Raw genomic sequence first — 65,112 nt, 5'->3', positions numbered from 1 at the left:
ATGATGAGTATAGACAACACTGGCACTGCTGAATTCGACAGCCACCACACTAATTTTCAATTTTGACACACCATAAAAATATCAAGTTGGAAAAAAAAATCGCATTTCGCATTTGTTTTCAGATCACTCGTCAGCTTTGAGACAAACCTTTTTTTTTGCCTAAAGGATCCATGTGTTATGATGCCTTTGCACTGTAAATTACACACAGTACATGCAGTTTTCGTCCATTTTCAGTAATAGCAATGTCACGCAAAAACGAATCAAGCTATTTCCATGAAAGTCACAGAATAAGTAGGAGACATGTATGGCATTGTATTGCACTTATTAAGATTAGATACACTGTTGACTATATATTTTTAATATATTGTTCAAATACGGTATAAATTATTCTGGGACACCTTGTATTTCCGACTTCCGACTGATTTTGCTTGATCACATCACGAATGTTCAGGGTACTTTTATTTTGCATACTTTTGCCTTGAAACTTGGTCAACGGTGTTTCTAATATGTTAAATGTATTATATTGCGAAGCTGCTCTCTGAATTGCATAATTAGCATTTATGCAAATTAACTCATTATTATGCAATTATGCAAATTATAGGGCGGCTAGAATAATACAGTAGAACATATTAGAAAAAAGTACCCTGAACATTTGTGATATGATCAAGCAAAACAAAAGGAAATAGTTTCTTTGGTTTCCTATTGTTTCCGAAACTCTTATCTGCTCATATTTTTTGAATTCCAATTTCAGTAGGGGTTTTTATTGGCAAAAATTACATATTATTAATTCATTCGTTTATTTCCATATATAAAAATATACAACAACATCAAAACATACATATTATAAATAAAGTACAAAAGAAACACACAGAAAATATATTTGGCGGAAAAGGCTGGAAGGCCAATAAATAAGGCCTGAGAATTGGCCTTTCCCTGACGAAAAAACAAAACAAAGATTATGAAACCAACAAGCTTAAATTAAAACTAAATTAAAAATTAAACTTAGGATCGATACTCGAAAGAAATGAGAAGAGAGAGTAGAGAGAGGAGGAAAGAGTGTGTGGGGGAGGTAAGGAAAGGGAGAAAGAGAAACAGATGGGAGAGTGCATATTTGAAGTTTGAAGGGGAGAGGAGTCGAGTGTAGGGGGAGGTAAGGGGGGAGACGGACTGAGACACTGGGGAGAGGGAAGAGGAGGTTATATAGGTGTGGAGAGGGGACCTAGGTAAGAGGTATGGGTTGTGCTTACCGGGGGCAATAAACTTATTCATAATCAAACTCCATTATCATGCATCGTTTATTTATTTATTTATTTATTTATTTATTTTATTTATATATTTATTTATTTATTTATTTATTTATTTATTTATTTGTTTGTTTGTTTGTTTGTTTGTTTGTTTGTTTGTTTGTTTGTTTGTTTGTTTGTTTATTTATTTATTTATTTATTTATTTATTTCACGCCAGTCCTGTTACCGCCCACGTGTGATTATATCCGATTCATATTTTCATTCAATATAAACACAATCAGATATGTATCCGAAATTATTTGCTTAGCACAATCATGACAGTAGTCTGAATAAGTTATTATATACTTATGGTCCTCTCTACACTTAGAGTTAGAATTAAAGTTGAATTTATTACTCTATCACTGAGCGAAAAACAGTTGGTATTTATTAGTCAGTGGCGCTTTTCCCAACGCAACATGTAGTATAAATTCAGCTTTAGGTGTTATGATTGCAGACAAGTTCTACCCTGCCCCTCCTTTTAATCCGCTGATTTTTGGTGTCTGAATAGAAGAGAAACGAAAACTTATAATTTGAAACGAGGAATTGTACGCGGAACACTACCAACTAATTAAGCGATGGTCGTTAGGTAAATAATGCTTTATCATTGCGTCAAAATATATGTGTGACATGATTGACTAGGCTATATTTATTCAGTGTGATTCAGTGTGATGTTCATTTGTGTCGGTCTAGAAATATGCTTACACGGTTATTTTGCTAGCAAAAAAAATTCAATTTACATCCGTGAATAAAAACCACATCCGAAAGATTTTTACAAACGTCACGAGTTCAATTATTCAAGAACCAAATCGAAAGTGTTCGATTGTTCGATGGGCTATTCCAGATACAAAATGCCCTCTCCATAGAGGATTTTGGAATTCCAGCTTCTTTTTTTTAAATTTTTTTTAGCTTGTCTGGAATTGCAGACTTTTTGGCCCACCAACTCTGCAATTATAATAAAAATATAAACAAATCCAACTTATTTTCAATATTCTGCCATGAATTTTCCGGGTCTTTCGTCATCAACTAAGATAATTTCTCTATTCATAAAGATATTACATCATGGCTGAATGCATGACGGAATCAACTGCCACGTACGTACCGTTTTAATATTCAAGTTCCTTACTTTACTTTAAGGGAGGTGTAATGAGCGAACCGTGGTTTGGATTCCAGAGGGAGGGTGTCTGTAAGAGGCACAGCCATCAGAAAATGAATAACTGAGATCGCGCGCCAAATAAACTTACTGCAGAAATTGTCCAAGTCTTCAAAATAGGCATAGGTGGGAATCGAACCCGGCACCTTTCGGTTCCGAATCAACGGATAGTATCACTAAGCCAACTTTCTATCTGCACTAAAACCTGTGATATTAATTCTTGATAATGCTTAACGGAAAAAATTAATACTAATGTACGATGTCATTCAAAATCAAATAGAAATCCCACAACTAAAGTAGCAATCGATAAATCTGCTCACTCAATCATCAAATAATCAATTGAAAAATTAATTAATTAATTAATTAATTAATTAATTAATAAATGTGTCCGTTCTCTCGAGCCCCAAATCGTCATTAAATAAATAAAATAAATAAATAAATAAATAAATAAATAAATAAGACAAAAATAAATTATAAATTAGTTTTGCTAGGCCCTAACGTTGGAAAAATAAAGCAGCATAAGAAAAGTGACAGACGCACGGTTTCGAACAAGCGACGCCCAGAACAGCATCTTAGAAACCACAACGCCTTAGACCGCTAGGCCATAGAATCACACAGTTTCTTCGAAGTCAAAGAAATGCATTAACCTTTAACGTTACGCAATATTGGCACATGACACGGGCACATGTCTGCGGGTAAAGATACTGCATGATAGAAAGGCGCATAAATAATCTAAGGGTCTATCCCTGCAGTTAATGGTCATTGACATGTAACCAATTCTTTGTATACCAGTGTATATACCAGCTACAGTCAACATATAAAAAGAAGTATATTGTTAGGCGTAGACGCAACTGCGGGAAGTATAAAACCATAGTCGCCACTCGTGCACTTGTTTGAGTCTACGGGTATTCCGAAAACAGCCTTCAACCCTGAAATCAGAGGTCGGTTTTGGGTTGTTACATGCAAATACAAACTAAATATATCATGAAAAAACCCACCAAGAGGACTACGAGACTTATTCAGAGCCAATCTACATTCTTTTATATACAAAAGCCGACGATCAAAGTGAAATTATAAAAGGAGCAAGACCAGATATCAACGTTAAATCACGGTAAGCCTAAAATCGCATCGAAAACGCCAAAATGCAGTCACAAAATTTATAATATTACTAAATCACCAAAACGAATTGTAACGTAGGTATGCAGAAAAGAGTTGTATTAGCAATAACAATATTTGTGCAAAAAGATTTATCTTTGGCATGTCGCTTTTCTGAAATATCACCAAAAATATCAAATTTTGGAAAAACGCTCCAAAATTTAAAACAAACACGAACCTTCCAAAATAAATATATATTAACACTCGGCGGCCAAGTCACTACCTCACAGTGTCATCGCCCCGATATCTTCATGGCAGAATCGCCATGGTAGATTGAATCCACCGCCACGCATGGCCATTATACATATCGACTTGTTTAATAGTTCAGTCGCATAATAGGCTGAAGGACATCTGACTAAAGCCTGGTGGATAGTCACAGCGTTTTTCACGCAGAGGCAAATCGCCGCGATTTCTCGCCAACGTGTGCGACTTTTCGGCGAAAGTGTGCGACTTATCACGCTTTCAATTGCGAGAAAAAAATTATAGGCTGGCGTTGCCAGTCTATTATGGTGACATATGTTGCCTAAATAATAGCGTCTTGTCCGTTTTTATGCATTTTATAACAGTGTCATTTTCGTATGAAGTAATAATGCATGATAGGGTACCTGCAGGTAATATGGGACCATTAAGGACGTTTAGCTTATTTGCATAAAAACTAAAGAAGATATGCCCACAAGAGATTGTTATGATGAACAACCTGTCCTTTAAGATTAATAAAACAGGCACGGTTACCTTGTTTTTATGTTTGTTTGGACGCTATGACGTCAAAATGACGTCATCGTCAAGTGTCCCATATTAATATGGGACACTGTGTTATCTCTATGGGGAAAATCAAAAAGTGCAGAAAATCACTCTTTTGTTCTAAAAACATTTTTGTTACATGATTTTGAATGTTAAATGCAAATTTCTACAAGAAAATTCAATTTTCTAAATAGTTTTGCTTTTCGCATTGACAATGCACACAATTTCCTATGTGTCCCATATTACCTGCACCCATTCAGTTGAAAATCAGAGAAAATAATCATTTATAAAAGGAAAGTGCCACTTGCCAGTGGAATTTTACCTGCTGATAAGCTTAACCCATCACCTAAAGATCATACAAAATGACAAATGCCCCCTCAGTACCAGAGTTTTTGGATACACAATCATAAAATGTGACGTCATTGATTTTATATCAGGCCAAAAAAACGACATAATTTTTTGGGCAATTTCACTCTTTTTGGCATTGATTTCCAAGAGTTTGATACACAGACTCCAAAACTGCATTTCTAGAAGCACAATTGATGTCTCTAAACACTTAACAAATCAACTTAAAGTGTTTACCTTCTCTAAGCTACTTTTTGTTAAAATGAAAACAGGTGTCCCATATTACCTGCTGTCCCATATTACCTGCACCTACCCTATATAGGATGCATGGTATACCAGTGATTTTTGAAGGACAAGATTAAGATTTTCTTTCTCTCTCTCTCTCTCTTGTGCTTTGAATATTCACCGCCAAATAGATAGTCTCGAGTCTTGCACAATGGCAAATACTCCGACGGAGTCAAACGGTCAGGCTAAATAACCTAATAGGCCTATATTAAAATAATAATAATAATTATATAGTGGTTATGTTAGGCCCTAAGCTGCCCTATACCACTGAGGATCATGAAAGTAGCCTAGATCACTGCACATCACAGGCATGAGAATCTTCCTGCTTTTGCAGGTCCAAATTTCCGCACTTTCTTATAATTTCAGCCCGTTTTTGGCCTTTTTAGCCTCATTTCACACACTTTTTCAGGCTTTTTCAAACTGTTCAGGTTTTTTCATGGCTGATCATTCTTATCATGCCTGACATCATGATGCACATACTGACTATTGAAAAAGATCAAAAGATCTATCTCTTCCCTGCATCCACTCCTTCGATTATTTAACAAATAGCAATGGATTGTAAGGAATTCATTTTCTTTTGGACATCACGATAATCAATCCGATGTAAGATATAGAGTTCATACATATGCGCTATATAACGGCGCGCGTGATTGGTCGAGAGCCGGGCATAAACAACGTTTATGCCCGGTGGCCCGGATGTGCGATCACGGGGTAGGAAAAACGAAGGAAATTCGTGGTTTTTAATGATGTTAATTGTTATTTTTTGTTATTATTTTGATGAAATAAGAATCACAAAATGTTCTGGTATGTATGAACGGGTTGCATTCATATATTTTCATGACTAAACGGTTGTTTATGCCCTCGGGCCGCAAGCGGCCCCTCGGGCATAAACAACCGTTTAGTCATGAAAATATATGAATGAACCCCTAAATGAGGATATTGTTCCACTTTTAATTTGAAGCTGTTCAATTTGTTCGTCGGTCAAGTTCGCCACGATGTCTGTGATTTCTTCATGCTTACTTTGGGGCAAGTCACGTGGGGAAATAACACGACCTGATTGGACAAGTACAGAAAATCGCCAGCTAAAATCGTTTCCAGTAGAAAAAATTTCTACTTGAACTTTTTCTATCGCAACTCCGTCGGCGGCAAAAACTGGACTCGCTAGCGTTTTCCGCTGAACAAGTGCGACAAAGTCGCTGTTCGTCGGCGGGAAAAAAATCGCTGCGATTTGCCGCTGCGAGTAAAACGCTGTGACTATCCACCAGGCTTTAGGCTACTGACAATAGCCCCGATTAGCTCGGTGACTAACCTCGCTGTGTGTCAGTCAAGCATGGTATGTCATATAGGTCATATTCTTTTAGACAACATTGGCCTATACACTGCGCTATATAATTTGGCACATATAAATCAGAATTATTGCGGAATTACTGTCAGTTTTTGACTCAAGACGCAAGCTACTGTCTCAAAGCTCACGCCAACGACTATCATATCTGTTCAATATATATATTCATGTACAAGGAACCACATCTGGTTTCTTTATACGAAATCATTTACGGGAGATATTCATCATTTTCTACACCGGTATCCAAAGATTTTCTTCTCATATCAAACTCGTGAATAGCAAATTCACGTGTATCGATGCCGGGTATTTATTTTAGTATCCCTGCTGTACCAAGTAATTATTAGCCAGGCGATGTCGGTGTGTACCTGTCGCTGTGATTTGGGGTAACTCGTTGCTTCCCTTCTCCAGATACCTGTACTTCAAGGTCGCTCATACCCCACGCCTTTTGCCTTAACAATGTTGTAAAATATTTTCAACTATCGCAGTTAAGATTTTGATCACGTTTCAAACACTTACAGAGCAATCAACATTTTGAGTTAACTGCAATTAAATTATTTTCCAGCAGTTTAAAAATTCTAGCTACACGTATTTGAAATGAAAACTTTTTTCATTTATATCCTGCTACAACGAAATGAGTATAAAGTCGCAAGTTGGTAGTTTCGAGACACCCTGGATGAATGAGTTGATGTTCTTTGTTTGCCGCGCACCTGTTCAAGCCAGAAGTATGTCTGTATGGCTGCATGTCTTTTGTAATTGGGGGCACAATGGGCCATTCACGAAGGAACCAACGCATGCAGTATAGCCAGGGCGTTTCGAAACTAACAACTTGCGACTTTACGCTAATTTCGTGGTAGCATGTCACAGTAAATTATTATGATGAAATATTTAAGGGACATTTCGTGATCCACAGCCTCATCCCCCACTTTTCTCAAGAAAATTTGAGATTTTTACTACTGGAAACCTCTGGCTGCATCATGTTTATCGCAGATTAATCCGTTTAGCAAATATATATCGTCAAATTTGAATTACATTCTGGTTAACACGCAATTAAACACAGTAATCTATGGGGCAACATAATAAACATAATCATGCATAACTCCGGGGGGGGCTTCAATAGGCTGCGATCACATAGAAGTATACGGTATACGGTATTCGCTATACGAAATACGCTCATACGATCAGGCTGAGTTCATATAGGAGTATACTATGTGAACTCAACCTGGTCGAATGAGCGTATTTCGTATTGCGAATAGCGAGTATACATTTGTAGGTCAGTTTACCAATTTTCTTCGTCTAATCAAATGCTTGTAACTTTACTTCTTGAGGTCACATTGCATTCAATGAGGTGTCATATTGTGCAGAATTAGATAGTGCATCTATTACAAAAAATGAATTTACCCACATAATGGTTTAGTTTTAAAATTAGGACGGTATACGCTGCACTAAAATCGAGCACGCACGATTCCCACTATACTATACTATACGCAGGTATACGGCCTTTTCGAATAGTGCCTTATGTGGCCCGGTACTATGAAATTATACCTAATTAAATAATTACTATTACCGATCGTAACGTTTCGATCGGTCTTAACAGCTCTTAACCCTGGTCATCTTCGGATTTAAATTGTCGGATTTAAACCACATTACGTCGGATATAGTTATATCCGACGCTCATTCACACTGCCACTTATACCCGATACTATTACCGACGTAATTTAAGTCCGGTATTAAGTGGTTTAAGTCCGACTGTGTGAACAAGGCTATTCTGTAGTAAATCGGTTACAGAGCTAATGAAGCATATCTTCCTGGTTAGCAGGACTTCACCCTTACCGAGCCTATTTATGAATATTGATTTGCAACATTTCCCAATGATGTCAGCGCTCAAAATCATTAAAATGGCCGGAACAATAGCTGAATCAGTATTATCAAAAGCTTTACATACGTTGGTGCAGTCAATCGTGTCAACACAAACGTTTTAACACAATTAATGAAGCATATATTTACGTAATGGTCATTGCCTAATTAATTGGTAGTGTTTGCTTATTCAATATAGCTTTAATACTGATCGCAGCATAGTGAAGACACAACATCAGCTAACATCATTTGGTATAAAACTAATGGTATGGTATAGCAAAGTATGTACATAGACAACAAGTTCCATCTCTGCATATGATTTTTTCTGTACACTGGCGCGCTTGGTAGCTACTGGCCGGAGACATCTACTGGACTTACAATTCCGTTTTTATGATGTGATGCAAAGAGCTGCAAAGGTGTAAATGGAGAGCAAGTTTGTAAGTATCTCATAAGATAGGTATAAATTAGACTCGCTTGCCAGTCCTATACGCCGTGCCTATGTATAGCAGGTATAAATAGTGGCCTATGGACTCAGAATTTGAACTCAGAAGTTTAGCTTCGAATTTGTTCATAAAATTAGCTTCGTAATTGAGGGTATAGAGTCCTAAGCTATCACAAATTATTTGTTTTGTTTCAAAACTAAATCTGAAACAACAATATTCAATATGTATAGATATTGACATATATGTTGCTGTGTTACCAGGGTAACCATGGTAACTAGTGAACCAGCAAACTAGTGATATTTTCTGATATCTAACAGCAAGACCAATAATTTGAGACAATCTGCAACAATATCGGACCAATTAGATTTTCGTCCCCTCTGGGCCCAAATGAGAAAATGACATGTGTGATCATACTCTGAAGACAGAATCCACGTCTTCAGAGTCTATGGTCTTCAATAAACCATACTCTGCGAATTGCTCCGTTAACAAATGTTCATAAACTGTGGAGATTCTTCCCAACTCTATATAAGGCACATCGTACGGGTCTAGTATAGTTTTGTCAGAATATTCCGTTTTGATTTCACCATTTTCACTTTCAAGTACCAAAATATCCAACTCAGTACTTCATTTTGAATATAACCAGCAGAAATAATCGATATCTCTATTGTATAATGCAAAATCATCCATCCATCCATAGGTATTTTCAAGCGTTGATTTTGAAAAATGAAATGCAGTCAGAAGTGCAAAACAGTGCAAAAAGCAGAAATTCTGACAAAACTATGATACATAGCCCCGTATGATGTGCTTTAGAAAGTTGGGAAATGTCTTTCATTTAGCGATTTATATTACTTTGAAAAGCTAAAAAAGTCAACTAAAAATGCTAATGGGCGAAGTTCAGGCATGTCAAAATCGAAAATCGTACACTAAACGACTCAGTTTCACATTAAGTTTAACACCAGGATTTAAAATAAAAATAGTGTGTTGGTCTAAAAATGGGATGCCAACTTATACAGGAGACTTGTTTATTTGTTTGAATACATTCGCCACTATGAAAATTTGGTGTAATTTTGGGTAGTTCTTTTTTGACTCATGGAATGGATTGAAAATGAGGTGTGAGTTTCAAATTGCACAACTACAGACTTGACATTTAATATGGAATATTTTTTCGCAAAATTCCAAGACTGGTCTGGAAGTGGTCTGCATAAACCGCATGGGATAAATATATATTAATTAGAGTGTGTCGGGAGATGCGGGTGTAAAATAATTGTTTGACAGAAAATATGCTTTCCATTTAAGGGATCTAAAATGAGCGTTTATTGCGTTTCGACAGTATTTTTGTGGGACATGAGAGCACCTCAGACCTATCGAATTGCATTCTGAATACGAAGCATGTCTTTCTGATATCAAATAATTTTCATTTTTGAAAATTACAATATAATACAAATTTTATGACAAATTATAAAAATTTGATATTTTTCAAATTTTTGATATATAACAGTCCTCGAAGTAAATTATATAAATCTAATGACATATTCTTAAAGTGTATGTAGCAGGGAGGAAAAGCCGACGGTCAATTGAAAATTTTGACCTTTCATATTGAAGATATGGATTTTTTTCCCAAAAAGACCTAATTTTTTTGGTGTTTTGGGAAAAAAATCCATATCTTCAATACGAAAGGTCAAAATTTTCAATTATACACTTTAAGTATAAATCATCAGATTTATAAAGTTTACTTCAAGTACTGTTAAATATCAAAAATATCAATTTTAATGATTTGCCATAAAATGTGTATTAAATTGCGAATTTCAAAAATCAAAATTATTTGATATCAGAATGACATTCTTCGTATTCAGAATGCAATTTGATAAGTCTGATGTGCTCTAATGTCCCAAAATAAATACTGTCCAAACGTTCATACCCCAGCCCTTAAGGAGACTGAATTTGATTTTTGTGGTGGTAAAATTTCTGAATTTGAGCAACATGATTATTCTGATACTATCAAGTTTATTGAGGTTTGAGGCGATATTTACTGAACCTAAATGCCAATATTGTTCGTCAGAACTGAATTCCACTTGTAATCCATCAGTTTTGAAAGTGGGAGGAGCTTTAAAAAATATGGCTCTTAAAAGTGGTACGCACTCGGAAATCATGAATGGTCCCCTGGGGTCTAATGCTATAAACTTACTGTACAAAAAGAAACCGCGTGAGTTCATTGGACAGTTGTTTTTGTACCGTAAGTTTATAACATTTGACCCCAGGGGGGGCATTCAAACTTTCTGAATACGTACCACTTTTAAAAGCCCTATTTTAAGCCCCTCCCATGTTAAAGAAATTGGTACATTCCAAGTGTATTTCAGCTGTGATGAACGCCAATTGCTGACGAAGTTTAAGATATAATCTCAAACCCCTATAAATTTGATAATAACAGAACAATGTTGCATAAAGTCCGAAATCGTGTCCCCCATAAAGCTCAAATTCAGCTTGCCTAAATCCGGCATTTTAGGTAGATTCGCTACATTATGAGCACCATAATGTAAACTTATGAAAAGCACATTTTCTATCAAATAATTATTTTACACCATCTCCCGACACACCCCAATTAATATTTAGCCCGTGCGGCATATGCAGACCCCTTCCAGACCAGTCTTGGAGTTTTGCGAAAAAATACTCCATATTAAATGTCAAGTCTGTATTTAGTTGTTTGGTTTCTGCATTAAATTTTTGGAACGATTTTGACATTTCCCCCTTTCGTTCAGTGGACAGGTAGGCACCCCATGTATGTAATGCGAGCAGGAAAGTTCGATGAAACAACTAATTGTATTATTCACATGATGCAGTCATGTCTACAGTAGAATTCATCTCGACCTTTGCAGGACTTAAACCCCATTAAAAGCTATTAAACCAAGATAACACTCATTGAAACAGCTCAACTGATTAAATCGGATCTTCTCTGGTTGTGCACATGTGTCTGTTTTACATGTGCGATATCGCAATAAAGCTGGTATTATAGCTTCAGTTGGGTAATCGATTATAAAGGAAACGCAAGGAAACAATGGTATGTGGTTCTTTGTTCACGAAATGAGACAATGGCCTGCTTTTTGTTAACCAGCATTCTTGAAAATGAGCAACATAATGATTGTTGACTTAACACGGTTTGGAAATAATTTCTTCATATTTTTGGTGTTATCTGTCGTTTACATATCCTTCCTAAAACACAAAAGTGCGACCCTCTCCAAACACCTAAATTAGCTAAAAATTTAGGACATGTTACAAAACTATATTTTCTAGAATTTCATAGAATAGTTTAAATGTAGCTTGTACGTTTTTTTTTGTGGCATCCTTCAGAACGGAGCGGTCCGTTACCAATATAGCTCAATATTTTCGGTCAAATCTCCATTCAATTAACACGGGGAGTTGGCTAGCTATGAGCTAGCTATGCTTTGCCCTCACTCATATTCTACGAAAGTGCGACCCCTTCTGAACATCTAACCTAGCTGTAATTTTAGGTCATGTTAGAGAAATATATTTGCTAGAAGTTTAGAGAATAGTGTAAATATTGGCCGGTTATTTTTCACACAGTGATGTTAACTTGGCAAATGCAATATACTTCTATTAAACATACACTATTTGTAAAGGTCGCGCGTCAATGGTGAGAGCACTGTGTATTGTGTATAGGAAAACGGACAGTAACTGTAGTATGATATTAATTTATCTATATTTAGGATCTAATTTATTTATTTTATGTATAGAATTAGTTTTACATTTTTTTTTTGGTCTTTTATCAATCATCACGTAAAAACTTAGTTCGAATGCTCTTCGGATACAATCTATAACTTATAGCTGTAATATCCGTGCAAGACCAGATAAAGCAGTATTAGTTAATAATAAACTTAAGGAGTACAGAACGTTTTGGCCATTTCCTGCGCTCGATGACCGAGCTACTTCAACATTTATCATTATTCCCATCAATTCTGGCATGTTGTTTATTGAACTCTCGTTGTAAATTTTATTGTCACCAAATAAAATCAGGTATTAATCGCCAATAACAAATATACAAATATTAGTCTTTCTCGATCTGTCCGTATAAAAAATGGTGCAAGCAAAAATGGCCAATTTGCTTCCAAAGGGTTTAGTGTGATGCAATTGGTATCAACACCATGTTATAGCTGAGATATTCAGCTTTCAAATACTTTTTGTTTTATCCAATTTGGTGTTTTCGATGGTGAATACGGTTGGCATGTAATACTGAGTCATTTTTAAGAATAATTGAACAATGATGGCGCTATTTATCTAAAATCTTATTTGCATCTTTACAAGGGTTAGACACTTGTAAAATGGTATTAGAACATCATCAAACGGACTAACAAATGACAAGGGAATTTTCGAAAAACTTTTTATCATGAAGTGCAAGGTATAACTCATATTATTTAGCTAATTTAATTTAAAATATATGTAAATAGCGCCCTCAATTTGCACACGAATGTACAGTTTATAGAATTAAAATTACCACAAAAAAGAAAAAGATTAATAATTTGATATAGAAACGAAATTCTATGTTAAAAATTGCTAAAAAATATATGTGTGATAGCTGATTGTTAGTGTGATAGCTGATTGGCATAATTTATTCAGGTCCAGAATTGAACATTATAATAATGTTGTGTTGGAAAAATTAATAAATGATCACATCAAACAACTCGTCCGTAATCCGTTTTCCGCCACTTTAGACATGTTAGATGTGTTGCCACAATGTATTCATGGTACTATTGCATGTTCAGTGACACCAACTCACGAGACGAGAGTCAAGACAAAACATGCCAAAGAAAATGACCCGGGAAAACGAGTGCAACGTTTCTGCAAGATTAATTTGTTTGTATTTTCAGTCGTTTTAATTGCAATTGCCAACAAACATGCGTTAGAAGACAAAAAAAGAATTGGAAAGATTGAATAACGACTACTTGTTGAACGAAAATTCTAAGTAAAATATTTTGAGTATATATGATCCTTTAGATAATAATGACATCATTATTATTATCAATTGATTCCAATTCACATTCCCTATTACCAATGATTACTTCCCTGTTCTTGGGGTCAGTGAACACCATACGAAACAGGAACTTCCACATAACATGTCATGTAGTGTTTCTAGATCTGCGACTAGTAGCCCAATCGGGAGACTTCTGAAACGGACTGTTTCCACTTTACGTCACGCACCAATTGTAGGAGAAAGCCCGACGTCTGCTGGAGGGGCATTATATACACTCTTAGCTTAACGCGGCTGTGTACTCAAGACGTTGCTTCTTTCGCAAAATTGAAGTTTTTTTGATATTTGTTACTTTGTTATGTTTTTTATAAATACAAGGAAAGAAAATCCAGATTTATAAACTCCAACTGCGCTATTTTATGGATTTTATTTCACTATTTCATTCGTGTTTGCAATTTTAAAAGAGAGAAAATCTTTGTTGTATCAGCGAGGTACACGCGCGCAACAACGCATCGCGCTGCGTATCGCGCAATTTGTTAACGCACAGATACGCTACTCATACGCGACGCCTATCTGCATGCGTGGCGCATCCTTTGGAAACACTAATTTCAAGTGGTCAAATGGCTCCGTTTTAGCTGATAAAATGTGGATTTTTCAAGTTCTCTCCTCGATTTGAATATCAAGTTATGAATGGATTTCGCTCAAACTTCTCAACGGGCTGTGGATTTACCCGATGTTCACGTAATATAAGGTAGAAAAACGAAAACTGCCGCATTCTCCTGTGAGATTCGATGAAAGGGCAAAATGTGACCACTTTAAACTTCAACGGCCATTATTTCAATGTTCATTTTCTCGGTAAAATGACGATTTAGGTACACGATAACTCAATAAATACAGCATCTATAGGTAAGCAAATATGATCATCGTAAAAAGCATGATCGACTCAAGAAACGGTTTTCTCATTTTTTATATTTTGGTCTATTTCCGATTTTAGGCATCATTTTGTGCAAATAGGCGTTTGTGAATTTAAAAAGTTCATTTTGATGCCTTATATGGTCAATATCTCAAAAACTAAGGCCAATATCGAAAAAATAAAAAAACCGTTTTTGGAATGAGGCCTCAAGATTGAGCTAAAAACAAAATAAAATATTTTGGAAAGAGTGTTTTTTTGTTATGATGTACCTAACAAATATTGCCAAAAACTAACTTTTTTGTGATTTTCTTCATAATTGTTGTTTTTACCCCAAATCTGTATTTATATTAAGATTTATTGATGTCTTGCCTTTATAAAAATGTATACTTTTATATGTCTTGCGCGAATAATTACAAAGTTATTGCACTTTTACTACATGCATGTCTGAGAGTACACAGCCACCTTAAAGGTTCGGCTGCCCTCCAGGGGGACCTTTAACATGTTTAAGAACTTTCTTCAAATGGGCGTTAGAACCACAGGTTCTATTAAAGGAGCCCGCGGGTAAAGGGGGTAAACATGGTAAACAAATATAATTATAAAGAACCCTTGTTTCCTGAGGGTGCACCCTACGGAACAAAAATAAAGGGTTTTTTGTTTTGTTTTTTCCATGAGGTAGAAAACATAATGTTTCAAAAAGTATGCCTACATAGACAAAAGCATAATTATTGACTAAGAAAACCCGATTAGCCTACATGTTAATAAGAAATTACTCATAACAAAGTCATTTTAGATATTTAGATATTTTTAAATATCTTGAATATCTTTCTATTCATTCCATTAATTTAGAACATAATTTGGTTTGATACAGTATTTGAAAACATTGGTGCCTTTAAATTTGGGGATTGGGCGACATTGCGCGACAAGTATTATTAGTCTTATTATCGGCGACTCTGTGTCATGCCGCGCTCTGCGCCGCGCTGGCCTCAAAAAGGACAAACTCCAGTCTGACGTTTTCAGTGGTCTTATATATTAATGATACTGTGGATATAGATTTTGGACTTGGCATTTGATTATCTATCTATCAACTACACTTATTCATTCGTCATATCGTACAAATAAAAGGTTTTAATTGTTATCTCGTTACCTTTGTAATCATACTTCCGTCATTAATACAATGACCCTGACAAATTCTTGAGAATACGCTCTGTCACCGTGTACACTACAGTGTTTGTAAACAGTCACGGTGAAAAAGTTATCATTCAGTAAGAATACGCCATTTACCGTGTAGGAAGTGTTTGTGAACGCACGCCATATATCATGATACATAATACATCCATGATATATCTTTCATGTTTTATGCGGGGTTTTATGTAAACTTTTTCTCAAAATGGGAAATAACTGCGAGCCGGGCTCAGTGGTAAGTACATTTGTATTATAGTGTGCCAATTGAAGCCATTGCATAACTAGTACGATTTTCATGACAAATTTCAATTTTGTTATATATTCTTAACCCAAAATGCTGAAATAATATTAGTAACTGCCGGGAAAGGTTTCTGTCTATTTTAAACCGAAATTTCTGGGGGATATTTAATGTCTGTACGAGTACGACACTATTTAGGGTATCAGAATTGCTTTGCACTCTGTTGGCCTGACAAACACAATGAATATGGCTTATTCCAGTTAAGTTTAAACATTACATTTACAAATCGTCTGTGATTTAGTATACTAGCGTGTGAGGGGAAATGGTGTTTTAAAATCGCATTTGAAAATTTACCAATTTTTGAATACTCACTAGGCAGCAAACAAGTAAATTGTTTTTATGTTTCTTAAGAATATGATAAAAATAGGTATTTCAGTTTGTTATTCACAATCATGATTGGAACATTTTCTGTTTGCTCTAATTGGGATTAACTTAAAAGTCATAAACTCATACAATAGTATGCCAAAATATTTTTTTAAATCTTCCTCCCTGCTTCCACAGTGATACGCAACGTGATTACGGTGATACTTAGTACTCTTGTAAATATCTTTTTTTTTAAATCCCTTAAATAATGGATATTCAAAAACAGGCTACGGTATTGTATTACGAATCTGTTAAATACGTTGGAAGCAGAATTGATTTCTGCGCATTTTGACACCTCATTTGATAAGATATAAATTATGTTTCCAACGCATTTTACAGATTTGCAATACAATTACCCTTTTTTAAATAATGGTCATTATTTAAGGGGGTTCGTTACTTTTTTTTTTAGATGTTTATGTCAAATCAATATGGTAGCATATGGCGCCGGATAAGCCAGGTGAAAAAGTGATGTTTTCATGCAAGGGGTTGGAAACCGTACCACATTAATTAATTATTGCCATACCTCATTAACTAATTACATTAAGGTCTCAAAACTTTTTGAATATATAGAGTTTCATTTATAGATTGTGAAAGTTTATATAACTCATTTTGTCAAAAAGTCGTCATACGCTAGTATGCTAAATCACAGACGAAGTATGCCAAATAATCAGGTTTAAAAAAAATTAACCAATTTCATATTTATATAAGATTGCACGTTAGTTCTTGTATCAAGGTTAAACAATTTATATAAACGGGGTAATATTCATAGGTAACCCGATACACAATACCTCGTGCTCCGGTGCTGCGTGCAAAAGCAGATACTTACGCAAAATATGATGTTTTGCATATGCAAAACTACATACTTTATAAAAGTATGTACTTTTGCATATGCAAAAACACATACTTACGAAAAACATGTAGTTTTGCATATGCAAAACATCATACTTTACCGTACTTTACAGTACGTATACAAAAATAGATGTTTTGTATAGAAAGCACACGGGCTGGCTATAGGAATCAGGGCGCATACTACCAAAGCGGGAGCACACCACTTAATAATGCGCCGTTACCATTCATTTCACGGAGCTTTTTGCAGGTAGCTGGAGGTATTCCAGGCAATTTTGTGTTTGAAACGATTCAAAACAGTCTCATCTCTCGCTTATATCCCTTCCAAACTGACATTTGGCTACACATGTAATACTTTTCTCATTCCAATTTTACTAATTAGATTTGGCACGCTGTGTGAAAGACTACGGGTAAAAAACTATCGGGGCAAAAACGTTGGGGTGCATAACCGGGGTGCATAAACCACGATGATGTACTATTATAGGCCAAAGATACGTTTATTAATAAAGTAGGCCTTTATACCAAGTTGCATATGCAAAGCACACTTTTGGAAAAATATGTTAAATTTACATAGACCTAATCATGCAAAATGACATATCTTGCAATTTAGTACGGTATATTAAGTTTTGGCATAATTAGGGGTAAAAGTGCTGCATAAACAGCCACCGGAAATGTAATGTACTATAAGACATAAGGTCTTATTATACATTTATTAATATATTATATTCTAAGTTGCATATTGCATAATATATGCAGATAGCACACTTTAAAAGTATGTAATTTTGCATATTCATGCAAAATGACATATTTTACAAAAGTACATGGTTTGGGCAAAAAACGGGGGGGGGTAAAAAGCGGTGTATAAACCCCAACAGAAATATAATGTGTAAGAAAGGTCTTATAATACGTTTATTATTATTATTATTAATAATATAGTATATACTAAGTTGCATTAGCAAAAGCACACACTTTTGGAAAAGTATGTAATTTTAGGATAACCATGCAAAATGACATATTTTGCAAAAGTAGCCCATGTGTTTTTGGCAAAAACGGGGGGGGGTATATATGAAGTTGCATAAGCAAAAGCACACACTTTTCACTTTTGGAAAAGTATGTAATTTTATATAACCACGCAAAATGACATATTTTGCAAAGGTATGTGGTTTTGGCAAAAACGGGGGGGGGGCATAAACCACCACCAGAAGTATAATGTTCTATATGGCATTAGGTCTTATATACATTCAATAATATAGAATATACTTTGCATAAGCAAATGCACACACTTTTTGGAAAAGTATGTAATTTTGTATAACCATTATGACCCTGCAAAATGACATATTTTGAAAAAGTATGTAGGTGTTTTTTTTTGGGGGGGGAGGTGGCATAAACAACCGCCAGAAATACAATGTACTAAGACATTAGGTCTTGTACGTTTATTAATATAGTATATACTTAGTTGCATAAGCAAAAGCACACAATTTTGGAAAAGTATGTAATTTTGCATAATCATGCAAAATGACATATTCTGCAAAAAGTATGTGGTTTTGGCAAAATGGGGTAAAAAGCGGTGCATAAACCACCACCGAAAGCATAATGTACTGTAAGACATTGGGTCTTATATACGTTTATTAATATAGTATATACTAAGTTGTATAAGCAAAAGCACACACTTTTGGAAAAGTATGTAATTTTGCATGGTTTTGGCAAAAATGGGGTCTTATATATTCGTTTGTGTAAGCAAAAAGTTTAAAAAAATGAATTTGCCGTTTTTTTTAGCCTAAACAAACACCAAATAAATCTGTGAGCTAATCCATAGTTGCACTTCTCACAAATTATGTTCCTTGTGCATTTTTCCACTTGAAAGATTTAAGCCAGCTATATTATTCATTTCTTTCAAAGCACTGACAAGTAGAACAGTATTCAAATAACCAGGAACTACTAATGTTACTCATTGAATCACACAAGTAAACACTTCACAAATAACATTATGTTTTAATAACTTTTATTTCTCAAATCACTGTTGATCGACACAATGTGACAAAAAATTGCAGGTAATACTTTGTTTCCCCTTGTATTTGGTAATGAAGTGACGTCCGTGATTTTACATGGCCCAAGATTATGTGTATTCACGAAGTGCCCTTGTACATACAGGTAACACAACTTTTAACAGTTTCCCCTCATAAATGTTTTTTAAACCGATTATGTAATCATGGTAATTGTGGCATGTTGGGCATCTTCAGTGTTAAATAAAGGGTTCACAAAAAATAACTCCCCCCTAAAATTACAAACACTTCTTTGCATAACTTGGCATGTATTTCGTTGATTTGAAAAATTTAAAAACCTGTGAATAAAGGAATCGTTTTTCTACCCTCCCAATGTTTTTTCTTTTAAAAATATTTTTGTTTTGGCCAAAAAATAATCACATTTTCCAAAAATGATGCTTTTAGAAAAAGTTGCACTTTTCAACATCCTCATTTATGTCAAAATTAGCTTCAACGAATCATTACTTTGCACTAAACGATGGTTACATGGGTGATTAAGGGATCAGAGACAGAAAGGTAAACTAGAAGGCTATATATTTGTACACAAATACGGCTATACCCGCATGTTATCGGTTTACACAAACTTACAGTCCTTATTTGCTGAGGACTTAGGTTGCTGTTGTCAGTCTCTCTAATTCACAGTGAAGCTATGCAATTTGATAGATTGAAATTCACAATGTGCAATTTGATTAGTAGAAAGCTCTGCCAGAGGGAGTATGTAAATTAAATGGAACAGCCATTTCAGAGGGAGTATGTAAATTAAATAGAACAGCCAATGGGTATGTAATTTAACTGGAACAGCCTTAACGTTTCTGTCATCTATATTATTATAATTACGCAATTGTCTGTGAATGGGATGGGGTGGGTGTTATTAACAATATAATTCGCAGGTGCAATCTGTGTACAAACTCCGAGCCCTGAAGTTGCTTTATTTGATGATAAACGGACAGCCCTTTTTAACATTTGGGGCCCTGGCCCATAATATTTGACTTATGAGGCTCATGTACACATGTTGAAGTATAATTCTCAAGTGCTATCAGTAGACTTAAGCTGGGCACTGTAGCTGCTTTATTTACTGAGTAACGGCTGGCCCTATGTTTTAGCGTTTGGGGCCCTGGGCCCATATTATGTGACATATGGGGCTCATATGTACATATAACAATATAATTCTCAGGTGCAGTCTGTGTACAAACTTTGAGCTTTGGTGAAAAATGGCCGGCCCTTTGATTTAACATTTGGGGCCTGGGGCCCATAATATTTGACTTATGGGGCTCTGTGCATATGTTGAAATATACTTCTCAAGTGCTATCAGCAGACTCAAGCTGGACATTGTAGCTGCTTTATTTACTGAGTAACGACCGGCCCTATGTTTTAGCGTTTGGGGCCCTGGGGCCCATATTATGTGACACATAGGGTTCATATATACATAAAACAATATAATGCTGAAGACCTATTAGTGTACCAAATCTAAACCCTGTCGCTACTTTATTTGTTGAGAAACGACCGGCCCTTTGTTTTAACATTTGGGCCTCTGGGGCCCCTAGCCTTAAACATCTGGGGCCAAAATGGGCAGAAGACACATTACAACTTAGGGCCCATACATGTGCCACATATGAGCCCTAGTGCCCTTGTAGTTTTATAGCTAGCCTTGTTAACCTGTTGCCCCTTATTTTAACATTTGGGGCCCTGGGGCCCATAATATATGACATATGGGACTCATGTATACTTGTATATATAGAGTACCCCTGGCTCTATCAGTGTACCAACTCAGGGCCCGAGGTTGCTTCATTTAATGAGAAACCGCATGCTTTGTATTTTTACATTTGGGCCCCTGGGGCCCGTGACCTTGACCTCTGGGGCCCAGATGTGCAAAGGATAAATCTACAGGTAGGGCCCATAAGTGTACTACATATGGGCCCTGGGGCCCTTGTAGTTTTAGCGCTAGCTTTGTCAATCTGTTACCCCTTGTTTTAACATTTGGGGCCCTGGGGCCCATAATATATGACATATGGGACTCATGTATACTTGTATATATAGAGTACCCCTGGCTCTATCAGTGTACCAACTCAGGGCCCGAGGCTGCTTCATTTAATGAGAAACCGCATGCTTTGTATTTTTACATTTGGGCCCCTGGGGCCCGTGACCTTTGACCTCTGGGGCCCAGATGTGCAAAGGATAAATCTACGGGGTAGGGCCCATAAGTGTACTACATATGGGCCCTGGGGCCCTTGTAGTTTTAGCGCTAGCTTTGTCAATCTGTTACCCCTTGTTTTAACATTTGGGGCCCTGGGGCCCATAATATATGACATATGGGGTTCATGTATACTTGTATATATAGAGTACCCTGGGGCTATCAGTGTACCAACTCAGGCCCCTGAGGCTGCTTCATTTGATGAGAAACAGCATGCTTTGTATTTTTACATTTGGGCCCCTGGGGCCTGTGACCTTTGACCTCTGGGGCCAAGATGGGCAAAGGATAAATCTACGGGGTAGGGCCCATAAGTGTACCACATATGGGCCCTGTGGCCTTGTAGTTTTAGCGCTAGCCTTGACAGAATGTTGTGTTTGATGGAGGAAAAGGAGAAGGAGAAGGAGAAGAAACCATAGAATGGCAATATACCCGTTCATGCTTCGCATACGGGTATAAGGAAATCAAAACAATTAAACATTGAAATCAAGAAAGTTTTGTACATTACATGTATGGGATGTAGAAAAGTGCAATTTTTTTAAAGCATTATTTTTGAAAATGTGATTATTTTTTACCAAAAAAAAAAAAGGAATTTGAGAAGGGATAACTTTAGTAGGGTAGCAAAAAGATTGCTTTATTCACAGATTTATACATTTTCAAATCAACAAAATGAATGTCAAGTTATGCAAAGAAATGTTTTGTAATTGATTTTACCATTTTTGACACACCGGCTCAAAAGCTTCTAGAAATACCCCGTACATGTCAATAAATCATTGTTTTAAATTGCAAGATGATTGTATGGGTGACTGGGTTATCGTATACATAAAAATGAAAGAACACAAAAACACCATTAAATCAATCAAAACATTGATATCGAGAATGTTTTTGTAAGTTACATGTATAGGATGTGGAAAAGTGCAACTTTTTCTGAAAGCATCATTTTTGGAAAATGTGATTATTTTTGGCCAAAACAAACAGATTTTTATTAAAAAGAACTTTGGGAGGGTAGGAAAATAATTCCTTTATTCACATGTTTTAAATTTTTCAAATCAACGAAATGTATGTCAAGTTAAGCAAAAAATGTTTTGTAATTATAAGGGGAGTTATTTTTGTGAACCCTTTATGTAATGATGCTTCCCATGTTTCAGAGCCGTTAACAAAAATTTGAAAACTTGAGTTGCAATGGCATGAAATCAGAAGGACTGCTCTTAACTTAAAATAGCTTGAATGGATTTCCTTAAAACACTGAAGATGCACAACATGTTTTTTATATTATGCTTTTTCTGTCGGCTAAAACTACATTAATTTATACAAAAGAAGTTGTATTATCTGTATGTGTGTATAATGTGTATACACTCTGTAGATTTGGGACAGCAGGTGCGATTCAACAGCAACGTGAGTCAAATATTGTTACCGAGTCGTCAAGGCCAAACACACCTTTCACCCAAATTCACTTCAGAGTGCACAAGAAAACACACTGTTTGAAAAGTTAACAGTATCTGAATAAATGAAAGTAAAACATGATAATCTTCTGATACATAAACATAAATAAATGTCCCGTTCTATAGCACTCTTTTACAAAATAAGATGTAATCTGGAAATTTCCAAGACTAATTTTAAACATTAACCTTTCATATTACACCACTTCCTGGGAATTTCCAAAATGATGTAATATCCACTTTACATTCTAGGGGATTCCGAGTACATAAATAGTCCTGACTTTGTTTACTGTGATTACACGGTAAAGGGAATTCCCAACTTTCATGAAGTAGCTTTAAATTGTAAGATAAATGATCAAATTGAATTACTCAGTGCTACAGTAATATGTTCTCAAGCAGAAGCAGATGTGTCTAAAGGTTTAAAAACCTATGCCATGGAATGAATTGGATAATGTGACATGTTGTATACATACGCAAAATAACATTGCATAGCTTGAGACGTTTCCAAAACTAAGGAAATGATAATTGATTTTAGGACGTCAAGTACAACTCCAAACCCTAGTGGTGAAGGGTAGTAATGTGGAGCATGTGTCCTCATATAAATATCTTGGCACTATGATTGAGGGAGGCGAGTTAAGCGCAGCGGTAGTTCCTCGCTTTGCACCACTGAGGTCCCTGGTTCAATCCCGCAGCCCAAGGACTCATGTGCACTTGGTTTATCCCGATCCATGTTTGCTCTCGCAGGTTTTCTCCGGGATCTCCGGTTTCCTCCTGCTTTCAAAATCGGTGATTAGTTGTTTCGTTATCAAAAACTTCCTTCACCCAATGGAATTTGGGGAGCTGCAGAAAATGGGTGGATGTTACAATCTAAGTGCGGATAGGTTTGCGCCAGGTTCGGCTGCAACTAGCCTAGTTGATGCGATCTGATTGTGATGATTCACTACGCAGCGAAATTACAGCGCTTTGCATCCTCTGGAAAAAGCGCTATATAAATTCTGAAATTTATTTATTTATTTTGATGACAAACTCAATTGGCATACACATGAAGATTACTCAGGCGTGTAGCAAGTGGGGGACAGGATGGACCAAGTCCATGGGCCCCGAGGGTTCAGGGGCCCCGAGCACAAAAGCGAAAATTAAATAAGGGCTGATAATGGAGAGCAGGGCGGATTTTTATAGCATTGGGTCAGATGGGCCGGGTCCAGGGCAATTTTGCCCCCAAAAAAAAAAAAAAAATTGGGGCCCCAAATTGCCCTATGCATCTTTCTTGTAACCCCAATAACAGCATCTTTTTTGGTCAAAATAGGGCAAAATTGTAAAATTTTCCGCGCTTCGCGCTCATTCAAATAAAAAAATTTATGTTGATCTGGGGCCAAGATAGTCTGAAATTGAATTCAACAAAATATGTTAGTCCCCTTAGTCCCCAGTTAAACCAAAACTTGGCCACTGACTTGAGTGCATATACCTTCCTCGGCATGTGAGTTCGGGGCCTCCAAATTTTGGCCTGGTCCAGGGCCCCAATAAGGTAGGCTAAATCCGCCCTGGTTAAAAGGGCCCGTACTGCTCCTTGTCCATAGGCCCCTGATGCTCTTGCTACGCCCCTGAGATTACTTGATCAAAGACTTAACTCTAGAATCACATTGGCACCGCATTAAGCTAGTCAAACTGCGTAGCAACGTGTGACCTACAATCCCGGACAAAATGTGACCGTACACCACGAATGAGCCGTAAATGTCCTCAATTGTATTCTGAGTTACAGTGTAAAATGGGCATGAAGGTCATATTCAAATTGAGGTATTTCTATGAATACTACGTGTATGCTCATTAAATACACTGTAACTCAGAATACAATTGAGGACATTTACGGCCCATTCTAACTCAAACTGATGTGTACTGGTCACAAATGTGTTCGAACACCCAATTCCCTGTTCTTCTTAGTACAGTGCATACGCTATATGAGTCACTGGAAACTAAGGATTATAGTAGTGTTATCTCAATGTTCATCTTCAACATACGTATTCCTTCCCTTTCCCCACCAAACAATGTTGGGAGAAGATATGGTGAAGATGAGCATATTGGGCATGCAAACATTATACAGGGGTAGAGAGGTCAACCATTTCCAATAAGCCCTTAAAAGTGTTCAAATAATTATTTCTAAGATTGTAGTTTTTTATGTGATAATCAGACAAAGCAGAAGGACATCGACACCGCTGAAGTAATTTGCTGAATAGTATAATAAAGTATTACTTGACTTGTCTGGACTTGACTTGGCTAATCATCAGCATTCGAAATAGGGCCAGTCAGCAGGCCATTGGCCTGTAACTTTTTGGCCTGGCCGGTAACTTTTCTGACTGGCATCTAGTTGCCGGCCCGGCTGGCCGGTAACTTTTTAAGGTCAAGCCCGCTGGCCTGTAACTTTTGAGGCATATTTGAACACTGCTAATCATTCACAAAATCTTAAGAAAGGTTATATTATAGTTCACATTATTTGCCAAATATAGTTTCCATATATTTTAAGAACATGCTTCTCATTCTAATAAGGTAGGGATTTGACTTGAATTTATAGCCACATTGTCAGCTTTACAATGAGTTCTGCTAACACTGGTAATATGAAATGACCAGTCACTGAAACAAATCCATGTAAATGTGCTGGTCTTAAAAGCCTTTCATTTAAAATAGATAAAGTGAATGTATTTGTTCATCATATTTATGCAGCTTGTATCATTCATTTTTACACGCATCTGTCGATGTTGACGATTGAGAAAGTTTCACCTCTGCTAACATGACTGACTGTGTCGCTGCGGATGTTGTCACTTGTTCCCTTGTAGCATCAACGAGGGCATCAAATGATTCTATGGATAAAAAGAGTCACAGAAAGAGAAGATAGTAAGAAATACATACATTTGTACAATTGACTGTGGATACTCATGAATGTGTTATTAGCATTTTGGAACAGTTATAATTAATGTAACTTTATTTCCTGATCTGCTTGTACTGCATGTTAGCCACACTCCAGCAATTCCTTTCTTTTGTTTGAATAAACATAGTTCAAAAGCATTTGGAACCGGGTTGCTTTTGTATTACATTCACCTAGTTTTTCGAAAATGGCACATGGACACTTAAAATGACATGCATAAGAATATTTGTGTTGCGTATCTGGATAATATTGTTTACAGAATTGCTAATATAACTGGAATAAGAATAATACAATAATTTCAAGGCTTTATTGGACAAAGCAACTTCAAATAGTGCAATAGGGGTGACCGAGCAGTGTTTGCCCTTTTTCTGACTAGTCTAGGGATGTCAATTTTAAGGTTAGAAGGGACCTGACTGAGCCATATGAAAGCCATGTGTCTTGGCTACATACAAACCTAATCTCAGGACTGCAAGCCTTACAATAGTAAAGGAGACAAACAAATTTGTGAAGCGGGGCAGGGTCACCCATATGCATATGGTGGGCTCAGTGGGGCCATAAAAAGTTAAAAATACTGCATATAACAATAACTATAAAACAAACGTTTAGTAAAGGGTAAATTGGGCAGTCATTTACTTCCGGGAATCCATATTAAATAAATTGGAAGAGAATAATGTACGCTAAGTCCAAAATGAGCTAAAACTTTATTTACAGCTTCGGGGATTATGGTTTAGGACATGAAATAGTGCAATGAGATTTCAGGTTACATGCACTACAATCGTGCAAATCATGTTACAGTTGTCATATTTGGCAGATGAATAGTATTTATGGCCACGCGTTTTGAACTCACCACCCAAAAATGGTGGTTTTTGAGACTCCTTCAAATTGCCTAAACAGGTATTGAAGTGTGTTTGGTGTCATGTTGTAGCTAAATGTGTGCCCTAACAGACCTCCAAAGGAGAATTGTTTATCAGCTAAGATAGTGGAGTTAGAGTTGTTTGAGTTCAGAATGACCGAGGTGGGGGATGAGGCGGTGGCAGATGAGGCGGTGGCGGTATGTGCAAAGTCTATGGGAAATAAAGATTTTGTGTGTGCGTGTTGAATCAACTGATCATATCTTTGCAACTCTTTATGATTGGTTTAGTCTATGAAATGCAAACTTTTATGTGCAAAACTACCTGTTTTCATACTAAACACTGTAGTAAGCAATGCGGATGTCTTCAAAATCTAAAAGTTGCCCTAAATTTTTAATTACTTATCCTATCATAGTCATAGCTTACATTTTCTGAGAGGAAATTTGATGAGGAATCTAATTATGGACTTACTTTTTTTGTATGGGTTAGGGGTAAAATGTTTCAGTTCAAAATATGTTGAATTGTAAAAACATTCGAACATATTTTGGGACACCCTGTATTCCAAGATTACCAAACAGCTGTGATTTTTTTCTTCCAAAGTCAGTAGGCTCCCCCTAACCTCTAACCAAATCAATGTTGTTTACTTTCAGTTTATAACTGCAAGTTAGTAATAAGCAATGCATTAAGTGACCCATTTTTTATTTGGATTTTTTTATTCCACCCTGTATAACTTCAAGGTCACCCTGTACAATGAGTTGAAATGTGTATATTTAAATTGCTTTTGCCTCCAGCTTTCCAAAAATGTATACTTTTGCTAGTTTAGGGTTGATAGATATTCTAATTTGAAACTTGATTGGTGTAAAAATTCATAATATTTGTGATGTAACGCCAAGGGTGGTGAGTTCAAAACACATGGCCTTATAGTGCTAATTAATCTGGCTATGGAGGCAATTTAACGATAGGGAGGGCCTACTCTCATTCTACATGTACATGTAGTAGAAAAGGGTCATTGAACTTTGCACAAAGGGTCAAGTTCAAAATTACTCAGTTCAAAACTCACACTATCGTGACTCACTGGTAATTCTGATTCAAAAAACGTATACTTTGACCAATCTATGATGTACTGTTATGGAGTTATGGGCAAAAGAGTAAAATTGGGACGTCATAGGTCCAATTTTTCCCCGCTATGGGCTAAAATGGAACTTGCTCTGATTTTGATGAAACTATAGTCTCAAATTAATTTGTCTTGTTGCAAGAAATAGTTTTAACTATCTAGGGATTAATAGAGGCTGTCAGCCAATTTCGCCATCTTGTGGGTACAAGTTACAACTGATCTGCGTGTTCATGCATCAGACACTACGCGCAGGTCACAGCTTGCCACACGGCCATGTGTCTTGGACTCGCCACCCTTAACGTTACATCACAAATATTATGACTTTTTACACCAATCGTGTTTCTAATTATCTCCATAATTATCAACCCTAAACTAGCAAAAGTATACATTTTTTTTTGGAAAGCTGAAGGCATAAGCAATTCAAATACACACACTTCAATTCACTATACAGGGTGACCTTCAAGTTATACAGGGTGGAATAAAAAAGATTCAGATAAAAATGGGTTACTTAATTAATGCATTGCTTATTAGGCCAAAAAAAAAAAGGTTTGTCTCAAAGCTCACGAGAAATTTAAAACAAATGCAAAATGGGGGAGCCCACTGACTTTTAGAAGAAACCAAAATCACAGCTGTTTGGCAATCTCAGAATACAGGGTGTCCCAAAGTATGTTAGATTTTTTTACAATTCAACATATTTTAAACTGAAACATTTTGCCCTTACCCCATACAGAAAAAAGTAAGTCCATATTTAGATTCCTCATCAAATTCCCCTTCAGAAAATCTATACTTTGACTGTGGTAGGATAAGTACCGTACTGACGCGAGTATAGTCCCACCTTCGAGTAAAGTCCCATCCCCAAATTTTCAAAAATTTCAGAATTTTTTTTTTTTTTTTTTTTTAAGTTATTTATTTTTTTGGCTTTGGAGTGTCCCAGGACCTAGACCTACATGGTAGGATCATTCATGGTTGACCTAAAAAAAAAAAAAAAAATTCAAGATGTTTTGTATTTATAATATGAAAATTGATACTTTGTATTCATGTCATACTCTATTAATGATTTCAAAATGCATTCAAATTTTTTTTTTTTTTTTTTGAAATTGAGTATAGTCCCACCCCCAATTTTGAAAAATGTTCACCCAAAAACGGGTGGGACTATACTCAACATCACGGGTAATTAAAATTTTACAGTAACTTTTAGATTTTGAAGACACCCTACAGTGTTTGATATGAAAACGGTAGTTTTGTATGGAAAAGTTTGTATTTTCTAGACTAAACCAATAAGTAGAATTGTTTAGCTGTAAGTTCATGAGTCTTTTAGATGCTAAATAGAGTAAAAATCCAATTTACAGTCTTTACAGAAGCAGATTATGCACTAAAAATATCAATCCCATAGAGTTTGTGTGTGCCACATCCCCCACCTCCACATCCCTCACCTCCGCCACTCTGCCCATTCTGAATTCTATGAAGCAGTGTCAGTATTAAAAAGGCTAACGGAATTCTTTTTACTGGGTTGAAAGTGCATTTTATTTAGCAATAAAATGAGACCACAAGCGTGACAATAACTTCTTGCTTGGCAGAGATATCATCATTTAATTTGAGTCGAATTTGGGAAAATGTAACATTGCCACCTTTTTTGAGTGGCGAGTTCAAGACGCATGACCACACATCAACACGGTGATTTTGCTGTTCACTCATGGAGATCGAACGACGAACGGCCATCATGGCGTGTACCCACAAAAGATGTCAGCATTCAACACCACACTGATTATCTCTATTTTATATGCAAAATCTCAACATGAACTATGAAAAGGTCTAGTGTAGGTTCATATGGCAAAGCCCCAAGAAGTTAGAGAATTAACTGAAATTGCAGGGCAAAAATGCAACCTGGAATTATAGAAATGGATACAAATAAACCTGATTGGTGGGGTCCAGGGAGGCATTTATATTTAATACAAAGACCTTCAGCAAAAAATATTCCAAATATGAAAATATAGGGATTATAGGGCTTTTTGAAACTTTCTACGGAAATATAGGAAAATCTTAAAAATATAGGAAATATAGGACCGCTTGCAGCCCTGCTCATAGAGCTAGATGAACACCTTACCTGAGCTAAACACCTGTAAAATGTACAACATTGTCTGATTGCAGCTCTTGTGGGGTTCGGCAGAGAGAACAGAAAAGTATTTTTGCAACTGTTACAGCACTCTTGTTGTAATCTCCTTTCACATATTTAGCAAGCAAAATCTGAAAAAGAAAAAAAAAAAAATAGGTTGAAGAAGAACTTCTCATATATTTATGTTACCATCCACAGTTTGTAGTCTTCCATTCATTTTTTTTTTTTTTTTTAACTATATTCATACATGTTTGATTTTATCTCTGAGCAGCAGCGGACTGTTTGATTTGCCTAGCTATAAGATAGGAGTTTCTCTCTGTAAACCTGTTGACTCCATATTAGAATTTTTGGCCTCCACACATATGTGGAGCTTGTGTTATCATCCAAATGGATGTTTGTTTTGGCTTGTCTGGGCGGAAGCAAAACCATTAATCTACTCTGCAGCTTAAACTTCAAACTTGGTATGGTGATAGGACATAGTGGTCTAATGTGCTGTATTATAGTTCTATGTCATGTTTTATTTGCATATTTATGAATATTAATAAGCTAATTTGCATATTTTGCCTACATTTTCATAAATCTACTCAGCAGCTTTTATTGCATATTTTACCCACATTTTCATTAATAATCCACTCTGCAGATTTAACACAACATCACAACAACCAATCAACTTCATTCTTGGTATATTGCGATAGTATACATGCATGGTGGCCCGATGTGCTGTATAGTTTTGCATCATATACTATTGGCATATTTATGAATATAAACCCTAATGCTAAATATGGTTTTTGGCTATCATGAGCAGTATGTAATTTACTAACTTGAACTTCCAGACCACTATCAATCTGTCAACACCTATGATTAATATCATCCCCAGGTTAAAAAAAACCCTCCACTATGGGCTACAACACAGTTTTATAAATAATTTCATGGGAAATGAGGCTAATATTCTATGTCCACCTCATATAGATATCTCACTGCTGCATATATATTATGAACTATGTCATAGGGAGTGAGGTTAATTTAGTAGCTAGCATTTATAGTCTGCATTTCCATTACCAGGCATTATCCTATCAAATATTATACTATAAAATATTTCTAGTGAAGACAAAGCAAAAGCATTTGCAGAAGAAGCCTGACTTGGAGCTACTTAGGTTCAAAGGTCAAGGTCTAAACTGAATGTATATATTCGCTCAGGTGTACCTGAGCAAAAAATATGAAATAAATACAGGCTAGTAGTGAGTACATTGTACATCAAACTGTACATGGTTTTGTATGCAGATATAAGGCAGTTTTGAATACTTTGCACAGTATGCATTTTTAAATAGATTGCATGTGGTGTGGCTATATAGAAGAATGAATACCTGTGCACTTAGCATTACTGATATGCTTCGCCCCCGGGGCTTCGCCTTCGTGACCTGAACTGAGTTACTTGTGAACTGTGGAATCTTCAAATTGGCACATAGTTACGCATTCGATGCTAGAGTCCATTGCCATCGTGTTTTTGGTTGATGCATTGATTTGTACCGTAATTAATATTCATAAAACAGCATTCAAGCTTTGACTATACGTTTGGCAGCCAGAATGGTGGAAACTTAAAGTGAAAGATATCCTAATTAAAAGGAACATTTTCCAGGGTGAAATTTTGTGTAGAAACTGAATCTGACATAAACATTTTTTATCAACTTGAAAATTTTCCCCATAACACTGTACAGGCATATTTCTGCCTGAAGTCCCAAAATTTGAGCGAAAATTGGTGCAAAAAAAAGTCCTTCAAAATGTGGATACTCAGCCCTGGCTAAACAAAAAAACACTAGCATGTATTTTTGCATAAACCGTATAAATTTGTTCCAATAAGCTCCCATGCTCCAATAAGCACCCACCTAGGGTATTTTCAATTAAGGGTAACATTACATGTAATGTTGAAGTGACAGTTAGACGTCAAGTCGTCAATACAGTGAAATAGTTGGAGGACTACAAGTCTAGTGTAAACTTGCAATGTATTTTCTGCACCAGAAAAGCTACTAGAACGTCTCAGGACCTATAACATACGTAATTCGTCTCTAATAAACGCCCCTTGCGAAAGATTAGGTAAACCAGGTTAAAAATAACTGTCCACCCAAAATGACTTTGTTAAGTGCCCTGGGTGCTTATACGGTACATGTGTAGAAATTGCATTATATGGCGTATAGGCCTTTTTTAGGCGTATTTTGCAAAAGTAGGCCTACTGTATACTTTTGCATACATATGCAAAACCACATACTTTTGCCAAAGTTCCGGGTATGTATTAAATACTATGTACATTGTAGTTTTGCACACAGCACATGAGGTAGTTTTCAGTCAATAATGACATAATATACAAATGTATACTTGAATTATGCAAAGTATGCATTTTTGCATATCACCGTAACCACTGGTATAAGCCCACCCCCTAGATGGCAGATTTCACTTCAAAAATGGGGGTGGGCTTATACCCGGTGATTACTGATATGTAAAAAAATTGCATGCAGGAGAACGACTACGTATACACATGGAAGTATGTTGCAAAAGTATGTACTTTTGTATGTACATAAATTTTGTAAATTGTATACAAAAACACATACCGTACTTTTTGGAATTTAGTAAAAGTATGTACTTCTTCCCACGCCTGTCAAAGCGGACACCCTCATGAAATCCCTATTGGTTTGTACAGGGCCTTTCAGTTCAAGAAAATTTTCTCAGCACAGAAAATACCAATTAATTTAGTATGGTAATTTATTTAAAAATTGATTTCCCTGATAAGAAATCGAGCATAAAATTATTTCATCAAGAGTATTTATTTGTTGCATGTTTTGTGATTTCCCCCATTGAGTGCAACGGTAAGTGTCCCCTTTGTGTCACACTAGGGGCGAGATGGAATAGCCCAATCATGGCAAAAGTGACATCACGTTGACCGACAGAATCGCAATAAGTGCAATGAATGGAACAGCCCTGACCGAGAGAATTGGCTATTTTGAACTGTCGCTCAGTACAATGTACATGTGCATGGCATTCATGCTTAGATTTCAAATGCAATGGTCTCGTAAAGTTTTTGTCAGAGAAGAATTAGGGGTTCATTCATGAAATTGAGGGCCCGCAATGCCCCGCATGATTGATTGTTTATGCCTGAGGCATATGAATAAGCCCCTTTCATACATTCCCAAACATTCAGTGATTGTTTTTCATCAAATAATAACAAAAAATAAGATGTAAGATTCTTAACGCGATTTTCTTGCATTCTTTTCTATACCGAAATCATCACACTGAAGTAGCCGTGCATGAATTAGGGGTTCATTCATATATTTTCATCACTAAATGGTTAGTCATGAAAATATATGAATGAACCCTGTTCATACAATATACATACCAGTATATTTTGTGATTCTTATTTCATAAAATAATAACAAAAACGTATAAGCAACATTACCGTATATCAAAAATCATGATTTTCCTTCATTTTTCCTACCTGGCGATCGCACATCCGGGACACCGGGCATAAACGCTGTTTATGCCCGGCACTCGACCAATCATGCGCGCCGTTACATATAGTGTGAATGTATGAACGCTGAATATGCCCGACTCTCGACCAATCGCGGCCGTTATATAGCAAATGTATGAATGTCACTTGTTTACATTTTGAGAGTGTGTGCACAGTCTAGAGTATTTACGGAGGTGGGGTACTGATTGGCTGAATCGTAGCAACAGACAGATAATCTGATTAGCTGATTGTGCATCATATCGTTACTCATTGCAGATCGGCGCCCTTGAAGTGAACACAAAGTTCCGCGTCGTCGATCATTAACAGGGCGCTTCGCACAAATCTGAGCAAGGGATTGCCGTTGTTCTCTGAAATCCAGTGTAGTGTAGACTCGAATGTGAAGCTCATCGGTCACTGCGGTGCAAAAATTTGTGACTTGACTTCTCGAGCAAGGATACATTTTCAATTGAATGAACACTGACACAGCCTCGTCAGCCTGACATGTCATGACATGACATGTCGAGCCATACGATGGGTGTACTGTACATGTACAGAGCTGTACACAAACCATGTCATGACATGATACTATGAGCTTAAAATAGCTATAGCTAATTTGCAAAGAAACTCAAACGCTTACCTGGCTAGGAATGCATCAACCACACCAATTACTTCTCTGGCTTGACTGTAGATTCTCAAAAATTTTGAGAAAATGAAATGTTTTCGAATACACTGCAAAACTCAGCGTAAATAGCGACACCGTCGTGTGGAAATTTTTCATCATTGCGAAGGGAGACAAGCTGTGTGATGATAAAGATAACACACCACAAAAACCTTCTTCGCATTGATTTTATACACGCAAAGTTATGAAAGTAGAGTTCACGTTTATGTGCAAAAGTAGATATTTTCCCAGTTTTAAAGTATAAATTATGTATATCATCTTAGAGAAGAACATTTTGCATACCATGGTATGCATTAGCTTTAACATTGCTCGGCTACTTGTTGAGAAAATCAGCGATACATAAAAAAGACCGATTTGACGACTGCTAACTACATTTTCCCTTGTGTATTCATGCGCAGATAGTCTTAAATATTGCCCGAATATTCCCGTTTCTTTTTAACCTGTGTGACATTCACATTAAGAAATTGTATTTAAACACGATTTTGAACACTAAAATTGCTAATATTATATCAATTTGTCACATTTTGAATGTAAAGATGGCACTATATGACTGATAAACTTGGGCAGAAGCTGGCAGAAGTCTGATTTAGTGGTATAAGCCCTTGAATTAATATGACCACGTGGTGATATATAACTGGGTGGAATATTTCCTAAAAATTGCAAAAATTCTTCAAATTATTTGCGAACCACGCAAAAGGTTAATCAAAATTGTAAGGATATAATGCAATATATTTCTTAATTCACATTTGATTCACAAGTTGACAAATATTTTTATAGTTACGAACACGTTTATTATCACCAAACTCGATACAAAAAGTCTATGCAAAACATCATACTTTAAAAGTATGTCGATAATTATGCTATACCGGGACTAATTGAATCATGTGCTGAATGTGGTAGAAATCTAAATGGATGTAACCATGGTAACTCGGTGTAAATGAAATTAATGAAAAGGTTACAGCATCAAATCAATACTTGTGATCATGTTTTTCACGGCAGTGAAATGATGCCACTTGCACCCACATCTCATATGCACAGTTTATCCCTTACATACCATGTGTCTTGAATATCTATATAGCACACCAACCATGTGCTTTAAGAGGCTAGGAAATATTTCCTAATATCTCATACCCTAGTTTGTATGCCTTTATCTAATCTTGCCCAACATGACAACTATCCAGCGTAGGAATTTTTTAGCCTTTTTTAGAAACATGTTTGTAATTGGCTTATAGCCATCACATGCTGACAATACACATAACTGATTGGTTAATCAAAACTAGCAGGTCGAGGTCAGGCCTCATCACAAAAGGCCTCATTATTCTGTATAGAAAACGGTGTAGCATGTTATTTACTTCAGATAAAGTTCAATACATGTATAACTACATTGCACAAAACTAAGTCCATTATCTATAGTTAATTGAATGTTTATTGACGCTTGTAATAACCCTGTGTATAAACCTGTATAATATTGACAAAGACAAATATCCCTGACACCCTGGCCCTAACAAAAGCTAGCAATGAGTTAATAAAAATTCCTTTAAAAAAGGAATGGGCACCCAATGTGAGCTTGGTCGTGATGTGGTGAATTTCATGGTCTTTATATTTGGTATTATTATCTCTTGCAAACCTGGTGACACCTCATTACAGAAATCAGACCTGTTGATAGGTTGTAAGAGGGGATAGCCTTTTCCAGGCACGATTTGGGCCATATATAAAGAAAGTTTTGCTACTTTGCAACGCAATAAAAACCTAAATGCAAAATGAGATCCTGTAGGTGGCTCCCGAGGTGGCTTAAAAACTAAATGCAAAATGAGCTTTTTAAAAAATATTGTTTTCCAGAGTCAAGACGCAGGTATCATTATTAAGCCTCATATCACTTATTTATTGTCGAATAAGTGCAGAGTAGGTTAGATATGAATATTCAATGTTAGATCAAAGTACATGTACTATACACTTGATCCGTGAACTTGTCTTTTTTAAAGACAAATTCTTGTTTACTACTAATAAAGTGTTGTCAATAGCAGTGTATCTAATTTGTTTATACTTATTTACTGACTAACCTTTTGATCTTAAATGGACATCTCTTGAAATGACACGAAGATATGCCCCCTCCCGAAGTGGTGTCACAATTAGGAATATGATAATATTTCCCCATCCGGGGTGACACAGCTCATACGATTCAATTGAAATAGAAATATTAATTATAAGTATGCCTATTGATCAAATTAAATCCTATTACCTATGAAGTGTTTAATAAAATTGTAGGACCAGGAACAATGTGTCAATCTGGCGTTGTTTAATACAGATAAGATTCCAACCACATTTCCCAATACACGCAGAGCAAACGTATCAATCAACTTGACAAACGATATAAAGAGTAAAATGAAAGTAAAGTAACTTCATTTAAATCATTCCATTAAAGCCCCTCCCCCCAACGCCCCGTAAACTTGTTGCCCAGGATGGGATGACTTTGCAGCTTACGTTTGAGTTTACCTGCATGCAAGTTTGAATTTGTAATCTGGTTTCATTCAGCTTGGCAATGTACATCAGACGGAGTGAAGATAATGTTGCAACTTGTTGGCCTTTCAGAACACTTTCATCAACATGTCTGAAACAAGACTCATATGTATGCTGACTGTTCAGCTGTTCAGCAGCACTTTCAGGATAGCCACTTCTCCGGCGTGCCATATACTGCCTGCGGCACATGGGATGATACTTTGCTTCACATGCAAACCGGCAAACAAATCGTATCCCTTGATTCTCCGTAATAGCCAATCCTAACTGCCATCATGATTGTTCTGTTCATCTACATGCAGAAGATGTTGCCAACCATCTTTCTCAAATGATGTGGTACTAATTATGTCTATCTTATTGCAAAGATCACAATCGGGGTCGAATATAATCCGTTCTGTACTTTGCTTGCGCGTTGGGCGACTGGTACAACAGGTAGACGGCGCATCATCATATCAACATGCTCGGTTATAACCTACCCAGATTACTTGTAAACCGTTGGTAACAGTCACGGTGGTACCCTTGCGTGTTAAAGTTGTTCGGTGATGCCATGGCAGATGTCTGCCATTCTGTATCGTGATGTGTCAGGTTCTTCCAAACGGCGATCCCGCACATTGTGTAATTTGAGCCTTCCATCAGGGTCTGTTAAATCACTGAAGAATGTAAAAGCGCCTTCGTTGATATTGGGTGCATGAATTATGCACAGTTCTTGTCTCGTTGCTGCTGATCGATGATCTAAGGTCCGAGGGACTCAAAACTTTGCGGTTAGTCTGCATGGTTTCATAGGATTGTCATTCTGAGCTGTCTTTGTCGGCAGGTGTTGAGATATCTTTAAAAACCAGACAATCGTTTGCAAAAAGCCGGCATTTCGATTGAAGCTTGTCGGGTATATCAATTATGTGTATCAAAAATAATAATGGTCCCAGTACTGTCCCTTGAGGTATTCCTAACAGAACCTAGATCTGCTCCCCCGCTCACTGTCGAATAATGATGCCGCGCGTGGTACAAACAGTACAAATATCGAAACTTTCCAATTACATACAAATATGTAAAAGCTTGTCGAACTTTGTATATCATAGATCACATGAATGAGAATGTGAATAGTATGGCCTGAAATAACCAAAATAACTATCTACTACACACTTCGACTTTGTTAAATAATCCAATTGAAAATACGTGATATTAATTGTTCCCTTTTGTTTATCTTTTTCAGCCTGAGCCGGGATCGCATTCAGGTGCAGATCATCACAGCGAGATGGGTTGCTCAAAAAACTATACTTTCGAGGGATGTGTACAATTGTGTTTGGACATGCAGAAGCTATGTGTGGCTATCAATGTCCACGCTTATCTCTTTGGCGCATTGTTTCTCATACTTGTCTTTACAGCCTGTTTTGCGTTAGTGCCACTCATCAGGAATAAGAAAGCAGGTAGCAAACCTTCTTTCATGATAACCATCAATGTCCTCGTCATCATATTCGGACTTATGAGATCGCTGTATTTGTTTGTTGATGCATATGGTATAAAAGGATATATGAAATCAGTCGGAGCGCTCCTATTCGCTGATTTAGCTATACCATGTCTGACGTCAGCGTTTGCTCTCGTCCAATGGGCTTTCTTGGAACTTCTTCAAGTCAGGAGAATCAACAGTGCGTTACAAAAACCGTCAATTCTTATTGCCATAGTAATTAGTCATTTTGCTTTTGTCGCTGCAATTGACTTTATGTTGTATTACCTTGGTCGTGGAGTGTGTTTTCTTATGACTGTGTGCCAAATAGTAACTGTAATTTGGGGGTTGATTTTAACCTTTGGATTTTTATACACGACACAGAAGTTAGTTAAACGAGATCGTGAACACAGGTTAACCCTCAAACGCACACAGTATGTGTTCACAAACAAACAGAGCACCATTAGGAAGAAATCACCCAATGATGAGACGAACAATTCTATTAAAAGTGAACAGAACGAGCTAATTAACACAAATACTCCCCGCGAAAACCACGACTCAATAAAAACAATCAGCGGGCAAAATACCACACAATCGATGCAAGCAAATAATGGAAACACAAACGGATCGACGGTTGAAGTAGTGACAGTAATAGCTCCAGTATCAGAGACTGATCCAGAACCTGACCAACAACCTGAGAATGAAGATGTGCCAATAATTATACGTCCACTAAGGCGTTTGAGGAGAACATTTAAATCCAAGAGTATTATAAGGAAGAGCTACTTAACCAAAGTGAAGAATGTTGGTATATGTACTACATTAATTGGTATCGGTCTATTTTCTGTTAGTATCTACGGGATTATAGCAATTTACAACCCGTTTGAAGGGGCACCACAACCAGATGATTGGGGATGGTACACATTCCAAACAATTCACAGGTTAGTATCCACGTGACTTCTCTCTAGTTCGAAGGGTCGCTGGTACGAAGGGTATTATTAATTGGTATCGGTCTATTTTCTGTTAGTATCTACGGGATTATAGCAATTTACAACCCGTTTGAAGGGGCACCACAACCAGATGATTGGGGATGGTACACATTCCAAACAATACACAGGTTAGTATCCACGTGACTTCTCTCTAGTTCGAAGGGTCGCTGGTACGAAGGTTCTCTAGTCCGAAGGGTCGCTAGTCCGAACACCTAATCCGAAGGTTCTCTTGTCCGAGTATAGAATAAGGGTTAGTGTTAGGGTTAGGGGTTAGAGTTTAGAGTTAGGGTTAGGGTTAGCGAGCCTTATTTTATATTCGGAATAGAGAACCTTATATATTATTCGGACTAGAGAACCCGATATTCGGACTAGCGAACCTTTTTTCAGAATTCGGACTAGCTAATGGTAAATTACGTGTTCGGACTAGCGAACTTTCGGACTAAGGAGCCTTCGGACTAGGGACCTTCGGACTAGAGAGTTGTCGCCAGTATCCATAGAGCAGTCAGGTTTAGCACACCATGATAAATTTGAAGGCTCTATAAGCGATTCGCTAGAGCAGAAGATCTAAAAATATCATGAGAAGGAATGAATGTGCTAACATAATCTGATTAGACTGAAAACGTTCTTATTAGCTTAATGGTATTATAAAGAATTGAAAACCACGAAAAATAAGAACTGGACCACTCAAGTGCATTTGAATGGAGTTTTTTTTTATCAACTGCTGTTTTCTTCGTTGACTGTCTTTGTTTTTACAAACAATACCTAATGACACTTTTATCAATCCTACGAATTTAATTAGTAACACAAATTCGCTGGGATCACGGATAGTCTCTTTGTAAAGTATATGACGCGATTAGATATTATCAATAGAATTTCGTTCAAAGTGCGACTGGTAGCACGGATGAGGTGAATGACGTACATGTATATTTGCCGTAAAGCATGTATACACAAGAGGCACCCCAGTAGTATAGATGTTGAAAACCCCATACTTGGAAGGGAATTTTGATTAATTTATATTGATGGGTTGGCCAAATAAACTTCGAGCCAGATTTTTCCGCTAATGTGACGTCACACTGCCCACAACTGCTGGGCAATCTTTTATTAACGGGAAAGCAAAGTGCGGCTGGTAGTACGGATGAGGTGACGTTTGCAATAAACCAACAGGATGTGGGCTCGTGCGTTCAAGACTCACGTCAAATTGCCAAATCAAATAAAGGGCAATATTGAACAGCCAAGTGTTCATTATTATGATTTCCATCAAATCAGGAAGGAATATCGATAGACCAGTTCCTAACATTATTACATGCGGTCACCTCATAATAAGAACGTTGTAAATCTACGGCCAGGGGGACGGGAAGAGTAAGTTGACGTAGCGGTTCTTTACTTGCCTACTAGAGTCCTGGGTTCAAGCCCCGGCATTTCCCAATGACTGTATGTGCACTTGGTTTATATCGATCCATGGTATTTTATTTTTAATACAAGGTTTCAAAACATTTTCAGTCATTGAAAAGAAAAGAAGAGTCAAGCTGTAATAAAAAGCAGAAATAAAAAGCTGCCATAAAAGCAACAATACCAATTCCCGAAAAAGCGCTGTATCTTTACTGCCGCTGGTCAATTATTAGTCAGAGGATGATTTAAGGAAGCCCCATCATGCACTGTAAAAGTGTTATCACTAGAGTTTCAACTGCCACTTTACTTTTCAAATCCCATTGAACTCTGTGCTTTGTTGCTTTTATGGCAGCTTTTTATTTCTGCTTTTTATTACAGACTCTTCTTTTCTTTTCAATGACAGACAAATGTTTTGAAACCTTGTATTAAAAATAAAAATATATACAATGGCCCATATAAATCTATTTGTACTTATGATTATTTATTAAAACCAAAGAAAATAATAATGATATTGCTATTCTATTGTCGTTTTATTTTAATCACAGGATACTGGAGTTGTGTTTTGGGTTCACAATGGTTTACTTATCAATATCACGAAAGCAACGCTGAACGAATGAAGGACCTGGATATGGATGGTTACAGCAAAAGTTTTAATTAGCAATACTTTGTTATCAGGTTTGGCATTTACTTTTGAGAGATTGCGATTGACCATTACGTCGTTACGATCTATACGTCTTACAGATGATCTCCAATGTCGTGTACCCGGAACTCTGAACTTTAGGTGTAGGCATGTTGTTTATCAACACTTCAGGTTTGGAGAAGTGTTTGAGAATGGCGAAATTCAAAATAGCAGTATTTAAACAAAGTAACACACGGTGGCGTGCCTGAACTTTTTGTACGGGGGAATTGCCTAGTGAGCATTATTCGGCCCAATTTTACCGAGATTCTAACGTTGCACGCACGAGCGCGAAAGTTATTTTATGTCCAAATCAAGGTGTTTACCGAATGTGTGCGTATTTAAACAGTACTAAGAAAAATGAATATTTCTTTTTTTCTTCCTCTGAGTTGTCAGAGCTGCCCCCCCCCCCGGCACGCTTAATTTCTTTCTGCAACCATAATGGGCCGCAATATATCACTAACCGCATAGTCCGAGGCAAGGTTCATTATTGTCAGGGTTAGGGTCTTATGGTTAGGGTTAGGGTAAGGGTTAGGGGTTAGGGGTTAGGGTTAGGGTTTAGGGTTAGGGTTAGGGTTTAGGGTTAGTGTTAGGGTAAGGGTAAGGGTTAGGGATTAGGGTTAGGATTATATTCGTATTCATTAGTACTAATATACTAGTAATAGTATATTGTGTGTATGCACTTTATTCCGTAATCAATAAGTATCTTAAACAAACACCTTTCTGGTACAACGAATCATAGCACAGTCGTGTAGGCATTAGACTATGGGTACATAGATTGTGGGTTCGAACCCCAGGTAAACCGTTGTAGAATTTTAATTCTATCGATTTCTTTTTATTTTATTAAGTAAGAGGAAATAATAATGGTAATGTATGTACTATGTGTTATCGCATTGCGGCCCATTATGGTTGCAGAAAGAAATTACGCCCCCGGCACGCCCACTGGTAACACACGTATCTTGCTCAATATATTAGAGAGATTGCGATTTCCAAGCGCAATGCTTGGACGCACGTCGATCTATTCAAAACCACTCTCCTGTATCTAAGCGAGGTCGCGTATTTAGCCAGTTTGGACAATTTTGCATTGCAAATGCACAAAATTTGCCCATTTCACAATAATGTTAAAGACAGTCAAGGATAATGAACATACGAAGGAAAGTCTATTTATTATTATGATTCTTTTTAATTGTAACAAATCATTATAATAAAGCTACAGCGATGTGTTAAAAACTGGTTTCATTTATACGCTGTCTGTTGAAATGTGTGTGATACTTTCCGTATAAAAAATGACATTGGGATTTCACATTTTGGACACCAACGTCGTATAAAACGCAGGTATTACGTAGAAATATGCTTGATTTTACGACATGTCAGGACGAAAAAGTCTCATTTTGAAAGTAAAGTCATGATATATGGAGGTAGTGATCCTTAATATACCAAAATATATGTTTTTGGGCAACTATATTATTTGGGGAGCTCAAAATACAATTAAGTTTAAGCAGCATGTTAACCTTGGTTTTCAGTCAAAATCAAAAGCGTGCTGTTTGAATTAGGCAGAAACTCAGTAGCCTGCGGTAACCATTAACTTTTCAATCACTATGCCCTCTATCGACTTAGATCAGATATTATAGTCTTCCAGCCGCCTTGTTCTCCTTCGTGACGAATGAGTATAATCCAGTTTGGAACCGAGACTAGCGATATTTAACACCGTATTAACGTACGTAAAAACGTACCTGCAAACGTACGGTCCACGTGCTGCGTTTGGAACATCGCAATATCTCTATTAGTTGTCAACACGAAAGAGTGGGTCAAAAGAATTTCACAAAAATAAGTTTCGGACATTTTTTCAAAATTGTCCTCCCCATAGAGAGTGTAGAAGAAACATTGCGCAAGCAGTGTCTCCACACACACCCCCACCCCCCCCCCCACACACACACACCCACCCCACCCCACCCACCAAACACACACACACGTTTTGTACTGTTTTCTACGTCTTTTTAAGCAAGCATAAATATTGAAGATATTGAAAAGGTGCACGGCTCACACATCGCTTTTCTCCTTCAACCTACCAAAATTAACGTGCTTTCCTCCTGAAGATTTCCGAAAAACGTTTTCCCTCCCATCCGTACGCATAATGCACCATTAGCTGTAACGTCCTTCTTGCTTGAAGAATTTGGCCAAATATTTGTATATGTACCACTAATATTGATTGTACGAAATATTTGAATATTAATGATTATTGTAAATGTATATACATAATTTTTATAATAATTTTGAAGTTACTGTTTTAAGATGATTGTGCAATATGTTGATTTCGCCGAACGCTTTATTAAAGAGTGTTAAAACAAAACATTTTGTTTAATCCAATCATAATTATTATACAATCATTTATAGCAACTGTAGTTGTTTCCATGGTTACAGTCCTGCCTGTATCATAAACCAGATTATTTTAACCCCGGATTGGAAAAATATTATAAATGCCTGAATGTAAACATGGAAATAATAGAAGTCCCTTAAGAGTACCAAAAGTACAAAAATGATTTACATAGGTCACATAAAATCATATTCATTCTATAAAAAAACACGTGAAAACAGAAGGTGACAGGAGAAACATTACAATAAGGGCAAAGTGATCATCCCACACGCCATTATCATACTGATTGATTACGATTGGGGCAAAGTTCCCCGCAAAGTTCCCACTTAGTTTCAAGTTTAATAGTTTAGGTCGCAGACAATCTGTTGCTCATTCATGACTTTGTCACCTTATAATCATAAAACAAACCAATCATAAATATTAATGGCGACGCGTCGATGATGTATGACGGATAAATTAAAGTTCGAATTTGAACGAGGGCGATGTACAACTACAAGGATGATACCATACTGCAACATTAGGCATCAACAAAACGATGGCATGGCAGTGGCCGCTACGCCCTGTATACCCGAGAATTGGGACCCAGGCATGGGGTCGATCTGGGATGTATGCGATGCTGGGATGCTGTATCATTTAAACCGATTCCAGTATGTAATTACTATAAATTCTTCTGATTGAAGACTTGATCACCATGAACATGGCTTGAACTTTAAGCCAGTCAAATTGTAAATTTGCGGAATTAATAAGGGGCTGTGCAATAATTATGAACCCGGGGGGTAAAATTTGCAAAGGGCTCGCCACAAAATTGCTTGCCCCCCCCTCGGCCCGCCAAAAATCGCTTGCCCCCTCCCTCTCGGCCCGCCAAAAAATCGCTTGCCCCCCCCCCCCCTCCCCTTGCACATGCCAAATAATTGGGATCCCAATTTGCAAACCTGTCTATATACATGTTGCGAACGCAGCGAGCAGGAACATTTGCATATTTAAGCGTTTCCGAACGGTTTTCCTAAGCCTTTTTAGAGCGTTTTATTTAAAAGGCGCCCCAAGAATGTGTGCCAAAATCACTTGCCCCCCCTGGCTTGCCCAAAATTGCTTGCCCCCCTTTCGGCTCGCCAAAAATTTCTTGCCCTCCCCCCAATTTTACCCTCCCCCCAGGGGTCAAAATTATTGCACAGCCCCTAATAGACTAACAATTTGGCAAAGAAGTCAGGCGAAAACATAGTACTAAACACGAAAGCTTCGGGTTGGCCTCGGCCTCAGTACACTAACCCGGCCTCAGTACACTACACGAGGGAATGGAAGTTGACAAGAGAAAAAGACCAAAACTGTAACAAAAACGGCGCGGGGCAATGACCAAGGCGGATATCAAAGGTTCAATGTAAACACATCCCCTTGGTCAGAGTCCCGGCGTAAGGCGTTCGGCGTATGGCGTAATGAACATCGCAAACTCTCTATTAACTGACAGAAAACGTACGTGAAGGTGACCAGAGTATAATTATATGAATGGCCAAAAAACGTGTAAGATTGTACCTGTAACCTTACACGTGTAAGATGGCATCTCATACGTGTAAAGATCGCATCTTGTACATGTAAGATCTCATCTTATATGTCTTAGAATCTAGCGGGTGCTTAAATTGACGAATCGTATATGATAAAATAATCCATATTTAAACCCCAAACAACCAATCGTCTTACGTGTATACGTGTATTCATCTTTGACCAATGAAATCTCGCCATAGCATTTCTTACACGCGTAAGAATTGCATATTAGGGATGGACGCGACGGTATACCAATTTGACTAGTACATACCACGAGCGTCGAATAATCTCAGCCTCGATATCGATATGTACACCGGTAGATTTCGCAAACGTGATCATTTTACTTTCACCTCTTGAAATTAATTGATTAATTGAATGCAAATTGACTCCAGATAACTGAAAAAAAGTAACCAGAAAGTGAGATAAATCGGGCTGTGACCATGACGGCCCAACAATCAGAACAATTCCTGACAGAGTTTCGGTATACATTACAGGACATTGTAGCACTCATACAAAATGCCTTGTTTACGATGCAGCTCTACTTATCCACAGTACGCCGCCAATGGTATCGCATATCGTCCATCACTAAATTCAAAATCCTACACGTATAAGAAGTGATTGGTTGTTTGTGATTTCTTCTGTGATTCGTCAACTTTTAATCCTACTTCATTCTTACACGTGTAAGATGCAATCTTACACGTACATGACGTATAAGATGCAATCTTTGACGCGTATAAGATGCAACCGTACACGTGTAACTTACTGTTCTTACACGTTTGTGATACACGTTTTTTGGACCACTTGGCCATTCATGTAATAATAACATTTGACTACCCTTAGGCTGTCGGGAAGGTAATGACGTCAGGCGGGCACTGCAGCATTGCGCCAACCTAAGCGGCCCGGAGATATGAGGACTGACTACTCAGTGGTCCGCCATGTCCGCAGATATCCTTCGTCAATCAAACACAGCAAGACTGGCTCAATACAGACTTCAACATCAATCCATGACATTACCTGTTGCTGTTTGCGAGTCTTCCAAAGTGTCACAAATTGTGGACCAGTGTAACATTAAAACTTTACAATTTGAGTTCGAACTCGTCAAAAATAACGAGGTCCCCGTAGATTGCAACCAAAGATTGTGACCTTTCAAGCATGCATGGATGTACCTTAGGCCAGATAGAGACGGCGGATGTGAAGAGGGGCATTGAGGAAGGACCTATGCAGAATCCAATTAATTGATTAGCTTTCTTGCAAATGTGGTTGATATGGATAGTCCAGGAAAAGCAAATTCAATTCCGAGGTATCAAGTAATTTAACAAAACTATTAAACTCCTTCAGTTGGCTGTTGATATACCAGTTGAGAAAAACATATATATCTCTGGGAATTAGTTAGCTGTAGCTCCTCATTACCAGGCTGCCAAGGATTCTTCATCATCTGGGGCTTTGGTCTCTGTGTTGGATTCTTCATTGGTGGTGTTAAGATTTACAGACTTGAAAACTCCACTCGAGAAGTAGGCCTACTGTATCAAAATACGCTAATAAATTTGACTATCCACTCCGCGCGTAAGTTATTCCCTAATTCGTGAACTCAACCGTGAATAAAGCATTTTCAATCCCGCCCGCCCCTCCTTGCATACCTGCAATAAAACATTAATATACACATATATTGGGGAGCACCGAGCTTCGGTTGATAGACTGAACTGGACGTTGCTGCGGATACAAGGAATAGGTAACACTTACCCTTATCCTGCTATCTTCCTTACCCAACTTCCATCCTACCAGCATCTTCTTGAAACACGCAAAGTTGCCTGTCAAGTAGTCTCCGAGTTAGAATTTGTTCCTCTGTTCTTTCTGGCATTCCTTCCCATCACTTCCATTTATGAAAATCAACACGTCCGTCGTCTATCGTGCGATCTCAGTCAGTGAGCACACCACCTCACTCCGCGCCTCACCACACCTCCTATACCTTGCAAAACATTCTTATGCAAATCGTTAGCTTAGCTATTGATTGAAAATATATTTATTCCCTAATTCGTGAACTCAACCGTGAATAAAGCATTTTCAATCCCGCCCGCCCCTCCTTGCATACCTGCAATAAAACATTAATATACACATATATTGGGGAGCACCGAGCTTCGGTTGATAGACTGAACTCCCCTCCCAATCAGGCAATAAAGAACGGGACAGATCATGGTATAATTTCACCTATCCAAATCTTTATTTACTTATTAATCCAAATACAATTTATTCACCTGCTATGCCAGTCATACATTTCTGAAATTATTCAAAATACAAATGTTTACATAAATACCATTACATTGCTGGGAAATTGAAGCATTCCTGATTCCACACATTGCAAAAACCAACTTACAGACCTAAATTTAGGGAGACAGCAAGCCTATCTTTAGTGCTATCTTTGACATACCCATCTTTTGCGGTCTCCGACTTCCATCTCCCATGTTTCTTAAACAATCTATCTGGAACACCAAAGTTCGCGGCTGCTGATGCGCCTCCGCTACGTAGGCTATGGAGACCAAATTTTTTGGAATCCACCCCTACTTCATCAAGTGCCTCTCTAAACAGCTCTAAGCATCTAGTATAAGACAGTTGACCCTCTCTGAGGACATGTACACCAGTAGATTTACTGAAATTAAGAGGCCTGAAAAGGTAATTATCATCACTCTCACTGTTCAGCCCTGCAATCCGGAGATACTTATTAAGGGCTGCAACTGGACAAGTCGGTGAGTTTGTAGCACCCACAATCACCCAAGCTCCTTGCCGATATATATCCATCTTGCTTTTCATAATGAAAATATTGATGTGAGACACAAATATTTCAAGATCACATCTTCTGATATTAATCAACTCATCATGCCTGAGAAACGCAGCATAGGCCAACAAAACCATGGCGCATAAGCGGACCTTAATTAGGTCGTTTGATGCACCATTGTTATCTATTATAGCTCTTAATATTTCTGGTGTGACTACCTCTTTCTTAACCACTGGTTTGTATAGCAACCTCTTGAGACCTTGTAATACTATATGTAAAAAATTTTTATCACAAGGGTTATTATCAATATTAGGTCTACAGTCATATTGCCATTTCAGTGCGTAGAAGAATGACTCGATTCTGGAATATGGAGCTTTGCATTGATACATATATAACATATATCGGCTAATGTCCTCCGCTGTTGCAGGAATTTGAGATACCTGATTTATAGTACACCAGTCCTTCCAACCTACTAGCGCTCTGCTGTATTTGTATACGGTACTCTCTGCCCTAGATGCCGCAGTCACTTGTGCAACAATCCTGTCATACTCGTCTACTGTTGACGATCTGCAAAATATATAAACAAATGTTTCCACTATACTACAGTGCATGCTATTATCTGCCATCTCACTGAACCAGTATCCATCTTACATACTTATCATCCATGCGGATCAGGTTTGCATCTAGCTATACAGCTTAAAATCTATGCACACTTGCAATCCTTTTACCCAAAAACATAATATTCAACTCTGATCATACATGCAGAAAACTTCAGAAATGCCATCCGGCTAATCTGATAAAACTGTTCACAGCACTGAAAACCCCTTCAGTCTAACACATAACACTGGACTACGGAACCCTGGGCCAAACACAGAATTCTTGTTCCGACCTTGCGTAAATATATACTGAGAGTCATGCAGCCTTATTATATGTGAAACAAGATGTCCAAAGGGGCTCTGTTTTGAAAAGAGCAATGGCCAAAAATATGCAGATGGCCACTCGGGCACTACCAAAGTTCCTACAGCTGCACAAGCTGCAATATGTGCTAATACAGCTCCAACTTGATTAATAGGTGGAACCAACCAGTTATTCTCACCCGCCCAATTGGTGGAAAAAGCATCTACATGTTCTGTTTGTGGGCACCAATATCTTGAATTGAACCTTTTAATCTTGCAATTCAGCTCATCAGCAAACCTATCTCACGGTGTGTGGGCCCCACATGCTGTCCATAAAATGAAATAGCTGTTGACAATCTCCCCAATCGTCCAAGTCGATCAATCTACTAAGCGAATCCGCTTGTTTGTTCTCATCCCTGGGGATCCACTGTACCTTAAGAGAAATATGATTTTCTCTACAAAACTGAAAAATTGATAGGCTCAATCTGTGCAACTCTGCAACCATACTACCTTTGGCGACTACTGATACCACGCCAGTATTATCGGTAAACAATTTTACTGTCTTACCAGACAACATTGGTGCAAATGCTCGCACTGAAAGTTCCACTGCCTTCAGCTCCCTCCAAGTTGAGCTTTGTGCTGATTCAAGAATGCTCCAATTCCTTTGTAACTTGACTCCATTGCAATCAATCACCCACGCCCCACAGCCTGTATGACTTGCATCTGAATACACAATTACCTGTGGAATCGAATATTCAAAGATCATTCGCTTATTCAATCTTATCAAATTGTTCTTCCAGAAAAACAATTCTTCTATGAGCTTACTGTCACTGTGTACTGAATATATTTTGTCCCAATGTGCTCTGACTAAAATTTCATGATGCATGTATCTAGACATCAATTGACAAATCGTACCAAAAACTGGATACAGAGAAATTATCTTGCCAGCCAATGAAGCTATTTGTCTAGTCAAAAGCGAATGGCAACTTATCTTGCATCGTGGATATGCAATTCATGACATCCAAGATTCTTCTCTGTGAAATCTCAATACACCCTGCTTCACTATCCCAATTCAAACCTAACCAGATTAGGGATCTACATGGTGCCCAGTGTGATTTCTCAATGTTTGGCACTAGACCTGCCTGAATCAAATCCCTTTTCACTTGTCTAGAAGACGAATCACATTCTGCATATGAATTCGCTCTGCCCCACCCGTCGTCCAAAAATAGCACTATAAATGTACCTTGATTTCGCCAGTGTCGGACTAGGGGTTTCAAACATCTTGTAAATACGTAAGGGGCGGTGGATAGACCAAATGGGAGTACGGTAAAGATAAAATGCCTGCTTCCACTCCCGAAGTCCCAACTGAACCCCAGAAAAGTAGTATGCTCATGGAAAATATCAATATGGTGATACCCTGATTTTAGGTCAAATGAAAAAAGGAAATCACCTTTCTTGAAATAGCTCAATGCAACTGACCAATCCTCAAATTTGATTTTCTCTTTCCACAAATATTGGTTTACGAAACGAAGATCTAAAATTAACCTCATTTTACCAGAATTTTGTACCGCAACCGAAAGAGGATTTATCACTCGGGGTAAGTCTGAACATTCATGAATCAGCCCTTTCAAAAGCAAATCAGAAATCGCATCCTCAACAAACTTTGGCTGATCTAAAGCAGATTTGTTATTCTTGCATAACTTATTGGGAGGAGTGTCAATGAACGGCAGCTTATAACCATGTTGCACCACATCAAGCACAAAGGAAGAAGCACCAATACTCATCCAAAATTGTGCAGCTGCCTTTAATCTCCCCTTTACAATGGGTTCAGTGTTACCCTGTTCATATTCGTAATAATTGTTCATGTAAAAGTCATTGTCGTACCCTTCATTAACTTGAACTTGAAGTCCCTGACTGCCCGCTAAAGCTACATGATTGACCGGTCTCAGCCTCTTTCATCCCCATTGTCTTTATCACTAGATTATCTGTATTACAAAGAAAGACAACAAGCAAACAGATTTGTCAACAAGCACATCTCATGTATGCCCTGCCAATGTGCTAAACAAGTTGATTAAAAAGGAAACATTCGCTTAGTTTTTTATACATAATAGTACATCATGCCTTGCAATGTACTCTATCGTACATTTATGGTCAATCCGATCTTTACCAGGTTCTCAACTCATCTTGATATTAATCAATATCGTAACATGGTATACATCCATTCACATTTGCAATGCCTGGCAATCAATGCCAATGATAAATTATCAACATGATTACGGCTGTGAATAGCTACGCGTAACATCTCGCTTCACAACACATTTACAATGTTTATCGATTGCTACAATACATGGGTTTGCTTCAGCATATATGTGCTAAGCCCGAAATACTTCGAACCTGTATTCACCATACAATTACCTGATAGGGTATGACTGCATTTCTGTATTGTTTTGACTAGAAGTAGAACAATAATTATCTCTGCCCCTGGGCGCCGCCATCTTTGACGTTTGGTTGTTGGGTAAAGGGACAGTTTCTCCTCCAATGGCCGCCTCTGCCACAGGCGAAGCAAATGTCGCTTGGTTTCGCTCCACCATGCCATCCTGCTTGATTACCGGAGCTTGTGCCATATCCAAACGAGTATCGATAAGAAAAAGAGTCCAAGAGCAGAAATATTTGGTGTCAAACCACATTTGTATAGATTTATTTGCGTAGCAAAATTAAACACGAATTTTCGGTCATAGACCTTTGTCAAGTGATGACCTTTTGCGTGCCGGAAAACAAAGGAAGAGGAGAGCACAGAAACGCGTGAGGAGTCGCGCGCGGAGTCGTGCGTGAAAACATAGATTGAAAAGCGCGAGGTCTATCGCGACGCAAAGGGGGAAGACACGCAAAAGGTCAAAATCAAAATTACTGCAAAGAAAAATGAAGGAAATAAAGAAAGAAAAGTAAAGTAAAGAGAAAAGAAGAGAAGAGAAAAGAAAAATTAGAGTAAAGAAAAGAAACCTGAAAAGAAAAGAGAAAAGAAAAGACAAGAAAAGAAAAAAGAAAAGAAATGAAGAGAAGAGAAGAAAAGAAAAGAAAAAAGAAGACAAGACAAGAAAAAAGAAAAGAAGAAAAGAAAAGAAGAAAAGAAAAGAAAGGAAATGCAAAAGATGAAAGTAATGTGAAAAGTTAAATATTGAGGTTGAAGACATTAAATTGAATGTTCATCCCATTGGGTTGAAGTGTGCCAAGATTAAATATGATGCGTTGTTCCTCGACTTTCCGTTTGTGAGTATTATGCACTTGGGTGAGAGCGGTAACTGTAAGGTCCGTGATGGTTTTTCAATCCCTCTAAAATGTTGAGGGACGGGTTTGGCGGTGTCACGTATGAGGACGTCTCGTCTATGTTCGGTGAACCTATCCGCCAAACGCCGTTCAGTTTCACCGATGTAGGGGAAGGTGGGGCATAACGGAACACTTAACTTTGAGGATGCTCTGTGACGTCACCATAAGTAATATGACTGTAAAAATTATATGTTCAGTTGAAGTTTGTATTTACCTTTAATATACCATTAACCAATATAACTTGAATCTTACAATTTTTTATAAAAATGAAGAAATATTTTCAAAAAAAAAAAACCGTTTTGCCCCACTATCGGGGCAAAACGGAACCCCCTATGGGGCAAAACGGCACCCTGGGTGTAAACTTATATCAGTTGTTCCATCGGTAGGCCCTAGGCCTAGTTATATGTAGGCCTATATTCAGTTACAATATTAAGTGGGCCTACCATCTCTGTGGAGTGAGTAATTAACTTCTTATAGGCCTAGTAGGCCTATAATATGTATGACCAATATTTGATCAGAAAGAAATATTCAGTAGGCCTACCATCTCTGTGGAGTAAGTCATTAATCATTAATTCTATCTGTAGGTCTAGTTATAGGCCTATGTCTATGTTTCAGCGAAGTGTTTACCATGTTCGAGTAGGCCCCTAGATAACGCCTACATTTCCTTGAGTGAAGACAAGTTATGTCCAATTGGGGCAAAACGGAACCCATCTGTGGGACAAAACGCCCGGGGCAAAACGGAACCCTGTTCCGTTATGCCCCACACCTAGGGTTCCGTTTTGCCCCATACCCGATTTTTTAGAAATAGGTTGCATGCATAATACATCGTAGCATATAAGCCATGCACTTAATACAGCTCATGGCTAGTACCTTCGTGTTTACAATATACACAATTATTTGGGAATCCGATATTAATGAAGTAAAATTTCAGCGCATTAAACATCTACATATCTTACACCAGACGGGTAGTAATTTTTGACTCGATCTTGCTCGAATGTCAGTGGATTGTTTCAGATAAAATTTTTGTTGTAAATCCTCGTAGCCATACTTGTGTTCCTCAATATAATTTGCATAGACAGCAGTATTGCGAAGGCCTATTTTTCCAGGTGGTTCCGTTTTGCCCCGGGGGTCCGTTATGCCCCACCTTCCCCTATCGATGTCTCTGCTCATGGCCACGAAAAAAATTAGAAGAACCGCCAGCAGTAGAGGGAGGCATTTTACCTGTGCGGTTAACTAGTAACAAACGCACGGCGCATGCGCGGGCCGGGAAATTCAGTTTTGGTTTTGAAACGTAAACAAAGCCGAATATCAAAACAACTCCGTGCAGAAAATCACTTCTTTTTATAAAACTAAGCAAAATTACAACAATTACTTCAGGGAATATAAACACCAAAGTCATATCTACCACATATGTCAAAAAGAAGTTGAAAATTCATCAGATAAGCGATAAAGGGTCGAATTTTCGGTCAAAAAAAATTTAGAAAAAAATCATATTTTTTTGGCCTAAAACTTGGCCATAACAAAATTCCCGTACACCACCAATTTCACGATTTTTGTCCTCAAAAATTAACTGAGTAATCATCATAGTGTTTTCAAGTCAATTCCCCGGGAGACGGAGAAACGGACATATAGAAAAAAAGATATTTAATTTTATTTAATTTAATCCACAAATTGACACCTGAGTCGGGGCGTTGCAAACGTGTCATATACGGTGAGTATGTGTATACGTGTGTAGGGACCGAGTCTACAGCAAGCTTGAACTTCCCGGCTCGCGCATGCGCCCTGCGTTTGTTACTAGTTAATGCGGTAGTACTTGGAACCAGACGATGCTGTCCGCGAGGACTTGCGTTTCCTGGAAGCACGGGCTTGGGCCTGTCTAATTTTCTTCTCATCATCTGAGTTACTGGCTAAATCGTCGCTCAGATATTCGTCGACCGCTGTCCAGCCTAATAATATTAGAAATATTTTTAAAAAACCAACACCACTGTCAATAATAAAAGAATCGCCCTATATTATACTTATAGTATGAAAAGTATAATAGCTTACATCACTAGTGCACGCTACACTGCGTTCCCTTACACACAATTGCCGGGAAACAGGCGCATTTTCCCGCCAATTATTGATTTTTTCAGAAAATCATTAGAGATTTGTACCGGACTTTCAGAATCTCTACGGTTAATCGTCTTGAACCTAGATTCATCAGCACATTTACATTTAATAACATAACGTACATCACTATACTGAATTAATTCACACTTCATGTCAATTATTCAACTCCACTAACCTGCGTCTGACTTATCTGCAAGTCTCACCAATTTATTTCTCTTCTTCAAGTCCGCTACGGCTCCGTTGATTTCTTCCTTCACTAACTCAATCCTCCCGGATTCCAGATGGCCTACGCCCTTCTCCAACTTCTCTAACACTTCGGAATTAAATTTAAATTGGGACTTGTTCCCTTTGAATCTGAAAGACAGCCCCGACTCGCGTTTCAACTGTTGAGCCGCCTCCGACAGCTTCTTGTCGCTATCTTCTTTCAATTTTGATAAAGAAGTGTCCAGGTAACTCTGAAAATCCTTCAAACTCTCCTTAATGGCTGCGCCTACAGTCGCTGAAATACTCCCTTCACGCTTATCACCCACCTGTTCCTGTTGCTTAGAAGGTCCTGGTATTCCTACCCCTTCTTCGAGAGACATATTAAAAAACTCTGTGAAACAGTGTAGGCGAGTGACTAGCGCGAAAATCAACACGTCCGTCGTCTATCGTGCGATCTCAGTCAGTGAGCACACCACCTCACTCCGCGCCTCACCACACCTCCTATACCTTGCAAAACATTCTTATGCAAATCGTTAGCTTAGCTATTGATTGAAAATATATTTATTAAACCAATCGAACACTGTGTGTGTCATCTGCATCTCTGACATTAGCATGATTAGGCAATTAGATGATTGGAACCGAAACAGTTGTGAATAACATCATTATCTTTCTGGGAGTAAAGATCAGAAGTAACCCATTTTATGACTGAACACAACGGTGTGTGATATTGTAAATTGAACCAGATGACTAAAACAAATTTGGCAACTAATACCTCCAACTGCTTAATTTATTTTTAAAAGTCTTGTGAACCCGTTATACATGTAAGTGGATCGTTTACGTCAATACATGAAATACATGAAATAGTGTCACAACATGTTGCATTTACCGGAGGAGTGGCCTGGTGTTTATAGACGTCAGGCGTTTTACCAAATGTGAGCAATAAAGTTGAATTTTGATCAACTTTTAAACCTTTAATTTCACCTACAGGGCGGTGTCAATTTGGGTACCATTATATTCTTCTTCTATACATATACTAATTACTATCATTTAAAACAAAAACTCCAGTGAGTGGGTTTACGGTGAAAATGAATTTTTGGCTTTAATTAAAAAGGCAACAGCTGGTCCATTGTCAAGCAGGACACAACACAAATGTCCTCCAACCTTTTAAAGCACTGTGCTTATTTCAACCCTCACGTGAGAAAGAACAAGAACAACATATGTTAGTTTTCACGCGCGAAATGTCATATAACAGTCAACGACATGTATTGAAATTTACCCGTTTTTGCAGGATTTTGTGTAATCACTAATATTTTGTATTGTTCCTCCATCTGTTTAACTATCAGGACTAAATTCGCCGTAAATTCGTTGCTGCAGTTTACCATTATACTTATGCTCTGTCACACGCGCGGCCGTAACGTCTATCTTTAATATACCGGGCTGATGCGTAATACCTTGCATGTGATCTGATTCTGTTCGGCGAAGTTGAAGACACAGACCTTACCCTAAATACCGTCAAGACGTTTTCTACATCAGGGTACACAATGTCAAATCAGGAGTATTCAATGCCGATGACGGAACCGGAGCCCATTCCTGATCCAGAGCCAAAACCGGTGTCATCGACTCACTCAATGTCAACCGCATATTCCGGACATGAATATAATGAACACGATAGAGAAATCTCCCGAGAAGTCTCCGCTTTAGCAGAACCGTTGCCTGATTTATCTGATGTGCCTGAATCATGGCATATAGCCTGGCCAATGTTCACTTATTCACTTGGCACTGCATTTATTCTATTAACTTTATATGCATTCATTTCAACATTAATAGTGATCTATTTGTCATCAAAAGGAAAGTTATCCAAACGAAGAAAGACTCTCCGCCCATTCATTATCGCTGTCAACATCCAAATCATACTACTCGGTGTATGTCGTGCAATCTCCTTGCTAATCGATCCATATAATAAGGATCACACTTTCCCGCCATTATTTTTCGACATCTTATTCAACCTACCATTTCCATGTTTATCGTCTGCCTTCGGACTTCTCAATTGGGTTGTACTACAAGTAAGCAAACTCAAGATGACGAACATGTCCAAAATAGGAAGTATCAGCTTCTTACTCACCGTGATCTCGTCACATTATCTTGTGGTTATAATCGTCGGCGTTGTCACTCATCTAGTTATGAAGATGCAGCTTCTAATTATTGTCTGCCAAGGATTCTTCATCATCTGGGGCTTTGTTCTCTGTGTTGGATTCTTCATTGGTGCTGCTAAGATCTACAGACTTGAAAACTCCACTCGAGAAGTACTGTATCAAAATACGCTGATATATTCGACTCCCCAAAATAAGCGTAAGATTAACCGAAGTGCCACATTGTCTGTGTCGCCTACGTCGACACCTTTGTCTAGCCCATACCTAAAGAGGAAGTCGTCTCCGGGACCCCATTTCCATTCTTCAATATCACCATCTTCAAGCCCACTACAAAAGAGAAAACTTCGCGGATTTTCATCTCCTACATTAAGTCCAACTTTATCAAGAAAACTCAGGGAATTTCAAAATTCAACCCGAAAGCTGAATAATCCACTAACGTCCACTTCAACGCCACCTCCAAGCCCTCAATTATCAAAAAATGCTCGCGGTTCCAAGCAGATTTACTCCATTACGATGGACATTGACAAGGCAATGAGCTGGACATCGCCTATGGTAGTAACGCCTGTATCATTTACAATAACAGAAGATGACGGTATCTCGAGGAAGAACGAAGTATCCAATGGACCAAGAAAACCAGAAGACTCACGTAAAATAACCCTTGCTGGTGTCATATTTGAAAACACACAAACATCTGGTGGTTCATCCCCGCGTTCTTTGCGACAGGCGCGAAAATCTGATGTTAACTTGCGTCTAAGATCCCGTCGAGCGACAGGAAAAGTTCTAAAGATATCAGCAGCAGCTGCGGTGCTTGGATTTGCTGCATGTGTATTGAACATTTACGGCCTGGTGTGTGTGTATAGTGACAACGTAACTCTTGGTCGAAATGGGAATCTACCTGCATTGTGGTCGTGGTACATATATCAGTTTCTTTTCAGGTAAATGTTTCATCATCTTGTCAACTTGATGTTTCCGTTTACACTTTGCACATAATAGCCCATAAGTCTTTGAATCTGACATAAAAAGGTACATAGCCATATAAGCATGATCCAAATAACACGAATACTGCTCACCAAAGTCGCTGTCCCTATTTAATATAGAGATATTTTGCTTGAGTCGTGCTACCAAACTGATATTCTGAAATTGTTTTTAAAACTTGTTTTTAAGTAATGGACTCCACCGGGGTGGAGACCAGTAAACCGGTGCACGGGTTGTCTACTTTTTGTCTTTGAAAACGGCAAGTTTGTATTTATCCCTTTCACGCCTATTGGATGGATGTTGGATCACATTTGCTAGCAACAATGAATGATTAATGTGACTACTGACAGACTCCTTTCTGTTTCTTCAGGATCCTGTTCAGTAGGCTGTATTGTCTGTTTTATGGTGTATACTGCGTCAAAAGGGTATCCTTACACTTGGTAAAAAATCCTAATTTCAAAACTAAACCATATTTGGGTAAATGGGTTTTTTTAAATAGATGCACTATCTAATCCTGCACATTATGACACCCCCATTGAATCCAATGTGACCACAAGAAGTAAGATTACACGCATTTGATTAAACGAAGGCCCAATTTTAAAGTGACAAAGTGGCCTATACAACTATATACAAGGTGAAAAGATCCCAACAACATGAACAAGCGCAACACATGGTGAGGATGGTAGTTCTAAAAGGAGGTTTGAGTCATAAAATCATGACGCCACAGTTTCTTCAGTGAATCTTTATTTAAAGCAGTATGTTTCAGGTTTTTCTTCTCTGTATTTTTCACAACTTTATTTTTTAGTTCTTTTGTTTCAGTTTTCTTTTGTTTTAAATTTAAAGTTAAAAAAAAGCGCATAAATTAGCCATCCACCACTCTCAAACCAGAAGTCTAGTCCGTGGATTTTTGGATAGGCCAGTTTGTCACTTTTAAAACTGCACCTTCGCCTAATCTAAAGCTTCACTGAAGAAACTGTGTCGTTATAACTTTGTGACTCAAACCTCCTTTTAGAACTACCATCCTCACCATGCTCACTGTGTCTTGCGCTTGTTGGGATCTTTTCACCTTGTATAGGTTAGTTTGTCACTTTTAAAACTGGGCCTTCGTCTAATCAAATGCGTGTAACCTTACTTCTTGAGGCCACATTGGATTCAATGGGGTGTCATAATGTGCAGGATTAGATAGTGCATCTATTAAAAAAAATTACCCAAATATGGCTTAGTGTTAAAATTATGATATTATGAACAGGATCCTGGAATCGGAAAGGAGTCAGTCAGTATAGTCCCACTAATCATTGCTATTACAAAGAACAAAAGTAAACATAGGATTTTTTCCAATTGTAAGGATACTTTTTGACGCAGTATAATAGTTGTACATGTACATGATTGTTTCGTTTTTTTCTATTTATTTTTTTCTTTTTCAGATTAATTGAACTAGGAATGGGTCTAACCATGGCATACTTTACGATGGAGCCTTCTCTTCGAAGACGTTGAGGATGACACACGCAATTACTAACAAGGCATTTCGGTGACTTTTGTTTTCATTTTGCCTTTTATACATTATCAGTGAATTTTCAACAGCTGAGGCAACTAATTATGTCAATGATGCTGCATTCAATAATGATACCACCATGCAAGCTGCTAATTTAAAATAAGGCTAGTTTCAACCGACAGTTGTTTATTTTTTTTAAAGTGTGGCATAAACTGAAAAAAAACACCCAGTAATGAACAAATAAATAACTATGGTTCCATGGGTAACCTTGCTTTTGCTTTAAAAATAATCAAATTAAATTATATATCATACGTTTGGAGTATTTGGAGTAGTACATCCCTTTGGGGGTGATGAGGCTACCACCTCTTGTTAATTCAGTATCCAATAGAAATTTAAAAAAAAAAGCGAAATAGATCTCAGGCCTAATGATTTACTGGGGTTACGACAAAAATAAGAGCTTACTTCAGATACCACCATCCCAGGCATCCCGGGTGCTTAAATTCTTTTTGCAACCATAATGGCCTGCAATACACAGCCAGTAAGGCTAGGGTTAGGGTTAGTGTATTGAAGCCCATTGTGGTTGCAAAAAATAAACATGCATCCCAGACATGATGGTACCCACAGTGATGGTACCAAACCTTTCAGAAGGAAAAAGTATATTGGAAAATACCAACAGTTAACTGGCAACAGGTGCCTCTAATTATGACATTGAATGAAACATCCTGTACGCACAATGTCAGTCATGACAGCCATTGTGTTGGAACTGAGGGTGTGACTTGAAACACGTTATTACAATAACTCAAACCATTTTTCTGTTAATATTTGCTAATAATAATTATATAGACAGCTGTGAGAGACAGAATTTCCATTGCATTCAACTTTCAATGCGTTTTCTTCTATATGGTAGTACATAACACAATCAAATGAAATGTGATCATTTGAACTGAACCTATAACAATGATACACAAGTCACTCAAAAGAAATGTGATCTGTAGTCGTTTGTAATAATATCATTGTCAAGAAACTGCTTAGTTTATTTCTGAACAATCAATACATACATACATGTAAGCATACAAGGAGTTACCGTGACCATTAATCAGGTACAATTTGTTGCATGAATTGGTACAAAGTTGTATTTAATACAGGTTTTTGGTGAAGTTTTATCAATCTGGTGCCAATGATATAAGGACTCTTAATTAGAGATATGTAAATGAATATCAAGGGCCCATAATGTCATGATATTAGCCCCATATGGCATGATCAATATGGTTTACCATTATATTAATACCGTAAACGTTCGCCTAATGGTGCCATGCGCTCCCTTGACATAACTGAAATTTTAGACAGAAACTTAACGTGCCCTCCCATAAAAATCCCACCAACAAATAAGGCACATACCCTTAATTCTTGTTAGGATTTCAGAGGAGGGTGCTGGCTATTTGTACATGAAATTTACCTAAAGGCAAAGGAGTCCAGGTGTGCCATTAGGCGAACGTTTACGGTAATTGAGGATGGTAGTTCTAAAAGGGAGTTTGAGTCACAAAATCATGAAAATGGACGTACTGTCAGTTTCAGCTACAAGAAGGTTATCTACACCCTCTGTGCAAATTTCACATTGGAACTGTATGGACATAACCACCACCTTGCATTGAAACCAAATGATAATAACAACATTCTTTACCATTTATCTCAAAATGCATTCAATGTGACCCCTTTTAGAACTACAATGCTGGCCATAAATGTTGGGACGGTTTGATAGGGTAATGTAAATAAGCCCCCACTCCCCCCGATCAATGTTGAATCCGACTTTTTTGGTCACACGCGCCTTGTGACACCCAACATCGATTGGTGGGGAAGGGGTGGGATGGGGTGTTAGCAAAGGGTTTAGGCTTGACACCAAAGAAACCTCCATTTTATCACGTTAATAATAACGGAAATAAGGCCATAATATAGTGTACGTTTTCCATTAGTGTCCCAACACATTTTGGCCATGGTTGTAGCATCCTCAATTCTGTTCTGATTTGTGACTATTTCCTAAGCTATTTTCATTAGTGCTGCAAAAAAGGTTTGCCAACCTACCATAAATTATTTCAGAAGGGTTTTCCTTATTTACATCCTTGCTGGAAATTCACTGCCGACGACCCCATTGTCTTCAAACCTTTGGAACTTGTAGAATGTAATCTGTCCCATGCATGTTAGTGTGAATTTTTGTTAGTCTACATTGTATGGCCTTCCTACATCGTATCAAAGTGAGTATAAGTGACATAAACATAAAACATAGGCTTTATTCAATGATGATATTTGAATCAGTAAATATTATCTGGATTTTCCCATACAGTCAGTTGGGATAATAATTGTGGCTCTTGCAAAAAGTTCCAGAGCAGATGCTTAACATTTTGTTCAACTTGCTCATTATACAGAGATTGGGCCAGTCCCTATTATTCATCTCCCATATAAAGCATTTCAAATTATTTTGTTCAGTGTACAATCATAACAAGTGTGGTAAGGTGACATTTGACTGAAAAGGCTCAAATTTACAACATGACACCCGGGTATGACCATTTGTAAATCTCAATTGTCAATACATGGGAAAGTGACAGATTTTAGTCCTATTCATAAAAGGAATGAGCTTGTGATAATGACTTTTCAAGAAAAACATCTGCTAAAATTTCCATTTCAAAGCCATCTAAATTATGCTGAAAGGGTATTCAACCTAGCATCTGCTTGAATACAAGTTTAGACAATAGCAAAATGTATGTCTACATGATGTGACTTGTATACCGTATAGTAGCCCACAATGTCTAGTTTTCAAAAACTGGAATAAATACACTCTGGTTGCCATGCATGGTAATGAAGCTAGGCCTAAAACTAGGCACTATTGACTACAATATATGCCCATCCACCACAAACTGGTCGTAAAGTCAGCATTTTCCATTTTGAGATACAATCAAAAACAGTATGTGGATTTCTACGTAAAATATATTAGGAATTTGACATTTGATGAACCATAACTTCACTTCCAGATTTCCGATGAAGCTGGATGAGGTGTCATTGTGAAGCTGAAAGTGTATTCTTTCTGCAATAAACAGAAAATGAACTACAGCCGACTTTACTACCACTTTGTGGTGGATGGTCACATATGGTAAGCTGGGTATACACTGATCAAATTGACTCCAAAAATGTCTCTGAAAATTGGTCACCAACAGTGTACATGATCCTCTCCTGTGTGCTAGTACACCCTCTGTAAAGCTGAATTATTACTCCAATTGCTGAGGGATGAGCCATTGCTGTTTGACCAATGAGGTATCACACTTTTGCCAAGGCTTCAAAAAGCGCTCCACCTCATTGGCTAAAAACCAATCGCTATCGCTCAGCTGTGAAGTATAAATTCAGCTTTAATGACCAATCAGCCAGAAGGAAGGCCAAGTACCATCTCTCCGATGATGGCCTTCGACAAAAATGGCTGCAACTGTCAGGTCAGTAAATATATTTGGTTTGACAAAAAGAACGTTCTCATAAATGCAATTAACCTATTTTTCATATACATGTAGGTTACAAAGAGAACTTAAAAACCTATGTAAAACTCATTTTCGACCAGGGCCGACATGTGCCGTAGTGCGCCTGCGCCAAGCCGTGCGCCGACTCTTGGACTTGCCGATTTAGTTACGCGGTGGACCCCAAAATGTGAAGTATATACTGCAAAACATGGTGTTATGTTGATGAAAAATGTATTTCCTACCTTAAATAGTATTTTAGTAATAGAATTTATGCATGAGTGATATAAAACAAATATTAACTGTCTTAAATTAGTGTAATGGTCGAAATATAATCACTCGGTGAAAGATGTATTGTTCCATTCCACTGCCGTTCCGGCTCGTGGAATGGAACAATCCATCTTTCACCTCGCTTAATATCTCGACCATCACACTCATAGACATTAGACAGTTAATATTTGTATACTATCTCAGACTTGGAGAAAGCATCTACATTTAGGTGTTTCTCCCGAGTGTTTCTTTAGAAATAAAATTAGCTGCTGGAATTACCTTATCTACAAGAACACCAATATTTTAATTGACACTCAGCATAATTTATTAATACCCCTATCATGCATGTACCTATTCGTGTTTCACCGTACTCAAAATAAAGTTGAGGACACCACAAATAAATTAAAACTTATCTACCAATTCAAACAATCAACACAAAGAAAATACTTGTTTTGTATTATCCTGATAAAATTATTTATGACATCAACATAAAAAAAACTTTGGCTCAAAGTCAAAACATAATATTTCTTCATAATATAAAAAATATATGAGGGGGTTGGGTATCTTGGATATCCTACACCGATAACATAAGGAACAAACCAAAAGATCGATGATCGTCCTATAAACGAAACTAGTTTCGCTTAGGGGGGGGTAAAAATACTCGATTAGGTTTGGTACAAAAACATCGGTCATTTATTATTATTATGCCAAAATTTTCAACATTTCATTATTACGTTTCTGGCAGGGAGGGAGGGGGGTCGGCTGAGAAACGAAACTAGTTACGTTTATAGGACGTCATCGATCTTTTGGTTTGTTCCCTTAACAAATAAATCCCTATGAGCAAAAACAATGAAAACAGGAAAAAGCTCAACCACAATGATTTCAAAATATAAACATGAAGAGTATCATGGTTTTAATGATTAATACCAATAAATGATTAATAATTTTAAATAAACAGTGATTGGTGTATCCTTGATGTAAGCCTACACTAAATTTAAGGTTCTTGATCTGATGGACAGCCTCATCCCCAATTATTTTTCTTCATTAAAACTGAGATTTTGGTATCAGAAGAAAGCTCATATTTTTCGGATTACCCCAGTAAAATTCAATGACCCAATTTTGTTTCATTTAGGTGGTGTGAACAAACATGTGGTGAATTGTGGTGACCACACCAGAAGTGTACACATTGTACTATCCTGGTATTGTTAGACACATTTTTGCTTCTCATATCGAAACCACTGGAATAATATAACTAAAAATTTGGAAACATTGTTTAATGGTAGGCCTCAATGTAAGTTAGAAAACAAAACATTAAAAAATTGGACCACCCCCTTTAAGACTATTGTCAAAACTTGATTGAGGGAAGCTGCATATTCCATATTACGCAAACCCTGTGTAGGCTTACATGAAGGTATTATCTATTCCTGCTCCAGTGACACTTCATTAATTTCCCTGGACCTTTGGATGAATTGTAATATGTGTACATCCATACAATGCACTTGTCGGCTGCTACATGTGTCTCATTTCACATAATAACTTGGAATAAATACCTCATTTCAAGTGGAGGTCACTTCAAATCATCCCCAAGTCACATGGGTTATTAATATAGAGAACATTCCATAACCATGTGACTTGGGGACGATTTGAAGTGACCTCCACTTGAGATGAGTCAGGTATTTATTCCTAGCTATTATGTGAAAAACCATTATTTGGGTTGTAGTGATAGTTTTCATAAGGGTGAATCCCACCCAGAGCAAAATTCATGTGGTGTCACTGGAACTGGAAAACATAATAATACCAAGTCATTTTTACAGAATTCATAACAAATAAAATGCAGCAATTTGTTCAACATCTATTGTCACTTTGCTAAATAACTAACAGCTGATTGTTGCTAGATATGCCCATTTCCCATCAAGTGCAACCACAGTTGTTGTATAAAGCTGAGCTACTTTTGGCCAGAATCTTAAACCTTACTTATATCATGTAGCAAATGATAAATTGCTACATGCTAATTATGCATGTAATTTTGTCATTTTACTGAAATTAGAGTGACAGCAAAAATCAATAATAATATACAATAAACATCCTAAAAATAGATGCAAGTTTCCATGCCTATACTTTGTTCAACTGAAATAAGCATGACTTAATTGCATCATGACTTGGTGTACATTTTTGTTGAACGGCATAACGAAGTTGGGCGTGGCGTCTCCGTCAAATAAATCAACTCAGCATAACTTGAGAGATGTCCATGCATTAAAAAAAAATAAACACAAAAAAATAGTTTTCACCTATTACCATTCAAACAAGGTATTACACAAAGACAAATTAAATAATGCAGACCAGATCAGTTTGGAAGAATAGGCTGTCAGTTGAAATCCATACACCCCCTATGAAAGACATGACTTTTAATTTCCCACATAGTGTATATTTCAAATTGAGTCACCCATTCAGGTAAGCTTGTTGGGGGGAAATTAAGGTCATGTGTTCCATA

The 65,112-nt window shown here is 37.5% G+C and overlaps 2 protein-coding genes and 1 long non-coding RNA gene across 3 annotated transcripts; 1 reads left to right on the top strand and 2 right to left on the bottom strand.

Moving 5' to 3' along the window:
- Positions 1 to 15,862: 15,862 nt before the first annotated feature.
- Positions 15,863 to 38,930, top strand: LOC140156469 (uncharacterized). Its single transcript, XM_072179413.1, has 2 exons — positions 15,863 to 15,910; positions 37,746 to 38,930. Exons 1-2 carry the CDS (start codon positions 15,881 to 15,883, stop codon positions 38,928 to 38,930), a joined length of 1,215 nt encoding a protein of 404 aa, XP_072035514.1. The 5' UTR covers positions 15,863 to 15,880.
- LOC140156247 (uncharacterized) lies at positions 25,351 to 34,109 on the bottom strand. The gene is made up of 3 exons (XR_011859495.1): positions 33,980 to 34,109; positions 29,838 to 29,977; positions 25,351 to 25,703 (listed from the first exon to the last, which is right to left on the bottom strand). It is a non-coding gene; the product is annotated as an uncharacterized lncRNA (long non-coding RNA).
- An 8,115-nt stretch (positions 38,931 to 47,045) lies between the features above and the next one.
- On the bottom strand, positions 47,046 to 51,227 carry LOC140156468 (integrase/recombinase xerD homolog). Its single transcript, XM_072179411.1, has 2 exons — positions 51,019 to 51,227; positions 47,046 to 48,274 (listed from the first exon to the last, which is right to left on the bottom strand). The coding sequence occupies exons 1-2, from the start codon at positions 51,225 to 51,227 to the stop codon at positions 47,305 to 47,307; spliced, it is 1,179 nt and encodes a 392-aa protein (XP_072035512.1). The 3' UTR covers positions 47,046 to 47,304.
- Positions 51,228 to 65,112: the final 13,885 nt, after the last annotated feature.

The sequence above is a fragment of the Amphiura filiformis genome, chromosome 7 (genome assembly GCF_039555335.1).
Source record: "Amphiura filiformis chromosome 7, Afil_fr2py, whole genome shotgun sequence".
Lineage (NCBI taxonomy): Eukaryota > Metazoa > Echinodermata > Ophiuroidea > Amphilepidida > Amphiuridae > Amphiura > Amphiura filiformis.
Note: the sequence above shows the minus strand (reverse complement) of the source record. Positions and strands in the feature narration are given on the sequence as shown.

Coding starts and splice junctions, on each gene's coding strand:
- LOC140156469 (XM_072179413.1), top strand. CDS start 15,881: ATGGGAAATAACTGCGAGCCGGGCTCAGTG. Junction 15,911..37,745: donor ACTGCGAGCCGGGCTCAGTG/GTAAGTACATTT, acceptor TATCTTTTTCAG/CCTGAGCCGGGATCGCATTC.
- LOC140156468 (XM_072179411.1), bottom strand. CDS start 51,227: ATGGCACAAGCTCCGGTAATCAAGCAGGATGGCATGGTGGAGCGAAAC. Junction 48,275..51,018: donor ATGCAGTCATACCCTATCAG/GTAATTGTATGG, acceptor TATATTTTGCAG/ATCGTCAACAGTAGACGAGT.